Source organism: Papio anubis, chromosome 12 (genome assembly GCF_008728515.1).
Source record: "Papio anubis isolate 15944 chromosome 12, Panubis1.0, whole genome shotgun sequence".
NCBI classification, from domain to species: Eukaryota; Metazoa; Chordata; class Mammalia; order Primates; family Cercopithecidae; genus Papio; species Papio anubis.
Genome location: NC_044987.1, coordinates 122,294,022 through 122,361,607, shown reverse-complemented (window position 1 = coordinate 122,361,607; position 67,586 = coordinate 122,294,022). Strand labels below are relative to the sequence as shown.

Sequence of the window (67,586 nt, the reverse complement as noted above, 5' to 3'; positions counted from 1 at the left end):
GGGAGACCTTCCAGGGCCCTTGGCCTCTTTGGGTCTGTCTGGGCTTTCCTTAGAGGGGCCTGCCTAGCTCTGCTCAGATTCTGGGACTGTGTTGGGTGTCCCAGCTCCTTCCAACCCCTCTTCCTACCCCTCCAAGTCAGGTGGCAGCTGCAGGTCAAGGACTGACTCGCTTTGACAAGTCAGTGTGAGCTGACTTCGCATCTGTCTGGGTGAAATCCTCCAGAGCCAGCACCCTCTCCCCTGCCCACAGAAGCCGGTGTGGGTACACAGTGCCTCCAGCCTGGCCCTGAGAGGTTGGAGACTCAGCTCTGTGGCCATTGTGTGGATTGCCCCTGCCGTAGCCGCCTGCAGGTGCCGCGGGATCCAGGCGCGGGGAGCTGGCTCCCTGCCCAGGGCCTCACTCCTCTGTGTTCCCCTCCTGTCTCCGGGCCCTGTGTCCTTGATGCCGTCCCTCTTCCTGACCCTGCTGTCCTGTCACATCCCCTCTTCGGGTAGTGGCCACAGGAGGAGGCCATCGTCCCAGCCAGTCCTCCCTCTGCCTCAGCCTCCCAGGACGATGTCCCATTGGCCGAGTGTTGCACCTGCCTCTGCTCCTTGCCTTGCTCTGCCTTTCTCTCCATCCCTGTCCGAGCACCTGGAGGAGGTTGGGGTGGGGAAGGGTCCTCGGGGGAGACCATCTGCACGGCGCCTCCCTGGGGGTCAGCCGGAGCATCGGCCTCCGGACGGCAGAGGGGCTCCCTGGTTCCTGATATGGCCCCTGCCTCCAAGACCACAAGGCACTCAGGGACAGACGCTGACGTTTGGAGGGCAGCAGCAACGGGCGTGGGCCTGCGGCCCCTGCCTCTCCCCTCTCTGCCCTTCCTGCAAGCCACCTGCTACCCGCTGTCCGCTAAGCAGCTCTATTCTTACTGCGCCCTGGAGATTACCTCTGCAGCGGCTCCTCTGGGACAGGCAGGCTTGCTGCGTTGGGGGCAGGGCTCAGCACTTCCGCCCTGTGGGAGGGTGACCAAGGGGCCCTGCATGGAGTCCCTCCCCAGCTCTCGCTGCACCTGTGTCCTGGCACAAGGCCCCTGAAGGTGTGGCAGGCAGGCGGGCGTGCAGGCCCCCGCCTCTGGTGGTCTAGGGGGTGGGGGTGTTTCTCTGAGGGGTATGGGCCTTCGTCTCTGATGGTCTAGGGAGTCGTGGGGGGTCTCTCTGAGGGGCCTGAGCAGCCTCCAGCCCCTCCCCAGGGAGGTCAGTCGCCCTGGGAGGAGGCTTGGGAGCGGCCCGGGCGAGGCTGCCTCGTCAACAGCCCTGGGCCAGCTGGTGGGGCAGGGAATATGGACACTGCCCTCCCAGCCCTCTGCTCAGGACCCTCTGCCCCTCCCCACTTGGTATAGGAGCTGATGTTGCTCCTGAAGCCCTGAGTGCCAGCTGGGGTGGGAGGTGTGTGTGTGTGTGTGTGTGTGTGTGGCGTGTCTGCATGTGCAGGTGTGTGCGTGCATGCCCACCTGTGTGTGCAGGTGCCAGCTTTGCCCAGCTTTCCCTCGTGGCTCGTGAAGCTCAGGATGGCTGGCGGAGCCGGTGGCAGCCCCACCGTGTGAGAGCTGAGTAGTTGCGATCCTAGGGCTTGCCTGCAGCCAGCACCCCACAGTTACAGGCAGCCACCTGCCAGCCCCAGCCTCTTCCTCTAGGAAAACACGCCCTGTCCTGCTCAGGGGTCTGGGATGGGGGACTGACCAGCGGCGCCAGCTCCCGGCAAGGGCACAGGCTTGGCCGTTGACCTTTGCTCCCCAGCTTTGAGGACCCCGGGTTGAGCCAGGAAGATGGGGTGTGGAGCTTTTGGGCTCAGGGCAGCCTGAAGATTGTGCTCTGTGCCGAGGTGGGGAGGTCCGTCCTTTCCTGGTGTGGCCTCAGCCAGTGACCCGCATCTCCTGCGCCCAGTTCTTCCTGCCTGCCTTCCTGGCAGTGACCCCATCCAGCCGCTGCTCCCTGGCCCCGCAGGCCCCACACCCCTTGCAGAGTGACTGGCCCAGCCCCAGGCACCCCTCCTGTCCACATCAGACCCTGGTCCGCACCTGTGCCATTCCATCCCCAGCCTTCCCAGATCCCCACAAGGCCCCACAAGCTCCTAAACCCACCCAAGATATGCCCCAGCTCCTCACCCTCTTTGTTGCCTGCACCCCTGCCGAGGTCAGGGTGTCCCTTGGCCAGCGGCTCCTCCTGCCTGCCCTCCTCCTGCCCGGCCTTCCCCTCCCTGCCTGGCTGCCAGAGGCCACTTAGAAGATAAACTGGGCCCAGCATGGTGGCTCACACCTGGAATCCCAGCACTTTGGGAGGCCGGAGCGGGTGGATCACAAGGTCAGGAGTTCAAGACCAGCTTGGCAGCCAGGTGCGGTGACTCATGCCTGTAATCCCAGCACTTTGAGAGGCTGAGGCGGGCGGATCACGAGGTCAGGAGATCGAGACCATCCTGGCTAACACGGTGAAACCCCGTCTCTACTAAAAATACAAACAAACAAACAAAATTAGCCGGGCATGATGGTGGGTGCCTGTAGTCCCAGCTACTGGGGAGGCTGAGGCGGGAGAATGGCGTGAACCCAGGAGGCAGAGCTTGCAGTGAACTGAGATTGCACCACTGCACTCCAGCCTGGGTGATAGAGCGAGGCTCTGTCTCAAAAAAAAAAAAAAAGAAAAGATCCACTGAGCCATACCTGGGCTGTCCCTGCCACTTAGGACCCCAGAGGGCTCAGCCAATTGCATGGGGGGCGAGCAGAGCTGGTGTTTGGCAACACGGGAGGGCCAGGGCCCCGAACCCCTGCAGAGGATGCCAGCGAGCCCCAGGCTCAGCATGGGCCACACACAGCTGGCATGAGGAGGCCTGCAGAGGCCAGGACAGCTGTGCCCAGCACTCGGCCCCCTGCCGGCTGTGCTGCTGGAGGGTGCGGGGGTGGGCCTGTCACTGGGCCATCGCAGGGTCTGGGGAGGGATTGGAGGGTGTCAGCCTGCAGCTTGGAAGAGAGGAGCCCAGGTGTCTGCTCCCTCCATGAGGGTGCTGAGGTGCATGCATGTGTGTGCACATCCGTGTGCAGGTGTGTGTGTGTGCGCCTGTATACCTATTAGTGTGTGTCTGTGTGTGTGTGTGCACGCGTCTGTGTGTGGCGCATTGATATGTGCAGGTGTGTGCGTGTGTGCCTGTATACCTATTAGTGTGTGTGCGCACATCTCTGTGTGGCGTATTGACGTGCAGGTTTGTGTGTGTGCACTTGTATACCTATTAGTGTGTGTCTGTGTGTGTGTGTGCACGCGTCTGTGTGTGGCGCATTGATATGTGCAGGTGTGTGCGTGTGTGCCTGTATACCTATTAGTGTGTGTCTGTGTGCGTCTGTGTGTGTATGTGTGCGTGTCTGTGTGTGGCGCGTTGACATGTGCGCGTGTGTACGTGTGTGCCTGCCTGTGTGTGCAAATGTGTGTGCGTGTGCATCTGTGTGTGCAGGTCTGTGCATCCTTGTCTGCCTGCACCTGGGATGACAGGCAGAGGCTCCTGGGGTTTTGCAGGGAAGGGGGCCCCGACGTCACCACAGCACCTTGGTAGCCATCCCCTGGGCTGCCGAGGGTGGGGCCTGGCAGGTGCGGAGCGGAGGGAGCTGCAGGCCCTAGAGGAGGCCGCTGTGGTGGCTGCGGCATCTGCGTGGGCCCCCCACATCTGCTGTCTCTTTCCCATCCCAGCCCTCTCTGAGGCTGGCGTGGGTCACCGGCTCTGACTGGCTCCCGCCGGCCACCTCTGCGGTGTCCACTACAGCCCCACTGCCTGCAGAGGGCCCTGCTGGCCCCTATGCCCCTCTGGCTATGCCATGTTGTCCACACAGGAAGTGTGTTCCGGCCCCACAGAGTCCACTTGGGGGGCTTCTCACGTCGGACCCTTGGCCACAACGTCACCCTCATCTTGCCTTCACGGACCCCCTCTCCGAGGCCCTTGTTCCTGCTATCTGCCCTGCATGACCTTCAAGGAAATTGCTGACCCCCAGGACACTCCCTCCTTCATGGGGTGCCTCAGGCCCCAGCTCTGCGAGTGTTCTAGCAGCTCTGGGGGGTTCTAGACCCTCTAGGGGCCTCCACACAGCCCCTAAACTAGGACGCTAGCTTCAGAGACTGAAGCACCGAATAGTTACAGGATTCAGTCAAAATGTTTCTTCGGGCTAATCTCACAGTATTGGCTTGTGAAAACCGGTTAATGGAAGTCTAACGTGATCATCTGGCTCCGCTGGGACTGGGTCCCGCCGCCTCCAGGCAGGTGCCGCGTCCAGGAGGGTTTTCCCAGAGTGCGGGCAGGCCCGGCGGGGAGGGGCTGTTTGCTGCTGCATTTGCCCAGTGTGCCCTCAGATCCACAGCCTCAGGGCACCTGTGCCCTCCAGGGAAGGCCGCCTGGGTCTCCTGCCCACCCTGGAGTTGAGCCCACCTGCCCTGCAGCGAGAGGGGGCGGGGGCTGCCCAGGCGCCTCCTCCATCACCTCCTGGTGGAGGGTTCCTGGTCCCAGGTCCTTCCACTCCAGAATCCACCTTTGAGCCCCATGCCATCCGCAGCCCATCCTCTGGCCTCCCCGGGGCAAACGGTGAGGCTCATGGCGTGGGGAGCACAGGGCGGGCCTGGCCTTGGGCCCCAGCCTCCCTCCACCGCTTCCCAGAGCCCACAGTTCCACTGCTGGGGCTTTCTTTTGGCCACCTGGCCAGTTCCCCTCCCTGTGTCCAGCAGCCCCCTGCAGCCCCACACTCATGCCCCAGGGATCCATCCAGCTCCTGCTGGTCCCTTTCGTAACCCCTGGCTTTGGGGAGGGTGGAGTCCAGGGTCCCAGGTCACCATCCACCTTAGGAGTCCAGCCCCAGGGCAACAGTCATGGGAGAACTGGGGAGGAGGCTGTGCGGGGTGGGGGTCTTCACACAGTGGCCACCAGGCTGGGGGTATCCTGAGGCCAAAGCCTGTGCCAAGTCCCCCCTGTCTTCCCAGGAGACACCTGAGTGCTGCGGCCACTCCTTGTCAGGTCCAGGGCCTGGACCCTCAAGGACACCCCTGCGGCTGCCATCCTGACAAGTGGAATTCACCACAGACCCTCAGCCTGATGGCACAGGTCAGGGTTCACGTCAGAACCCTTCCCGCTGGTCCCTACTAGATCTGAGAGTGAGTCGGGTGGGGTGTGTGTGTGCACATCTGTGTGTGTGCAGTGGTATGTGTGCACATCTGCCTGTGCAGGTGTGTGTGTGTCTGCCTGTGCAGGTGTGTGTGTGCATATCTGCCTATGGAGGGGTGTGTGTGTGCACGTCTGCCTGTGCAGGGGTGTGTGTGCATGTCTGCCTGTGCAGGGGTGTGTGTGTGCATATCTGCCTGTGCAGGGGTGTGTGTCCACCTGTATGGAGATGTATGTGTGTCTGCCTGTGCAGGGGCATGTTTGTGTGTATGTGTCTGTACAGGTGTTTTATGCCTATGCAGGGCTGTGTATGCACATTTGCCTGTACAGGGGTGTGCGTATGTGTCTGCCTGTGTCTGCCTATGCAGGGATGTATGTGTGTCTGCCTGTGCAGGGATATGTGTGCACATTTGGCTGTGCAGGTGTGTGTGTGCCTGTGCAAGAGTGTGTGTACACACGTCTGTGTGTGCCGTCTGACCCCAGAGGCATGGCCTGGCTTTCCTAGGGGCCTGCAGTTCCCACTCTGGTTCTCTGCCCCGCCCCAGCCGTCCCCTTCACCCCTTGCTGCCTGGAGCTGGGGGAGTCGGGGAGAGGCTGGGGCTGCAGATGGGCAGCTGGCCTCCTCATGCTCCCAAGGCCGCCTCGTCTCCCTGTGCTCAGTTGTGCTGCTTGGGCCGTGGGATTGGCGCTCCTTTGCACAGGTGTTCGTCATCGGTGTTTCTTTTCTTTTGAGAATCGTGTTTCCTTGGAGAATTACCTGTCCTTGGCTCATTTAAAACAGTTGGGGTGTTGGTGGTTTTGTAATGTTGGGGGTGTTGGTGGTTTTTGTAATGAACTGGTCAGACCACTTTCCACGAGGAGGCCTGTCCCCCCGAGTTCACTGGGGCTGCCCTGCTCAGGGCGTGCTAGGGGTTTTGAGTCACTTCCGTGTCTCCTTGGAGGCTTCGTGGCGTCTGCAGAAGTTGGTGTCTGTGCCGTGTGGTTCTATTTGTGGGTGTTGTAGAGAATGCGCCGTCCAGAGACAGAGCTGCTGCTGTGGTGGGTGGGGGATGCCTGAAGGGCGCAAGGACGCTTTGGGGGTGTCAGGTGTGTCGGCCCCCAGGTCGTGGTTTCACACACGTGTGCTTTAAATGTGTGCTGGCTGTCGTGTGTCCATCACGCCTCCACAGAGCTTTGGGAACCGCCGAGATGGGGAGCCTGCCGGAGACGCAGGTTTTCTGAGCCCACCAGCGTCTCCAAAAGCAGAGGGAATAGCCCTGCGTGCAGATGGGGCGCTCATGACGTCGTCCTCACAGATCAGTGATGGACGCAGAGTCAAGGTTCCGGGGATCGTGACGTCGGCCTCCCAGAGCGGTGACAGACACAGTTGGGGTTCGGGCGCTCATGACGTCGTCCTCACAGAGCGGTGATGGACGCAGAGTCGGGGTTCCGGGGATCGTGACGTCGGCCTCCCAGAGCGGCGACAGGCACAGAGTCGGGGTTCTGGGGTTCGTGACGTTGGCCTCGCAGAGCGGTGACGGCCCAGAGTCTGCGCCCAGTGCAGTCATGGTGCTGTGTGAGATGGGTGCTGGGCCTGCAGACCTCAGTGCTTCGAAGGCCCCACTGCCAAGCCCAAGACGCCCCTTTTGCCCTTGTCAGGCTCTCCGGTCCCCGGGAGTGGATTTGGGGGCTGCGAGTGCCAGGCACACACTGTGTCCCCGAGGGCTGGTCACCCACCCAGGCACACCCGTGGCCCTGAGCCAGCACAGCCTGACGCCTGCCCTCAGAAGCCCCCACCTGCCTAGGGTGGGGCCATGGGGGAGGCTGGTCCTCCATTCTCTGGGGCTGGGGGACCCCCCTTCTGGTTGAGAAGGCCACAGGTGCCCCCCCCCCCCCCGGCACAGCAGGGCACCACCCAGACCACCGTGGCCTGAGGAGGAGGTTTGGCAGCCACTTGGTAGGAGGTCCTGTGACGGCCCTTTTGTGCAGAAGGTGGGTGTTCCCCGGTCTCAGAGGCCAGGGCCCTTGCTGGCTGGGGTGGGGGCTCCCGCCCAGGGCCCTGCTGAGGGGGGCAGGAGCAGGGGCGGGGAGAGCAGCCATGCGTCTGCCTTTTCTGCTCCGTCACCATGGCAACAGATGGAGATTTGGCAGGAAGGAGGAGGGGGCGGGCTTTGGAGGAGGCAGCCCAGGTTTGGAGACCAGCTGGGGATCCTCAGCGGCCTGAGGGGGCGGCTGCAGCCTCAGGCTGGCTGGGTTCCTCCTCCCCGGCCACTGAGCCAGCCTTGCTGAGGGGCGAGTGGGCTCTGGATGTGCTCTGAGCTTCCTTCCTCACAGCCTTGCTCCTGGGCCAGAGCAGCAGGAAAGGGGCCGGAGCAGGGGGCCCAGTTCTGCCCCATCTGGCCCTAGTTTGGGCACTAGCCTCACCCTGTGAGCCCTGAGGGCCACCCCAGCCGATGGGCACATCCCCGTTGGCCTGCACCCCACCCTTCCTCCCTCTGCTCCCCAAGAGAGCCCAGGTCTGGCCCAGCGGTGGGCAGGGGAGGGGCTGCCGATCACAGAGTGCCAGCTGGCCACACTCCCGGCCCACAGCTGCTCCAGCCGCGCCACCACAAGGCCAGACCTGGCTCTGCCCGCAGCCCAGCTCAGCAGGTGTGTGCCGTGCTCCCTGGCTGGCCAGGGCCCCTGTGCACTCACACGCGTGCTCAGGGGAGGAGTGTGCTCACACATGAGGGATGCAGCCCCCACAGCAGGGACGGGGCACCTCGCCAGCACCTGGTGGGCTGCACCTGTTGGGAGGGCCAGCTGTGCGGATTCCCGCGCTGGTGCTGCCTGCCCCCGTGTGTGGAGGCTTCTGTCCACCAGCCTGGCTTGGCATCCGGGCCCTCGTCTCGCCCTCCTGAAAAGAGCTCAGCCCCTGTGCTGTGCTGTCCTGTGGGGAACGTGTCCTCGCTCACGGCCTTAGCAGCAGTGTGGTGGGAGGAGTCTGAGCTCTTTGGTCGGCAGGGCCAAGGGAGCAGGTGCCCTCGGAAAATGGGAAAATGCGGGACAGGGTGGGGCTGGGGGGAGGGGTTCAGTGGTGGGAGGGGCCCAGCGGAGCTGGGGTGTTCATGGGAAAACCTTTCCTGAGCCAGGGACAGTGGCTGAGGGGTCAGATATGGCAGCTGCAGCCCAGATGGGATCCTCCTGCCTGCTGGGAGTGGGCAGCGGCGCCCCGGCCACCCAGAGCAACTCCGCGTCCCAGGCCCATCAGGTCTCTGCCCCGGCCACGCACGGCAACCCCGCGTCCCAGGCCTGTCGGGTCTCTGCCCCGGCCGCGCACAGCAACCCCGCGTCCCAGGCCCATCGGGTCTCTGCCCCGGCCGCGCACGGCAACCCCGCGTCCCAGGCCCATCGGGTCTCTGCCCTGGCCACACACAGCAACTGTGTGTCTCAGGCCCATCTGGTCTCTGCCCCGGCCGTGCACGGCAACCCCGCGTCTCAGGCTCATCGGGTCTCTGGCCCAGGGCACAGTCTTGGCAGTCACTGCCGGGGGGGCGGGACCGCCCATGGCCCCCCACCGTGCACACCCTCCCTGACTGCTGCAGGCCTGAGGGGTGGACGGGTGGGGCTCACTGCAGGTGCTGCCCCCAGCACCCCAGGCCACCTTCTTCACGTGTTAGGAGCCCACGTTCAGCACCGCCATTCCTGGCGCGGATGGGGCTGGGCGGGGGCTGGGGTGGGTCTCTCCCCATCTCATGGCGCCAGCTCAGACCTGAGCCAGGATCTCTGGTTGGAGCCAACCAGAAGTCTAGCGGCCGTGAGCTCCCCTGGGGGCTTCTGCCTCCCACGTGGCCCCTGGGGATGGCCCCTCAGAACAGCCCCTCGGGGTGGTGTGCCCTGACCTCACTGTCCACTGGGGTCAGCCCGGGGGACCCTGCCTCTGGCCCACTTCTCCCACCCTGCAGCCCCTTGCAGGGGCCACTAGGAGACTCGCAGAGGCAGGGCCCCAGGACCATGGAGGGAGACCCATCCCTCTGGGGCTTCTGCAGGACCTGAGCTGTCTCTGTCCAGCCCCGAGGGCCCTGGCAGTGGTATCTCTGTGGGAGGAGGGGGCCCTCTGCCCTGGCCTTCTGCCCTGGGAGCCCCACAGCCCACATGGGCCTTGGCACCCAGCTCCCCAGTAGGACTTCCCCACGCCAGGAAGGAAGTGGGCATGGGCGTCTGGGGTCTGTGTGCCTGGAGCTGAGCCACGTGGCCTGGGCGCCCTGCACTGCCCACCATCCACTGACCCTGACCACAGGTCCGCAGCAGGCCCTGGGCAGAATGGGGAAACCAAGAAGAGGGGCCTGAACTGAGCCTGGGGTGGTGGGGCCTAGCACCCCCACTCCATCAGCCCCTCCTGCCATCTCTGGGGGCATCAGTGGCCCCAGAGCCAAGGAGCAGCCTGAGGGGCTGAAGCTCAGGCGAGGACAGGTGGGCGGCTGCTGCTCCACAGTGGTGGGCAGCCACAGCGCCCGGCCCTGCCTTCCGCCCCGAGGAGAATGGGCTGCCTCCCACACTGGACACGCGGCGCGGGCCGCTTCCTCACACGCTTTACTGTAGCCAGACTTGGAAACAGTCATGTGATCCCCAGGGATAAATAACTGCGTTTTTTCTCCATCTGTTCTTAGTTTAAAAACAATTGTTTGTTGATTTAAAAGGAAGCGTTTACCTTCAAATATAAAGAGATTCAAATTTTCCTGTATGGACTAAGATTTGTGTTGGTCAAAAATGCCACACCCCAAAGTTGCCATTGTTCCATTGTTTAAAATTCTACATGCGAATGGAATCTCCAGAGGCCGGGCAGGAGGAGGACGGCCTGGGAGTGACCAGGCTGCTTCTCTGCCTGGACAGCTGTCTCCATGCCCCTGTGGCAGTTGGAGGCTGGGGATGCCACTGCCCCACAGTGTGCTCCGGGGATCTCAGGATGCTGGGAACTTCCCTCTGCAGAGAGTTCGCATCACTGGGATCCCAGGATGAGCTTGTGTGTGGAAAGCAGCGTTCATTAGACGCTAAGGAACCTCAGAGCGTGCCAAGGTGCAGCTTCAAAGGCAGCAATTCTTTGGAACTTAGGCCAAGGAAGATTTGTGTTTTGGAAATGGCAGATATTTTATCACTGACATTGTTTAGTGTAGGGTGATAAAAAGTAGACTGAATTTTTAAAATTAAAATGAAATTCATGTAATATAAAATTAACCATATGGAAGTGTACAATTCAGGGACCGCGCATTCACCGTGCTGCGTGGCCACCATTGTCTAGTTCCAGAACATTCCACCCTGCGGGACCCTGCACCATTGTGTCCTCTTGCCCCTCCTCCATCCGTGGGAGCGTGGCCTGCCTTCCGTTTCTGGACACGTCACAGACGTGGGTCCCAGGCTGTGCGTCCGTCTGCGTCTGGCTTCGTTCACGCAGCAGAATGTCCTCAGGGCCATATCTGCTGCCATCCCTGTTGGGGTTTTCTTCCTTTTGAGGCTGAATGCGCTTCCCTGTGTTGACCAGACCACATTGTTCGCCCGTCATCTGCCGTGGATGCGTGGCTGCCTCCACCTCGTGGCTCTCAGGAGTGGTGCGCTGTGGACCTGTGTGTGAGTACCCGCTCGGGTCCCTGAGCTCAGTTCCTGGGAGCCTAGACCTGGGAGTGGTAATTCTGTCTTTACCTTTTTTAAAAAATTAGTTCATTTATTTTTGAGGCAGCGTCTCACTCTGTTGCCCGGGCTGGAGTGCAGCGATTCGATTGTAGCTCATTGCAGCCTTGGTCTCCTGGGCTCAAGTGATCCTCCCACCAGCTTCCCAACGTGCTAAGATTACAGGCTTGAGCCACTGCACCTGGCTTGTGTTTAACTTTGAGGAGCTGCCAGACTTTCTCATTGGACCTAGTTTTAGTCGGCCTCCTTTTTTTGAGACAGAGTCTCACTCTGTCACCTAGGCTGGAGCGCAGTGGCACGATCTCAGCTCACCACAACCTCCGCCTCCTGGGTTCATGCCATTCTCCTGCCTCAGCCACCCGAGTAGCTGGGACTACAGGCGCCCACCACCATGCCCGGCTAATTTTTTGTATTTTTAGTAGAGACGAGGTTTCAATGTGTTAGCCAGGATGGTCTTGATCTCCTAACCTCGTGATTCGCCCACCTCAGCCTCCCAAAGTGCTGGGATTACAGGCGTGAGCCACTGCACCCGGCCCTCATTTGGGTTTTCTAAGGCCCCACAGAGAAGGCAGCCCTGGTGCCCACTGGACGGCTGGCACCCCTGCCTGCCTGGGGTATGCCTCGCCCCCTCGGGTCCCTCACTTTGTAGAATGCGTTGGCTTGGAGGAGCCTGTTACCTGCTCGCTGCCCACAAGGTGGTCCCGGTGGAGGACTTGGAGTGGCTGCCCCTTCTGTTGCACAGGCTCCACCATGGCCTCCTCGGCCACTGTCCCCTGGGAGGGCAGCTGTGGTAAAGGCCAGAGCTCCTAGCTTTGGGCAGGTGAGTGCCCCTGGCAGTTCTGTTCTGTGATGTAGGTTTTTCAGACTGGGAAAAGTTGAGAGTTTCAAGGTCCATTGCCAGTGGGAACTGGAACCAGGCAAGCTAAACCATTATTGCTCCCGGCAACCCCAGGGCTCACCTGGCTCACGGGGACCTCTGCAATGACCAGGGCCTGGGACCACCCGATCTAGGGCAAAGGGAGGGGGAGGGGGAGGGATGTGATTATAAAATTTCTGTTTTAATTTCAAGTACAATAATGTTGGCAGATAAAAACACACAAACCAAAGCACTTTGATTTTGTCAGTAACTATTAAGAGTCTGGAGGGTCCTGAGGCCGGGGGGTCTCACGAGCACAGAGTGTGATGCCCGTGAGGACGTGACCACAGCATTGAGCGTTCTGTTTCCTGAGTGGCACCTCTGCGATGCCATCCACTGTTTGGCAGAGTCAGTCTTCTAGAGATGCTCTTGTAAAAACAGGTTTTTAGGCTCATGTGCTCCCTTCCCGGTGCCCGTCACCCCTGCCTGAGGCTGTGGCCCGGGCTCAGCTGCCTCGGGCTGAAGGGCTTCCCACACATCATGTCCAACACGTTCCCCCAGCTTTCCTTCAACTGCCGATGGTGGTATTTAGCCTCGGTTTTGGAGGATACTTTTGCTGGATGTAGAATTCTGGGTTCCTTCAAGTGCTTAGCAGGTGCTACACCATGGTCCTCTGCTGGTAAGAGGCAGCCGCCACCAAGGCCCTGCGTGTGATGCTCGTCTCTGGCTGATTTTGAGGTTTTCTCTTTATCCTTTGGTTTTGTGAGTTTCGCAGTGACCCTCCAGGTGTCTGTCCTGCCTGAGGTTCAGTGAGCCCCGTGGATACACAGACTGATGTATTTAGCACATTGGAGGAAATTCTTCATTTTTTTTTGTTTGCCCTCTTCAGCCGGGTGCGGTGGCTCATGCCTGTAATCTCAACACTTCGGGAGGTCAGGGAGGGCGGATCATGAGTCAGGAGTTTGAGACCAGCCTGGCCAACGTGGTGAAACCCCATCTCTACTAAAAATACAAAAATTAGCCAGGCGTGGTGGTAGGCACCAGTAATCCCAGCCACTCGGGAGGCTGAGGTGGGAGAATTGCTTGAACCAGGAAGGCGGAAGTTGCGGGAGCCAAGATTGTGCCACTGCACTCCAGCCTGGGGGATAAAGCAAGACTCCATTTCAGAAAGAAATAAAAATAAAATGTGTCCTCTTCCCTATTTGCTCTTTCCTGTTTTGAGGGACTCCAGGAACAAATGTCTTAGACTATAAGGGGGCCCTGCAGGCGCCTGACATGCTGTGAGGTCTCCACCTCCCTCTTTTGCTCTGGTGCTTGTCAGGATAGTTTCTGCTGGCTGGTCATTGAGGTCACTGTTCATATGTGTGGTATTACCTTACCCTTTTGTGAAAATTCTAACATTTGGGTCACCTGTGTCCTGCTTCTGTTGGCTGTTTCTTCTGTTGAGGGTGGGTCACCTGTGTCCTGCTTCTGTTGGCTGTTTCTTCTCTTGAGACTGGGTCACCCTGTGTCCTGCTTCTGTTGGCTGCTGCTTCTCTTGAGGGTGGGTCACCTGTGTCCTGCTTCTGTTGGCTGTTTCTTCTCTTGAGGGTGGGTCACACTGTGTCCTGCTTCTGTTGGCTGTTTCTTCTCTTGAGACTGGGTCACACTGTGTCCTGCTTCTGTTGGCTGCTGCTTCTCTTGAGGGTGGGTCACCTGTGTCCTGCTTCTGTTGGCTGTTTCTTCTCTTGAGACTGGGTCACACTGTGTCCTGCTTCTGTTGGCTGCTGCTTCTCTTGAGGGTGGGTCACACTGTGTCCTGCTTCTGTTGGCTGTTTCTTCTCTTGAGAGGGTTCCATTTCCCCACTTCTTTGCATATGCCATAACATTTTGTTGGATGCTGTGTGTTGTTTATTTGGAGCAGCAGTTCAGACTGAAGTAGGAGCCATCATCCCGGAGGGGCTCCCTGCTTGTGTTGGGCTTGTTGGGGGCTGCTCAGCCAGATCCAAACAGGACTTCAGCTGGGCTGGGACTGGGGGCCTGCCAGCAAATTTCTGTTCAGCTGTAACACATATCCAAGGGCCTGAATCCCTGGGTGGGGAAGTTGTTTCTTTTTTTTTTCTGTAGTGCCGTAAGTGCCTCTCACTAATAGAAGCTCAGTGAATACCTGATTGATTGACTGATTGATCGATTGATTGATTGAAAGCAGCAAGTGTCTGGGAGCTCCTCATTACAGGTGTGTGTCAGGTGTGAGTCTGGCCACCGGGAGGCCTTTGCTCAGCTGTGTTTGTGGGCCCTGGGACATGATTCCCTGTTGGGTGGTGTTTCCAGCCGCTGGCTGCTCAGGCAGCTCCGAGCACTGAGCTATTGGGTTGGTGGCCTCTCTGTGTCTTTCTGTTATCTTGTTCTGCTCTGCTGGGTATTTTCTCATTTTTTCAGTCCTTATTTAAATAGTTTCTTATTCTAGCAGTTATTATTTTTTATGTCTTAGAGCATTTTTATGTTTCTTAATTGTTTTTGTAGACCTTGTTTATAGATGCAATCACTCATTAAATCCTAGCACATTGGTACAATCAACAGAATTTTTGAAATACTTGTTTTGGCCAGACACGGTGGCTCACGCTTGTTTTCCCAGCACTTTGGGAGGCCAAAGTGGGTGGATCACTTGGGGTCAGGAGTTCGAGATCGTCCTGGCCAACATGGTGAAACCCCGTCTCTACTAAAAATACAAAAATAAGCTGGGTGTGGTGGTGGCACACGCCTGTAATCCCAGCTGCTCAGGAGGCTGAGGCAGGAGAATCACTTGAACCTGGAAGGCGGAGGTTGCAGTGAGCTGAGATTGTGCCACAGCACTCCAACCTGGGCAACAGAAGCAGATTCTATCTTGATAAAAACAGAAACAAGAATGTTTGAAATATTCATTTAATGAGGGCCAGTGCTGCTGCTTCAGCTCCAGGCTCCGCACCTTCTCCCACACCCAGGCATGTGGTCATTAGTCTCGAAGGAAGCCTGGTTGAGTGTGGAGCCGCCTCTCTCTTGGTTAAGAGGGAACATTGTCTCGTCTGAGTCTCTGGAAGGCAGGGCCTCTGCCCGGGGGCTTGGTGTCTGTACACGCATGTGAGTGTGCATGTGTGTACCTGTGTGTGTGTGTGTGTGTGATGGCCTAATGGACAGGGAGTGGGGCAGCCTTGTCAGGATGAGACAGATTTTGCTGCAGGACCAGCCCCCACTCTGCTGGGCGTGACCCCGACTATCTCTCTTGTTGGCCTAGAGAGGGAAGAGGCCGGCCAGGGCTGCCCCCGACCTGTGCACACCCTTGGCAGGTGCTCCAGGGTGTCTGCAGCCCCGCCCACGGCCTGCCCTGCACTCCGGCTGACACAGACATTTTCAGTTTCCCAAGTCCCCTGGAGACAGGCAGGCCCAGGCCCACCCTCCGCCTCCTCTGCCTGCCTGCTTCTAGAAGGTTCTTGAATGTTTTGAGGTTCCCCCATCATGGCCAGGCTCCCTCTTGTTTAATTCAGGAAGGTTTGACAGGTGAGCGTGAGGTCCGCCAACCTGGGCCTGGGCCCCTCCATGCAGGCCCTCCCTGGACCTGTGGCTCCCCGAAGTCCTGTCTGCACCCCCTTGGTCCCCAGCTCCAGCCTCTTCCTCCACTGTCTGGGCTGTCCCCTGGGGACACACCTCCTCCCTGCAGCCTCCTCGCTGGCTGTCTCCCTCTTCGTGGCCTGCCTGGGGGATTCCTCCGGTCACTCCTGTCCTCAGCTCTAGGGGGGGCTGGCAGTCTCGGGGGCTCAGCCTCCGTGTGGCGTCCAGCAGGTGCAGCTCCCTGCTTTTCCAAAAGCCTGACCTTAAGAGCCCGGCTTGAGCCTTTCATGGGGAGGGCGTCTGCCCCCCAGGGACCCCCCAGGGCCCCCTCAGCCCTCTGGCTGGGTGCTGGCAAGTAGGTCTCAACCCTGGAGCCTGACTGGGGCCTCCCACCAGCATCTTTCATTTGGGTGCAGAGCAGAGAGGGGTTTTGGGTGCTCACGGCAATGTCCTCAGATCTTCAGGGTTCAGATCTTTGGGCTGCCTGTGGGCTCCTGGCTTGGCTGACCCTGGGCCTCTTCCTGGTGCAGCCCGAGGCTGTGCTTTGGAGGGGAGGGACAGTGTAGGGGCTCTCATTTAATCTTCACTTCCCAGGAGGGGGTGTCAGGAGACCCCTGAGGCTGGGCACGCCCGGGGTCACACCAGGGAGGGAGGCAGGTGTCTGCAGTCTGGCCCTGGCTCCAGCCCACCCTTGCCCATCTCGGGCTGCACAGATGCCCGCCTCTGCCTGGAAGGGACCTGGGTCCTGGAACAGCCTAGGGCTGGGAAGCTGCTTCCTTCTCCACTCTCTGGTTTCCAGTGGGAGCTGCATCCCACCTTTTGTTTGGGTGCTGGGTTAAGAGGTGGGAGCCAGGCAGAGGCAGCGGAGCGGCTGCAGTGCGTGTGAAATGCTTCAGGGCAGCATGAGTTTAACTGGAGAGGTTCCTTCCAACGTGAGCAGTTGTCTCCCAAGAGATGCGCCGCCCCTCCCTCTGCGCCTGGCGCTGGTGGGCGGCAGATTCTGTGGGATCTATTGATGTTCTGAGGATGTGCTGAGGGCCTGGCTCCTTCCTGTCCCTGCCCCGGCCCCTGTCTCAGGGCTGTTATCGTGGGCGTGCGGGGTGGAGGTGCATAGAGCCTGGATGCCTCCAGACTGAGGAGGCGAAGGGTCGGGGAGCAGAGACCTGGGCGCTAATGAAGGAACGAGGCTTCAATGTCTGCAGCAACTTCAGAGGCCCCTCTCGGGGCAGGTGGGGGGACCCCCAGCCTGGGGAGCAAACCTGCCGGCCCAGCACCGGGGTCTCTGCCTGAGATGTGAGCACGGTGGCCTGATCAGGGCCCGAGAGAGGAGGGGGCAGGTGGGGCCGGGGGCGGGCAGGCTGGGGGTGTCACTGGGCCTGCTGGGGGTCTAGCCTGAGGTTGGGGTGCCAGGTGGGGGGGGGGGTGCGCCTCTGCCGCATCATCGGGTGTATTCGAGGCGGGGTCAGAGCCAACTGTGTGTCGGGTGAGAGCCCAGCCCAGCCCCAGCTGTGGGCCCCCAATGGGAGCATGCAGATGGGTGATCAGGGGTGAGCCAAGCAGATTGGGGGGCAGGGGTTGGCCAGGCCTCATTGCAGCTCAGAGTCCCCAGCCCCCACCTGAGCCGTTTGGTGCCCTGTGTGTGCACAGAGTCCCAGGTGGGGCCTGCCCTCCTCCAGCCTCTCCTCCACCCTGTCTGCCGTGTGCCACCCATGGGGTGCTCTGGGGAAGGGTGGGGGTCCCTGTATCGCTGGGGGAGGTGTGCTGGCCACAAGGGGAGCAGCTTATGGGGCCGAGGCTGGCTCAGGGTGCAGGAGGCTCTGTGGTGGGCCCTGGCGAGTGAGGAGCTGTGGGGACGGTGCAGAGGGGCCTGTGCACCTCCTGAGTTTGCAGTTGCTGTGGTGCCCACACCCCCAGGATGCATGGCTGACCGCAGTCCCCCTGGGTGACCTCGACAAGCGTGTGGCCCGGACAGGGCCTCCGAGGGGCTGAAGACCTGCTTCCGAGGACACTCCACTCGGGCAGTTCTGTCCATGGTGCTGGACCAGCTCTGGAGACCCCACAGGCACACAGGTCTGACCGCCCAAGGCTCGGCTGCCTGTGGGGAACTGGACACGCTCCCTTCAGAGTCTCCCAGTGCCATGTCCACTCCCCAAGCCAGGACCGGGGGGTGACGGAGATGAAGCTTGTGCCGGCCCCAGGTGGGGGCCGCTGCCTGCCCAGGAAGCCCCACAGCCAGTCCCAACCTGGTGATGTGGTGTCAGGAGGATGGAAGGTCTTGCAGACCTGGGTTTCTGAGCTCCTCAGGTGTCTGTGTCCCCTCCTGGGAAAGGGAACAGAGCTTAAGGCTCGAGGGGAGGGCAGTGCAGCTTGGGAGCCTTAGCTTGGCCAGAGAGCACCCTGGAGGGTCGATGTCCAGGTACCTCCAGGGCCCTGCACCCAGGACCTCCCCGAGGGCTGTACCTCGTGGGGGGCGCGGTGCTTCGCGGGGGGGCGCGGTGCCTCACGGGGGGACCCGGTGCCTCGGGGGGGGCGCAGTGGAGACGTTGGGGTCATGGCCGTCCAGGCTTCAGAGACATCAGAACTGGGGACCCTCCCCTGAGTCCTGTCCTTAGTGTCTTGAGACTGGGGGTGGGTCCGAGACCTCGTAAATGCTTCCGTGCAGAGCCTTCAGTGAGGAGCCGAGGCCTCTGGCCAGGTTCAGGCCCATGGAGAGTGTGCGTGGGAAGTTCCGAGACCGTGAGAGGGGCAGGGGCGTGCTGCGGCCACAGCGGTCCTGGAATTCGAGATGCCTTAGGAGGTTCCTGATGAAGGACTGTGCCCACGGACAGTCGTGTGAGCGGCGGACGGCACTCGCGAGCTCCCCGGGGCTCCACGAACAGCAGAGACGTGTGCTTTCACGTTCTGGAGGCGGGAAGTCCAAGGTCCGGGGTGGGCCGGCTCTTCCGAGGCCTCAAGGAAGCCTTGCCCCAAGCCTTCCCTGCTGGGCGATCCCCGTGCCCCAAGCTTCCCCCGCTGGGCGTTCCCGGCGCCCCCTGGGCCTGCAGAAGTGCCCCCCACCGTCTTGCTTTCACCCTCACGTGGCCCCCCGCTGTGTCCCCAGCCGCTTTTTCCTCGGTCTTTGATAGGAAGGCTGGTTGTTGGGTCAGCGTCCACCCCAGATCCCCGGCGATGCTATGTTGAGATCCATAACTTAGAAACCTCTGCAGAAGCTGTTTTTCCAAGTCAGGTCACATTCATGCACCCCAGGCATTGGGACACACATGGGGCCGCCATTCTACCTCCACATTCTCCAGCTGTGATGTGGGACCTGGTGGACCCCTCGGTGTCCCCATGGCCTCCAGAGCTGCTCCGTGAGCCCCAGGGAGCCCCAACATCCCCCTGGAGTGACAGCAGGTCCTGCCGGCCAGGCGGAGGGAAGTCTGCTGGGTGTCCACCTGCCAGGCCCTCACCCGCCACTGCTTCATGCGGGGGCTGCCCCAGCACTGGGTGGGTCTGAGTGTGGGGGCAAGAGGAAGAAGGGCAGGGAGAGCCAGGTGGGGACAAGGTGTCCTGGTGAGGTGGCCCCCACCTGCCCTCATGATCCCTCCAGGCAGACAGTGGGGGCTGTGTAGCCAGTGTGGGAGTTGGGGGTAGGTGAGGGACCCCTTCACTGCGGTGGGCCCAAGTGGCAGGAACTCCCCCAACATTTAAAGGAGAAAGGTCCAGGACCCCTTCACCAGGACCTGGACTGCGTTGCGTCCTGGCAGGACGGGGCAGCTACGCACCTGCTGCCCCGCCCTCCATCTGCATCCAGCCAACAGGCCGTCCCTCCCACGCTTCACCCTCCATTCTGGCCTGGGAGGCCCAGGCTCAGGACTCGTTGGAACCGCTTGGACAGAGGGAGTCCTGGGGGCCAGGCAGGGCCCTGTGGAGCCTGCTGGGGTTCTGTTCAGACAGATGGGGGCTCTGGACCTGGGCCTTTGCCAGGTGGGCTCCCTGGGACCGGCTGGCAGGGTGGCAGGATGCTGGGGGAGAGCAGGACCCCCTCGGCTTCATGCTTCCCCTTCCTGGGGCTCCACACAGCACCTCATGGGCCCAGAGAGGTGTTCTCCCTGCCTCCATGGGCGAAGAATCTGGGGCCTTGTCAGAGACCGTGGGGTCGGTGGGATTGGCGCCAAGGCCCTGCTGCTGAGGCCATGTGTTTCCCACTCAGTGAGGCTGTTCCTGCCAGGCGTGGGGACTTGGACCCTGGTCCTGAGCGCCGCCCCGAGGCCTGGGATGGGAAGCCTGATGTCTTCATGGTCCTGCGCTGCATGGCTGTTTGGTCCCGGCGCTCTCAGCACTTGGAGTCTCAGCTCCCCGGGTCATCAGTCCCAGCCGCTCGGCAGGTGGCTCTGGTGAAGGCGTCACCCAGGGCTGCCCAGTCTGCAGTCTGGGCTGGAAGGGCTACTTCCTGGGGGGTCCCACAGGCTGTGTGGGGGCCTCGGGTCCTCAGCACCTGGACGCCCTGCAGGGCACTGCTGCAAGACATGGCCACTGGGCTCCCCTGAGCTCCCCAGAGTCCAGGAGGAAGCTGTGGTGTCCGTGTGGTCTGTGGATGAGGCCCACTCGGTCCCAGAGGCGCGGGTTGGTGACAGCGATGGGGCAGGTTGTCACCTGTGCTGGTCTCTGGGAGCCACCTGGGTGGGGTGGGGGCAGGGCAGGCCTGTCCAATGACCCCACTCCTCAGGACTTTTCCTCCCTGCAGCCTGGGCCAGGGGCCGCGTTCAGCACCAAGGACAGCAGCCCATCCCTAGCGCACGCCCTCCCCCACCCCAAAGCTCGTCTCCTGCCCTGCGTCCTCTCCACTGGTCTTTGGGTAGATGAGCTGCCCCCGTCCTTTCTCTTGGAACCCACCCCCTTCTGAGGGTGGGTAACAGACACCTAACGGTGTCCCCAGGTGGTCCTCCAGGCCGTGGCACTGGGTGTGCACTGTGGAGGTGGGAGGAGGTGTGGGGCGGGGGAGGGCGTTGGGAGGACACCCCGGGGCCGGTGCCTCAGGCCTCTGGAGAGTGGACTTGGGGCCCCATGGCTGGGGAGGGCTGAAGCAGGGCCAGGGCATGGGTGGGAGCGTACACTGGAGAGAAACTGAGTCAGGAAGCTGTCTGGTGAACCCAGGGAGTAGGGGCTTGAGCACCAGGTCTCCACCGCCCAGCGGGCTCCTGGCAGCCCCAAGCCTCTTCCCTCCATGCCTCGGGGAAGTGAGTGCAGCTGCTCTAGGTCGTTAGGGAAACAGCCGTTTCCTCTGTGCATGAGGCTTGTGCACGGCACGGCCGGGTCCCCAGTGCATCCCCTCACGTGACACTGAGAGGCAGGCCCCCGACTGCCCGGGTGCAGGGCTTGGATGCTGAGGCTCTGCCGCCCTATGCGGTGCCGTGGTGAGCACACCTCACCTGTCCAGCCTTCCCCCTAAACCCAGCGCTCCAGACGGTGGGCCAGCTCCTGGCTCCTAGCCTGTGTGCATCCATTCAGGAAAGCAAACACCACACACCAGTCCCTGTGAGGCCTCGGGTGCTCTGGGTGCCCAGCTGCGTGGGATGGGCAGGGCCACGTGGCCATCAGGGCCTAGATGGAGGCCTGGCAGGCAGCGGGCACTGGGGATGTGTCGTGGTGGGGTGCGCTCTGCTGGCAGCTGGGCTTGGGTCTGTGAGGTGTGAATACCCGAGACGGCCGTCCCAGGGGAAGGCAGAGGCTTGAACTGTCACTTTATTCCTTTCAGACTCTGCAGGAGAACAGGACACACTGGGGAGGACGCACGTAGCCCTCGGGGGGGTGCCCAGTCCTGGCAAGCTTGGTCTCAAGCCTGGGTCTGTCCCAGCAAATCTGGGTTGTGCAGGGAAGGCCCTGGGGTGCCAGGAACTCGCAGAGGCCCTGGGTGAAGGCGCCACGTGTCTTCTCTGCGTGACTCCCACCCGTGAGGTGTCCCCCCTCCAGGAGGTGGTTGCTGGCAACGGGAATGGGGGCAACGGATGGACCAGCAGCCACGTGGTGGGGAGCAGAGAGGGCCTGGGGGTGCAGACACGGTCAGGATGTGGCAGGGCTGCTGGGAGGGAGCTCAGGATCCCTCAGCCAAGTGCAGGTGGGGAGGGCCCTGGAGTGGCCAGCAGGAGGCAAGTCCATGAAATGGGACCCCTCTGCCTGGTGGGAAGCCCCCTGGGTCTGCATGCGGGGGATGGGGGGCAGCACCCCAGGCTGTCCCCGTACCTGCTGTACAACTTCAGTCTGGCGCATGCCGGGGCGGTGAGGGGGCTGCAGAGGGTCCTCCCCCAGTGCCAACACTGCCACCCGCCCCGGGGGCCCTACCCAAACTAAAGAGCAGCCGGTCCAGCCCGAGGCTCGCCTGGCTCCTGGGCCTGCAGCCCCCCATCCCCTCTCCCCACAGCCCCACAGGCTTCCTGGGGGCAGGGCGCTGCCGGCAGAGCTGCAGGACTGAGCCCTCACTGCCCCTCCAGAAAGTGCCAGCCCTCCTGGGTAGCGGAGTGCAGGGGCAGGGGCTGTGCTGCTGCCTCGCCTGGCCCAGGCAGGAAAAGGCCCCTCACTTCTTGGACAGCCTGGTCAGAGACCATGTACAGGGTGGTCCCGGGGCTCCCTTTGACTCTCCTGGCTGACTCAGGAGCACCCAAGGGCACCCGTGATAACGCACCAGTCTGCTCCCTGAGGCCCAGCAACCTCATGGCGTACCTGTGGCTTCCCTGGGATGCCCTGGGGCTCCACGTGCCAGGGCCCTTCCCTGTGGGGGGCACAGGGAGACTGGGCACCCGCCAGCGCACGCTCCCACAGAAATGGTTCTGGCGTGAGCTGCTGTCCCCGGCTGCTGCGTGCTGCCCGCCTCCTCAGGGCCCTGGGCAATGATCTGTGGCACTGCGCGCCTTCCCTCTCAATGGCCAAGCCTGTTTGTGTAAAGACAGTAATTAGAGCTGGAATCTCAATCGGAAAATAAGCCAGGAGTCCCAGGGGTGGATAATGAAGGGTGGCCCTGGGCTTCCCGTCCTCCATCCTCCAGGCTGCGGCCCAGTCAGGAGGGCCTCTCATGGCACACTCCCCACTCCCTGCCTCCAGAAAGTGGCAAAACTGCTCACAACCCAAACATTCCGCTCAGAGAACCCCGGAGCTGAGGGGGACCAGGACACAGAGGGCTGCCTGGGGACTCAGGGAAGCTTTACCTCGGGAGCCACCTCCGTGCTGGGTTCTGAGGAGTATGTAGGAGTCTTCAGAGTACAGTAAGGGGCAAAGGACTTTCTAGGCGTAGGGGCAGCAAGTGAAAGAGGATGCAGGCAGGAGGAGTAGTCAGAGCTCCAGGACGCAGCTGGGGACGGCTCTCCTGCACCCGGCCTGCTGCGTCCTGGCTGCCTTTACCTGAGCCACGGTGGGACTCCTGAGCACAGGCAGGAGGCTCTCGGTGGCTGTGGCTCCTCTGTGACTCCGTTGCTGTTCGAGAGGCCGCCTGCCACCTGCAGCCCCCAGACCCCAGCCTCACGGACGTGGGCAGGCTCTGTGGGTGCGGCAGGCCCACCCCCGTGGCTCCATCCCCTCCAGAACTTCCTCTGGGAAGGTGGGGGCTTGCCAGGAATGTCTTGTTCCACATGGTCCACTGTCCTCACAGCCCTTCTGAGCCACATGCGCTGGCAGGGAATGGAACCACTGTTTCCTCATCTGTGAAATGGGGGTGAAGGGGCCCCCCTCAAAGCAGCGCCTGGAGTAAGGCCAGTGCTCTGAGACTTGGCTGTCCTGATTTGTGACGGGCCCAGCAGTGTCTTTTCAATATCGGCTTCTGGGAAGTTGGGCCAGGTGGCTGTCACTCCCTCCCGTTGTCAGTCCCCATTTTCTTTCCTTTTCTGGAGGTCGGACTGTGCTCTCCACACCTTTTGGCTCCTGTCATTCAAGGATGTGTGTGCGCACACTGGGAGTGTGCCTGTTTGTACATGTGTGTGCACGATGGTGTGTGTGTGCGTGCACGACAGGGAGTGCGTGCACTGTGGGTGTGTGTGCATGTGCACTGGGGTGTGTAATTGTGTGTACATGCATGGGTATGTACGGGCGTGTGTACTGTATGTGCACACGGGTTACTGGGGGTGTGTGCACTGGGTGCTTGTGTGCGCTGGGCGTGTGTGTGCATGGGTGTACGTGTCCTGGGTGTGTGCGTGTGTGCATGGGTGTGTGTGCACAGGGTATGTGCACTCGGTGTGGGCATGTGCACTGGATGTGGGTGTGTGCACGTGTGTGTGTGCACACAGGTGTGCACTGGGTGTGTGTGTGCACGCATAGAGGTGTGCACACACCGAGGGGTGTACACAGGTGCGTGTCTGTGCATGTGGCCACACGTGCTGTCCCTGCCCGGGGCCCTGCTGCTCTGTAAACAGCATCCTGCCGTGCTCAGCGGTGAGCATCTTCTGCGGTCTGATCAGGTCTCGCCACTGTTTAATGGCTGCCCCGTGCCCTTGGTGGCTGTGACCTCATGACTTACCTCCTGTGTGGGGCCATCTTTTGTGAAAATGCAGAACCACGAGGGCCACCCTCCCTGCGAATGCTGTCCTGGCGGCCTTGGAGACTTTGACCACAGCCTCCCTCCTACTTCACCCCGGCCCTCATGACGCCCTGGGGCAGGGTGTGGGCCCTACATCCTTTGGGGTCTCCTGATCACTCCTGAGGGGTCTCCTGAGGGCACGGGGGCTCCTGAGGGTGCCTTGTGCAGGCACTTCTGGGTCATTTCTTCCCTTCTTTGGGAGCCTCTGTTCTGGCCTCTGCATCCTCACAGGAGTTTGTCCTGGGGGGTTTTAGGAGCTCAATGGCCTTTAGACCAGAGGCTGTTGTCAGGGACCACGCCTTAGCCTTGCAGCCATGTTTGGGGGACATTGAGCTCTTGCTTCTTTCCATATGTGGGGCTGAGTCCTTCCTGCAGGTGCTCCCTGCCCTGGGGTGCAGGCCAGCCTCATGCCTGGGGAGGGTTGCGCTGTGGGCACCTCCAGCTGCCCTGGATTATGGGTGAAGGGCGCCAGGCCCTCCTGAGTGCTTCCCTGGCCAAGCGAATCACAGGCCTCGTGCTGGATCAAAGGCCGCCAAGGAGAGGCAGCTCCCCCTCCCTGAGCACACCCTGCGGAGGCCGCCCCCCTCTGTGCCCAGCCTGAGTCCCCGCCCGGCCTACAGCTCCCCCTGCCTCTGGGGAAGCCCGTGTCTCCGGCAAGGTCCTGGGTCCCCCACCCGGCCTGGGCTCATCCAGATCCGAGCGTGATGCCACACAAATGAAACTGACAGAAAGAGCAAAGCTAAAAGCCGATGGGGCAGGTGGAGTGGATGCTTAACACGTGAGATGAATGAAGGATTAATTTCCCATAAAAATCAAAGGGCTCTTGCAAATTGGTAAGAAAATGCACACATGTGCGTGCACCAGTATGAAAACAGGCACAGGAAAGGAGCCCAGAGCAAACCCACATGGTCAGTAAACACCAGTGACGTCCCGCGGGTCACCGGGGTGAGGCTGAGTCTGGGTGAAATTTGAGTACAGCATGTGCACGGAAGGATGGCGTCCACTAAAGCCCAGTGGGAATGCCAGCCAGGCTCTGGGTGTCTGGGTGCTCCTAGGAGGTGGCGTCCCCTCTGATAACCTGAGCTGGCTCTGGGTGTCTGGGCGCTCCTAGGAGGTGGCGTCCCCTGTGATAACCTGAGCTGGCTCTGGGTGTCTGGGCGCACCTGGGAGGTGGGGTCCCCTGTGATAACCTGGGCCCCACATGATTCCAACATGCCCCAACACGGAATGGGCCCGTGAGTGCACCTGGGGACCTTTGATGGTGGGAGAGGGCCCAGGTTGTGGGCGCCCGGGGCGTCTCCAGTGTCAAGACCACAGCTCGGGGCCAGGTGGGGCTCAGGGGTGTGGCCGGGCTGTCCTGGGCAGGGGCAAGTATCTGGCTGTGAAAAGAGTGGGGAGAGGAGAAAGGGAGGGTGGGCCGAGGCGGGGAGGGGGACCAGGACCATGTGCCCAGCCGAGGCACATTCCCAGAGCACCCTGCCTGCCTTTTAGGTAGGTCTGGGAAGGAAGGGGCTGCGGGGCCGTGGAGGTCCAGGGCAGTGCTGCCTAGGGAGCCACCTGGGGCCCATCCTGGTGTCCTGGGGTGCACACAGGGCCAGCGCTCAGGTGCAGGGCAGTACCTCAGCAGAGAAGGGATGCGGGTGGGGGTCTCAGCAGAGGGCTGCGGGTGGGGAATATCTGCAGAAGGCTGCAGGTGGGGGTCTCAGGGCAGGGTGTGTGGGGGATGGCCTTCTTGGGCCATGCAGGGGCCTCGAGGGTACCCTGGCTCCCAGCTGAGGGTGGTTGAAGGCCAGAGGGAGGGGATTTGGGTGCTCTGGGACAGGGGAGAGGGCGAGGGGGGCCGCGGAGACCCGTGAAGCCCAAAGGGCTGGCGTGGAGGGAAGACGCAGCTTTGTAGGGGCAGCACGAGGCCAGCACTGAGCTGTTCCGGACAGCGACCCAGGGGGCGGGGCCGAGTCCGCCCTGGAGTGGGTGGGGCCGCTGCTGTCCAGGATGTGGGAGGAGGCTCCCCACTTGCAGAGTCCAGCCAGGTGCTCGCTGCAGGCTCCCCGGGCGGGTCTGAGCGAGGCTTCTTCTCTCCCGCAGGCCTGGTGAAGCTTGGGGTTCACTGTGTCACCTGCCAGAAGGTGGCCATCAAGATCGTCAACCGTGAGAAGCTGAGCGAGTCTGTGCTGATGAAGGTGGGCGGGGCCAGGGAGGGAGGCGGGGCCGGGGGAAGGAGGCGGGGCCGGGGAAGAGGCGGGGCTGGCGGTGGGGTGGGGCCGGGAAGGGAGGCGGGGCCGGGGGAAGGAGGCGGGGCCGGGGAGGAGGCAGGGCTGGTGGTGGGGTGATGCTGGGGAGGGAGGCGGGGCCGGGGAGGGAGGTGGGGCTGGTGGTGGGGTGGGGCGGGGAATAGCACAGGGGGTGGGAGCCAGCGTTGTGGGGACCTGCGGAGCTGAGTGCGGGGGTCCTGCAGGCTCCTGGGCTGCCGCACCCCTGCTGGCCCCCTGACAGGGCGCCTCTGCCCTTCTTTCTCCCCTCCGGGCCTGCCCACCTTTCTCCTGCCCCCAAGCAGAGTGGGCACCCCTGAGGGGACTGGCCGAAGCTGGGCAGTTGAGTTGCTACACTGACCTGCTGTACTAGCGGGCAGAGCCTCAGTGTCCCCAGCTAGAATCTAGAGGAGGCCCCTGCCTCAGAGCAACCCCTCGCCTGCCAGGGCCCAGCTTAGCAGAGGGGAGCCCTGCCTTCCTCCTCATCGGCTTCATGCGGTGGTGTCTGGTCACCGTGGGGTCCGGGCAGGCCCCCTGGGTGGAGGACTCCTGGGCTCTGACCCACCTCTCAGTGGGGATGGGGCTGTCCTAGCTGCTGGGAAGCCTGACCCTGGGTGTAGAGGCAGAGGCTGTGGCTCCCAGCTGCTCCCAGTCCCGCCCACAGTGGGACCTGGGCTGGCAGTGCGGGACCCTCCCAGCACCGGGGCCAGCCGAGCCCCCTGCCCTCCCTTCCCCTGCATTCACTCCTTCACATGCAGGGCTGTGGGTGGGGCAGGACACGGGGACGGGGGCCAGTGGGAGTAGCCGAGAGAGGAGAGGCTTGTGGAAGCTGCTGACAGTTGGGGACCCTGACACGTTGAGCACCCCCCAGCTGCTGGGGGTGTGGAGGAATTAACCAGACTAAACTGGGAAGGCCCAGGGACCCCATGGGGAGGTGGGAGCAGCGTTAAGGGCTGCTGAGGGCTGCTTGGATGGGGCTGGCAGGGTCCGAACCTGCCTTGGAGGAGAAACAGGGGCCCTGGGAGTGACGGGGCCAGGACAGCACCTGGCAGAGAGATCCAGTTCAGGGTGTAGCTGAGGAGAGTCCCATGCTGAATTTGGGAGGTGCCTGTGAGCCCCGAGTGAAGGAGGGCCTGGAGATGTGGGGCGGGGGAGGTGTCCCTGTCACCTGCAAGTGCTGGGCACAGTTGCCCACCTGGGAGGGAAGGGCTTGGGGACAGGCTGGCCAACCTGCCAGAGCTGGGACCCCATCACAAGACTGGCCCCAGCCCCAAAGCCTCGTCCACCCTGGCTCCTGAGTGCTGGGTCCCCTAGGCCGTGGCCTCAGCTGGCCCCACCACTGACAAGGCAATTCCTCTGTGCTGGGCAGGGCACCAGGTGCCCATGGCCAGGCTTGCATGTCTGAGGGAGGAGACCCTGCCCTCACCTCAGAGCAGGACTGGGTATCCTGAGTCAGGTGCCCTCAGGGGTCACTTCTGTCCCTCCCTGGGGCCCTCCCCACTTGGGGACAGTACCAGCTGGGAGCCTGTGGATCAGGGACACGTGCCCTGAGCACGGCCTGCACAACTACTCTATGCCCCGCACGCACAGGTCGCCTGCCCCCACCTCGTGCTAGTCCTGAGCCCACAGAAGCCTGTCCCGGCCCCTCCTCCTGTGAGGCCTCCACCGTAAGGAAGGACGGAGCCCAGGCACAGCCTGCCTGGAAGGGCCCTCCATCCGACTGGCTGGGAGCCTGGGAGGCCCCATTCCTGAGGCTGGGTTCACGGAGAGGAGCAGCACCGAGGCCCAGGCTGCCTGCCTTCCTGGGCAGGGTGGGGAGGGACCCTCCTGCTCCAGGGGACCCCAGTCCTCAGCCCTACAGGCTGCTGTCAGCCCTGGGGCCTGGGCTCCCTCCACTGCGGCTCTCCCTGCCCTCTCCACTAGCCAGGGCCCCAGCTGAGCAGCCCACGTCCCCGCGTCCCCCACAGCTGGCACCAAAGGTGGCGTCTGTGGGGAGAGAAGAGTGCCCCAGCCCTGCGAGCGTGACATGCTCTGGTCTCTCCCACGCAGGTGGAGCGGGAGATCGCGATCCTGAAGCTCATCGAGCACCCCCACGTCCTAAAGCTGCACGACGTTTATGAAAACAAAAAATATTTGTAGGTATTGCTGGGTCTGAAGAGCTGGGGTGGCCGAGGTGGGGGCTGTCGCTGCAGGGGCAGGTGGCCGGGGCTTGGGGAGCGCTGGGGCTGGAGGCCAGGGGTGCCTACTGCACCCCAGCAGCCCTGGCCCTGCCAGCATGAACACTGTCTGGGTAGGGTCTCAGCCCAGGCCGCTGTGGTCTCTGCTTCTTGACCAGACCAGAGACCTGCTCTGTGGGGCTTGCAGAGCCACCAGCCTGAGGCCGGCAAGAGGGAACAGGGCCTTCTGGAGGGGGCTTAGGCATTTCAGGGCAAGGGGCCGGAGCACCTGGGCCTCCCCACATGGCCACGCTGAGCCTCCTGGCCTCTGCCCGGGACTTCCCCAGCCCCACTGAGCCATGTCTCCATCCCTGAGGCTCCCCAACACGAGGCACAGCCAGCAGGCTCCCGCCCTGCCTGGACCCTGTCACCCCCACAGCCGCCGAGGCCAGCAGAAATCCCCACCCTGTCCCAGGCATGCCTGGCTGTGAACCCCATCGCCCCACACCCAGCCTCAGGGAGCTCCTGGGAGTGGGCACAGAGGTCACACACGGGGCGGTCTCCTCGTGCGCTCTGATGGGCTTTCCCATGGATGAGGGCTGCTGCCCGAGGGCTGTCTGGCCTTGAGCCCCACCTGACCCTCACTGGTCCCCGGGCGGCATCCTGACCTGCCAGGTGATGCCAGCCGGGCGTCTCTGAGGAATCAGGCATGGAGGGGGCAGGGAACATAAAGGGCTGGGCTGGGGGCTGCCCTCAGGGTGAGCTGGCTGAGGGTCTGGCAGAACCCAGCCACTCCCCTTCCCCCGGCAGCGACTTCCGCTCAGGCCTGGGTTTCTGCATTCCCGTGGGGAGCATGTGCCGGTGGCCAGCTCATGTGTAGCTGGGGAGAGGAAACCCGGGGTGGGGTGTGGGGAGCCCGCCTGCCCCGCCATGAGCAGGGACACAGAAACTGTCACCAGAGGCCTGGGGGGCGGGGGCGGTCCTGGCCCTGATGCTGGCGAGGTGGACTGTGACGAGGGCCACGGCTTCCTCGCTGTGACATGGTGCCGGTGTAGTGGGGTCCCGGGGAGGCCTTCTTGGAGGGGAGGGTGGGGGAGTGCGGGGGGGATGGGCACCGCAGGCCAAGGCCCAAGGACAGGAAAGAGCCCAGGAGGTGCGCACGGCTGTGCTTGGGGCTTCTCCTGAGGTCTGGCCCTGGGTGTTGTCCCATGGCCCCCGGACACCGTGTGGCCTATGCTGAGCCTTGGTCCTGGCCACCCCCTGCCCAGAGTCCCCCCCTGTGGCCCCCACCACCTTTCTCTGCCGTGGGAGCTTCACCACCACGACCTCTGCTCCCATCCCCACACTGGGCCCCCGACTCCTGCCAAGACCAGCTCCTGGGACAGCCGGTCCCCCCGGTCCCCACTCCGCTCTGAGCGTGTGCCAAGGCCCCACCCCTTTGTCCTGTGCAGTCCCCCGACATCACCACGGCCACACCTGGGGCCACCACCCTCACAGGCCTCCCCCTGGAGCTGGTTCAGCCTGGGCGGAGCAGCCCCCAGGCAGCTGCATCCAGCATCCCACGGGCCTCTCACCAGGAACCAGCTCCTCAGGACCCTCTATGTGGCTGAGACCCCATGTTGGGGGGTGCTGGGAGCCTGCCAGGGTAGGAAGGGGAGGGCCACACCAACCTTTTCCTCACCCCCTCCCCATGGCCTTCACACCTCCTGTCTCCCCCTCACAGCGGCCCAGACGGTCCCTGGGCCCCTGGATGCGGCTGTGTGGTCTCCCTGCTCGGTGCCCGTGCCACTGAGGTGCAAGGGGACCCCAGGGTGTGAGGGCCAGAGCAGGCAGGGCAGAGCCCCGAGGCCACCCCATGCACTGCTCCTTGGCCCCAGTACCCGCCCCACTCAGCCTGCGGGTTCCAAACCCTCCCTCGCTGCTCTGCCCCCAGACCCATCCCTTCACCCGCCCCTCTTCCCCCACCCCACCCCAGGCTCCTTGCAGACTCATTTGAGGCCCACCCCCAGGAACCCAGATGGTTTGAGATCTGCCGTAGTCAGGGCTCCTCTCAGCTGCCTCCCCAGCCAGTGGGAGAATGGGGGCGGCCTGCAGGAGGCTGGCCAGGAGGTGGCTGTGGGAGGCCCTGGGATGAGGAGGGGCGGCTGGCAGCCACAGCTGGGCGCACTGGTGGCCCCGTCTCCTGCAGGTACCTGGTGCTAGAACACGTGTCAGGTGGTGAGCTTTTCGACTACCTGGTGAAGAAGGGGAGGCTGACGCCTAAGGAGGCTCGGAAGTTCTTCCGGCAGATCATCTCCGCGCTGGACTTCTGCCACAGCCACTCCATATGGTGAGCCCCACCCCTGGTGCCCCCCACTCCCCAGGGACCCCAACCCCCAGGGTGCTACCGCAGATGCCCCTGTGCCCCAAGGACTACACCCCCTAGTGTGCTATTCCGAGGTGCACCATCCCCCCATTAGCTGCCCGTACTCAAACGCACTGTCCCCCCCATTGTCTACCCAAGGGCACCGTCACCCCCCTTAGCTGCCCCTCAAATGCACCGTGCCACACCAGGTGCTGCCCTTCCCCCCTCCCGAGGAACATCAACCCCTGGCACCCCCCCTGGCACCCCCGCTTTCCCCTGAGTGGGCAGTGTGTTGGGAAGGTTTCTGCCTGGCGCCCACCCAAGGGCTCTGGGAGCCCCTCGGCCTTTCCAGGGTCCACTGCTTGCATCCATGCGTGCCTGGGGGCCCTAGGTTGGCCTAGGCTAGAGCAGGTGTGCTAGGGAGCAGGAGGGGGCAGCAAGGAGCCTGCCAGGGGGCAGGAGCGCATGGCAGGAGAAACAGGGATGCCTGACCAAAGGCCAGAGCCAAACGGACCAGGCAGGCGACTTCTGATTGGCTGCCTATGACATCACCAGGCTGGGCTGCCATTGGCCCCTCTGTGTGATTGGCGTTTGGAGAGGCAGTGGGCTCCGGGCAGGGGGTCTCCAGGGTGGGGAGGTGCTCAAGGCAGAGACTGGCCCTGTTCAGCCTCACCGCCCTCCTCCCCAGCCACAGGGATCTAAAACCTGAAAACCTCCTGCTGGACGAGAAGAACAACATCCGGATCGCAGACTTTGGCATGGCGTCCCTGCAGGTTGGCGACAGCCTGTTGGAGACCAGCTGCGGGTACGTGGCCCTCTGCCCCTGCTGGCTCTGCACGGGCTGGGCTGGGGGAAGGGGAACCGGTGGGCACCCCACAGGCAGGCCCCCCACAAATGCCTGAGCCTCCCGGCACCCCACAACCTGATGGTTTTGGGGAGACAGGCCTCTCGGCACAGTAAGGGTAGGGGTACGGTCCTGGCTCTGGCCCGCCTGGGTGTGAGGCTGGGACCCCCTGGCCCCTGCCTGGCTGAGCGGGCAGACAGCCTTGGGCACAGCAGAGACCCAGCACCCCACCTTGGTCTCCTCCTAAAAGCCCGCCTGCAGATTCAGGGACGTGGGGGCGTCTCGCGCCACAGCCCTGGGAGCCTCCTCGAGGGCCCTGCGGTGCACCATCACCCCGGGGGGAGGGCCTGGCAGCGCCCGGAGCCCTGTCGCTGACCTCCGCCCTTGCCCGCAGGTCCCCCCACTACGCCTGCCCCGAGGTGATCCGGGTGAGTTGGCGCCGCCCGTGCAGCTCTGCGGGTCCCAGGGTGGCGGGGACCTGACCCTGGTGGGACCCCAGCCTGCCGCACCCCAAGGTGCTGCTAGGCCGCCTGTCCTGGGGCCGACTCCCTCTGAGCCCGGCCCCGCCAAGGCCCCCGCCCTGCCCTGCGCCCAATAGCCCGGGCACTGTTGTCTGCAGGGGGAGAAGTACGACGGCCGGAAGGCAGACGTGTGGAGCTGCGGCGTCATCCTGTTCGCCTTGCTAGTGGTGAGACCCCGGCCCCCTCCACCCCACCCCGGCCTCTCCCCAACCCGCCTGCCCATGCTGACCCCCGCCCGGCTGCCCGCAGGGGGCTCTGCCCTTCGACGATGACAACCTGCGGCAGCTGCTGGAGAAGGTGAAGCGGGGCGTGTTCCACATGCCGCACTTTATTCCGCCCGACTGCCAGAGCCTGCTGCGGGGCATGATCGAAGTGGACGCCGCACGCCGCCTCACGGTGCGTGCCCTCGGAGCAGGGCGGCCCCAGAGCGTGGCGGGGGGGCGCGGGGGTGGGCGTGTGCCCAGATGTGTGGGCACCCAGGTGTGTGAGTAGGTGCCCAGGTTTGTGGATATGTGCACAGGTGTGTGTGGGTGCCCAGGTGTCGGCTTGTGTTCAGGTGTGGGTGCACAAATGTGGGCATATGCCCGTGTGTGTGGGTGCCCAGGTGAGTGTTCAGGTGTGCGGGGGTGCCCAGGTGTTGGCTTGTGTTCAGGTGTGTGGGTACACAGATGTAGGCACATGCCCAGGTGTGTGTTCAAGGGTGTGGGGGTGCTCAGGTGTGGACACATGCCAGAGTTCATGTGATTGGGTGAGGGCATAGGTGTGGGCATGTGCACCTGTGGGGAGGTGTGTCCAGGTGCATACGAGCACTTGTACCAGTGTGGGGTGTGCACAGGGGTGGAGGGCTGTGTGCACAGGTAGGTGAGACCTGGCTGTAAGTTACACAGAAGCACTGCTGCTTCCCCATCACAGCCATCCTGCTTGCAGACGCTGCTGGGGCAAGCCCCAGGCAGGGTGAATAGTTCCGCTGAGTGCCCCCCGGCAGCTGTGGGGGCTGGCAAGAGCCGAAGGTAGCCCCCAGCTGCTGGTCCCGACCTCCTCCGGGGCTGCCTGGCGTGGGGACCGCACACGCCCACTTGACAGAAGCAGGTCACCCTCTGGGCTGGCCCTTCCAGGGTAGCGTTGCCCTGTTCCCAAGAGGCCACCGCCTCATACCCCACAAGCTGTCCCTGAGTCAGGGTGGAGAGAAGGGGACGTGTGGCTGGCCGGCCCTCCCAGCCTCCTGCCCGCACCTGCACCCAGCCCCGCCCCGCCGCACAGGTGGGCCAGGTTCTCCTGGCTTCAGCTCCCTCTTGGCTGCTCCCTGCTCTCCTGCCTTGGTTCCTTCCCAGATCCATGGAGGGGCCCGGCCCAGGCAGCACAGGCACCTGGGGCGGCCCTGGCTCCAGCTTCCCTCCCTCCCGCTCTTCCTCCACTCCCTGGGCCCCTGCCCCTACCTGGAGCATCCCCTCCAACCCCGGCTCCCCCCCCGACTTCTCTCCTTGAGGTTTGCGTTTTCTTCTCCACTTGGGAGAGGCAGGGGCAGGGGTGCTGGCCTTGAGCCTCTGGGAACGCAGCCCCCTCCCCATCCTCCTCCCCACATTCCCCCCACTCACTCGCCCTCGCCCTCTCCTGCTCTCTCCGCGCCCCCAGCACCCCCGCCTTCCCCCTCACCTCCTAATGTGGGCTCTTTCCGTCCCTCGTCCGTACTAACTCCCTGTTTCTCTTTCCTTGTAGCTAGAGCACATTCAGAAACACATATGGTATATGTAAGTAGCTTTTCCACCCACTAATCGCCTGCTTTGCCTGTTGCTGTGGCCTGGAGGCCCTGCTAGGAAAGGCGGGGGGAGGGCGCCGGCCCAGCGCAGGCCCTGCCCCGCCTTGGCCCTTGGCCCTCTGTGGCCTGCGCTGGGTGCGGGGTGCGGGCAGGACGCAGGAGGCCTCCCCGGGCTGGGCACAGGGAGAGTGGCAGGACGCAGGGCCCCAGGTGAGGGCGGGCCTCCCACCCTCCCAGCCGCCCAGGCCCGGCCGCAGCTGATAACCGGGCGTCCCTGCCCTGTGTCCACAGAGGAGGCAAGAACGAGCCGGAACCAGAGCAGCCCATTCCTCGCAAGGTGCAGATCCGCTCGCTGCCCAGCCTGGAGGACATCGACCCTGACGTGCTGGACAGCATGCACTCCCTGGGCTGCTTCCGAGACCGCAACAAGCTGCTGCAGGACCTGCTATCGGAGGAGTGCGTCCAGGGCGGCTCCTGGGTGGGGCCCTTGCAGTAGGCGGCTGGGAGGGGCACGGGGCCTGGGGTGGGAATGCTGTGGTGGAGGAGCCGACGGCCCCGCGTGCCAGCGCGTCTCGCCCCTTCTCGCCCACTGCAGGGAGAATCAGGAGAAGATGATTTACTTCCTCCTCCTGGACCGGAAAGAAAGGTACCCGAGCCAGGAGGACGAGGACCTGCCCCCCCGGAACGAGATAGGTACGGTCCGGGGTGGCCTCCAGCCCGGCCCGCACTGCCCCACTGGGGTCCAGGGGCTGTCTGGCCTGACCCTCATCTGTACTCAGACCCTCCCCGGAAGCGTGTGGACTCCCCGATGCTGAACCGGCACGGCAAGCGGCGGCCGGAGCGCAAGTCCATGGAGGTGCTCAGCGTGACGGACGGCGGCTCCCCGGTGCCTGCGCGGCGGGCCATTGAGATGGCCCAGCACGGCCAGAGGTGTGTGTGCCCCGAGGCTGCTGGGCCTCCCTCCCTGGGCTGCGCGGCACTGCCGCCTGGCTCATCGCTGCCCATTGGCCTGGGGTCTTGGCTGAGGCCATTGAGTGGGGCTGCATGGGCTGAGCTGGGCTGGGCTGGGCTGGAATGGGCTAAGCTAAGCTGAGCTGGGCTGGGCTGGGCTGGGCTGAGCTGGGCTGGGCTGGGCTGTGCTGTGCTGGGCTGGACTGGGCTAGACTGGCCTGGGCTAGGATAAGCTGGGCTGGGCTGGACTGGACTAAACTGGACTAGACAGGACTGAGCTGGGCTGGTTTGGGCTGGGCTAGACTGGACTCAGTTGAGCTGAGCTGGGCTGTACTGAACTAGATGGCTGGGCAGGTCTGGGCTGAGCTGGACTTGGTTGGGCTAAGCTGGGCTAGGCCGGACTAGGCTGGGCTAGAATGGGCTGAGATGGACTTGACTGGCCTGGGCTGAGCTGGGCTGAACTGGATTTGGCTGAGCTGAGCCAGGCTGGGCAGGGCTGAGCTGGGCTGGGCTGGGCAGGGCAGGGCTGGCTTGACCCAAGCTTGGCTGGGCTGAGCTGTGATATGGTCACACCACGCTCAGAGCCATCAGCCCAGCAAGCCTGTCCCCCTGGCCTGGGCAGTGCTGGGCCCGGCTCTGGGTGGCAAGTATGGTGTGTGTGGCCAGGGACATCACAGAACTCAGCAGTGGTGAGCAGACCCGTGGCCGGAGGAAGGGCGCCAGCCCCCCGTGGAGCCTCTGCTGGGTGGGGGCAGGGCTGGGCTGCCTGCATGAGGTCCTCAGCAAATCCGTGGAGCCGGTGTGGCCTCTTGGGGATGAGTTCAAACGTCCCTCACCAGGTGGGGGCTTCCAACATTTGGGGACAGCCCTTGGGCCCAGGAGCACACCAGGAGGTCCAAGAGCCTGGGCAGTCTCTGGTCTGCCCTGTGGTCTGGGCCTCAGCACCCCAGGGCCCCCTCCTTGTACTGGGGATTTAGGGGTGGGACAGGCAAGGCCTGTTCTTTGGGAACTTGGGGGAAACTGTGGGGAACTGCAAGGTAGCTTGGCAGCCATCAGGCTAAACCTGTTCCAGCCCCAGCCCTGGCCAGAGTACTGGTGGTCCTAGTTCTGCCAGCTCCCAGGCCATGGTCCCCTGGGAGTCCCAGGCCCTCCCCAGGGTTTCAGGCTGGCCCAGCCTCCCAACTGGGGCCCAGCCCCAGAACCTCCTTCCCAGGGCCCACTCAGCCACAGCCTTGACCCCAGGACTAGGGGGTAGCAAGGGGCCCTCCTATCTACGTTCTACTGCCCTGGCCTTCAGTGGCCTGCATGTCATGGGTGCACCCAAACCTGCAGCCCAGGTGCCTGCCTCCTGCCTTTGTGGGCACCTCTCCGGGCTCCCCTGACCCTGCAGGGCAGGCCCCACCACCCCACTGCCTGGCCTTCGGTCAGTGGCGTGGGAGGCCACCCTCTTGGCCTCTGCTGCAGCTCCCAGGCCTGGCTGCCTGGGCCAGGGCGTGGAGCATTTCAGGGCCTCTGGAAGGCCACTAGTCCTGGCATGTCCCAGTCAGACTCTGCTCTTGGCAGGGTCACCTGTGCAGCCAGCAGAGACCCAGCTGCTTGGTGCTGGGCCACACGGGGCTGCTGACTGGGGACGCAGGGGTCCTGGGGGCTGGGGGCCGGGGGCTGGGGTGGGGCCGGCCAGGCCACCCTGCCCAGCAGTCACACAGTGCGGGGCGCGCCGTCTGGCCCAGCCTCCTCTCTCGCCATCTTTGTGCGCCGGCCTCAGAGCCGCGTGTTCTTACCTGGCATGGCCCGGGCCCTGGGGGCCGACCTGTGCCCGCATGTGGCCGTCAGTAACTGTGTTTTCTCGCTCTGTTCTGCTGTAGTAAAGCAATGTTCAGTAAAAGCCTGGATATCGCTGAGGCCCATCCCCAATTCAGCAAAGAAGACAGGTATACACCCCGACCACCCGTCCCCGCACCTCCCAGCCCCAGACACGCTGTCCTGCCTCAGGCCGGGCAGGCACATGGGCGGGTCTGGTGGCGGGCTGGGCTGCAGGGCCCCTGTGGCAGTGGAGCCGGCCAGCAAGCCAGGGAAGGGCCCGCGGGCTAGGCAGAGGCCAAGGAGGAGGGGTGGGGCTGCCGAGGCGTGGCATGCCTACCCGCGAGGGACCGGGCACTGTGGCTCACAGGGCCTGGGGCTAGAGCCCCGCGTGGCTGCAGGCTGAGCCGCTCCTCCTGCCAGCCCCTGTGTTGTGTCCAGTGGGCCTCGGTGGCCCTGCTGTCCCTGGGGCCGGCCAGAGTTGAAGCCCAGCAGTCGTCCTGTGCCCACCTGCAGGAGCTGAGGAGGGCAGGAGGTGCCACCGTCAGAGGGGCCTCTGCCCGGGGCCAGTCTTCCGAGCCTGGGCAGGTGGCGTCGTCTCCCAAGGCTGCACCACGCTGGCTGCCGGTCGGGCCTCTTTGAGCCCTGGCCCCGCGCCTACCTGTGAACCCCACCCTGGCTGCCCTCAGGGCTGGCGCCATCTCTCCTGCCCCTGCCCCAGCAATTGTAGCTCAGTGTCCCAGCGGCTGCCTGGCCAGACAGGACCGGGGCTCAGCCCCTCCACCTCAGGGCTTCCGCCGCCTCTTCTGTCTTCCTCGTGCCCAGTCACGAGCTCTGGGCGGGCTGGACAGGAACCACAGGTCCAGGCCCTCACTGGTGGCTGCTGCCACTATGAGGGCTGTCCGCAGCTCGCAGCTCAGCCCTGAAAACTCTGGGTCCAGTCGCAGCCCTGGGTGCCATCCTGACCCACACAGGCTGGGTTGGGCATGGGGTCCCCGCCACCTCCCTGCCCCTTGGCTGTGTGTGGTGAGGGAGTTGGAGGGTCGTCGCTGTGGGGCCCAGCCCCCGGGTGTCCAGGAGCCAGGTGTGTGGCCAGCGTGGCGCTCTCCATGGTCCAGGGCCTGGGCCGTAGTGTGGACCAGCGAGGCCCCTCGTGGCCGGCTGGCGGTGGGCAGGCCTGGTGGGCAGCACAGGGCGGGCTTTTACTCTTCTCTGTCCTCTTCTCTTCGGCGGCTGCCTCGGCCCCTCCCTGCACTTCCTTCTTCCAAGGATGGCAACTGCCACTGTCCGGGCGTGTGGGCGCCGGCTCGTCTGTGCAGTGTGGTGGAGCGACACACGGCCATCCTGGTCCCTGCATGGGGGTGGTGGCCGCACACCGAAGTCTCAGCCGGGCACACCGGGCCAGGGCCTCCCTCCTGCTGTCAGGTGTCAGGCCGAGTAGGGCAGTGGTGGGACAAGGCCCCACCGTCCCTGCCAGCAGCCGCCCCAGCCTGGCCCTGCCCAGGCCCTCCTGGTTGTGAACAGGGAGGGCTGGCCGCTGACCCAGGCATCCCTCACGGGCATCTAGGGACGTGGAGGACCAGGCTGCAGGCCCTGGGAGAGCTCAGCCGTCTGGGGAGGGGAGGAACTTGGCAGCAGGGGCATGGGAGGCTGGAGCCAGCATGAGGCCTGGAGCAGAAGGGGCTGGATACAGGAAGCTCACAGGAAGCCCCGTCTGTCCCCTCGTCCCTCTGTCCACCCCCACGCTGGATGGTCCCTTGCTGCGGCCGTCTGATGCCGCATTCTGTGCTGTGCCTGCGCTGCTGGCATGGGGTGGCCCCCACACGTGGGCTCTGATGGGGGCCCCAGTGGGGCTGGGCACAGCCAGGCGCCCTGGGCCCTCCTGGAATTGGCAGGAAGTGCAGCAGGACCCAGGGCCTCGAGGCTCTTGGCCCGGGCTCCAGGCCTCCTGGAGGGTTTACCTGGGGGGAGCAGAGCCCAGTGCCTGCTGCTCCGCTGCCCCCTGGCTGAGCCGTGGCCCTGTACCTTGTGACCTCCAGGTCTCGTTCCATCAGCGGTGCCTCCTCAGGCCTTTCCACCAGCCCACTCAGCAGCCCCCGGGTGAGTGATCCCCCGCCCCCACCCAGCCCGGATCCTCACAGGCCCCAACCCTGCCAGTCAGCGTGTGCCGGGGGGGGCAGGCCTCCGCGGACCCTGGGAAGCAGCCCCAGGCACCCCCCATGCTCGAGCTCCTGTGGCGGCTGCTGCTCTGCGGCGCGGGCTGCTCTGCTAACTGCACGCTCTTTTGTTTTTTGTTTTGTTTGTTTTCTTGTGTGTCACTTGTTTTCTTTTGTGGCGAACCCCCCTGCCCCTGCCCGCCTGCCTCCCTGCCTGCCTCCCCACCCTCCCGCTCCCGCCCGCTTCTTTCTGGTCCTCCTGTGCTATGTGCCTGTGGGGGACTGGGGTGCACGTGCCGCGCGGCTGCCCCCGCCCCGCTCGCTCCCTGCGCCTCCCTGTAGCCTATTAGGAAGCTTGTCCTGCCCCCACCGCCCCATGAGCTGCCCTTCATGGCCCGCCCCCTGACCACCTCCACGGAGCCTGAAGCTTGTGGGAGCGCCTCGAGGCCCGGATACGTCCTCCCTCCGCAGGCCGCCCCGCGGCCCGACCCCAAGACCCAGACCTTGCCGTGCAAGGCCAAGCTGACCGACAAGCCTCTGCAGGGCACCAAGTCCAACCCCTTCCCGGCCAGCACCCCGGCCCAGTCTCCCGCTGCCGGCCTTTGTCCCCAGCTGGCACCACCCCTGGGCCCGCCTGTCCTGCGGGTGCCCCCCCGGCCCCCACCCACTGGGATTGAACCAAACACCAAATCTATCCCCATCATACAGGTGACCCCTCACCCCTCACCAAGGGGCAGTCCCCTCCCCACCCCCAAGGGGACGCCTGTCCACACGCCAAAGGAGAGCCCGGCCGGCACGCCCAACCCCACGCCACCGTCCAGCCCCAGCGTCGGAGGGGTGCCCTGGAGGGCGCGGCTCAACTCCATCAAGAACAGCTTTCTGGGCTCACCCCGCTTCCACCGCCGGAAACTGCAAGGTGAGTGTCTGCCCGGAGATGCCAGAGCAGGGCTGGGAGAGAGGAGAGGCCGCCCCGAGGAGGCCCCCCAGCAGTGCCAGACCAGTCCGCAGGGCCTGCCCATGGCTCACTGTCCTGAAAGCGTCCAGCCGCAGCCTGTGTCCTACCTGCTGCACAGGCTGGCACCCCCTCCAGACATTCTGTGCTCCCGAGTCTTCCCACTCCGTGTCCTGGGGCCAGGCACACAGCAGGGAGAGCTGGCCACCAAGGGGGCACTGCCAGTCAGGAGGCCCCATGTGTGGACACCGAGGGCCAGCCAGTGCTGCTGGAGCAGGCACAGCTGACTTCAGCACCAGAGGCGGGGACAGCTCCCCCTTAGCCCCGGGGCACCACGGCCAGTGGAGCCTCTAAGGTGGCCGGGAGCTGGGCTGGGACCGTGCCCCTGGGGGACTGTCCCAGTGTGCGGGGGTGGACTCCTGATGACCCTGACCTCGGCGCAAGGTGGCCGGGGCAGGGGAAGGATGGAGTGGTCACCAGGCCTTCCCTCCTGTTCATCCCATGTGCACAGTTCCGACGCCAGAGGAGATGTCCAACCTGACCCCAGAGTCGTCTCCAGAGTAAGTGGCCCCTGCTGGAGGCCTCCTGGTACCTGACACTGGGCTGACCGGGTGAGGGGCACGGAACCCTTCCCCTGTGGCCGACGGGGGCTCCTCCACCTGGCTCCACCTCCCACTGCGGGCAGGCCCGTCTCGGCCACTGAGTCTCTGAACTTCAAATACCCAGCAGTGAGAAGGCCAGCCAGGGGAGGACCCCCAGCTCTGTTGAGAAGCTTCAGGCCTCAGGAGAGCCTGGGGTTGGCTGGAGGCGAGCGGGGGGTGCGCTGGGCAGAGTCTCCCGAGGGCCTGAGCTCGCCAAGGGCAGAGACTCAGGGTCGGTCCGGTCTCACGGAGAAAGCAGCCTGTGTTAGGAAGAAAGAGGCAGCCCTGGGGCAGCAGGCCTGGTGGGAACACGTGTGCAGGGGCAGAGCAGAGCAGCCAAGCTGAGGCCTGGCCCCGCCGCCTTTCTGAGCTGTGAGAGGTGCCACTGCAGAGACTCTACAGCACCCAGGTGCTGCAATGCCCTGGGGGCCGCTGTGACCAGCGTCCAGGCAAGGATGTCCCCAGAGAGACCCCTTCCCAGTGCCCAGGCCCTCTCCCTCTCCTCCACGACGGCCTCAGTCACTGGGCAGTGTCTCCGTGACCAGGCAACTGCTGGCGTGCACATACGAGCCTGCAGCGTGACCCCAGGCCAGGCAGCTGCAGAGAGCGGCGGCCAGGCCCGAGTCACTTCACAGGACACCCTGGGAAATGAGGTGTGGGCAACTGTGGACTGAGTAAGAGAAGAACCTTCATCCTGCTGCTGGCTTTAAACCAGGGGCCCCCGTGGAAACTGCTCAGTGCCAAGCCCCAGGAGCGGCATCTGCAGTCTGTGCCAGGATCCCGCCCCAGTGGCCTTTCTGCGCCGGTCAGGTGGCCCCTCCAGCCGGGTGCCTGGGTCGGAGGTGTGTAGGCATCATCGCAAGCCCAGAGGCACAGGGCTCAGCAGACTTGGGAACCCTCTGCCTAGGCCCTGACGTTGCCATTTCTGCTGCCACCAAAAGCTTTCATGAACAGACTCATAATTATCTCCCTCAGAGAAGGTGGCTTTGACGCCACTGCAGCTGCCTGCGCTTCTCCCCTCCCCTATCCTGAGACGGCCTGGAGGCCCTGACCCCTCCCGAGGGCCTGGCACGGACGCCTCCCACAGACCCTCTTTGGTGACGACTCGCTTGCTGGGGACCTGAGACAACCCCCAGCCCCAGCTGCCGCCAGCCCCATGTCAACCGGGCACCTCAGAGGAACAGAACCAAGGGGCTGTGTGTGCAAGGGAGGCAGTGGCTTCAGGAAGGGGCACGTGCGGTTGTTTGGGACACGCAGGGCTGCAGGCTGGACACTCAGGGCTGATGTCCTTGAGTCTGAAGCCCTGGCTGGAAGCCCAGGCAGTTTCCAGGTTGCAGCCTCGAGGGGCGTTCTTTCTCTAGGAAGACCGAACCTGGTGGATGCACCACCCTGTGAGGAAGGGTCCCCCGCCAGACTCAACAGGCGACTGATTTAAGTTCGTCTCATCTAAAAATCGCTTGGCAGCTACACCCAGACTAGCATCCGGCCAGGCTGTGCACTGTCCACCACGTGGGTGCTGGAGTCACAGCACAGGCCCCTCACCCCTCATCGGCCTGGCCTCCCTCGGCCCTCCGGCGTCTTTCACACATGGGACTAGTTTTGCCAAATGCTGCACCCCCGGGCCTCAGAGAGTCACGTTTGTGCCATCTTTCCTGTCTCTTCGTCGGGCAGAACGTTGACCATGCCGAAACCCATCTGTACTTCCGAACTGCCTGGCTGCCCCGGGCACTTCCTGGCTCCAGGTCCTGGCATAGGGGGAGGGGGTAAGGTCAGGGCCAGAGCTGGCCCTCGGAGCTTGGAACCCACAACAGCCAGCCAGCAAGACCAGCAGGACACTGAGGCGGCATCGAGGGGCTGAGCGATGGCTGGGCCCGGTCCCTGTGCTTGTCTAGGAAGACTCCTGGGCCTCACAGGGACGGCCACAGTGGCCAACGAGGCACCTCCAGGAATGGGCAAGGGAAAGGGGAGTTGAGAGGCCGCTGGGAGGGGCCTCAGAATCAGTCGGGAGAGGGCACCACTGAGCCCCAGCCCTGCATCAGTCGGGAGAGGGCACCACTGAGCCCCAGCCCTGCTGGCGCCTCCTCCCGGTCCCTGCCTCTGCCTCTCGGTGCACCTGGTTCCACCTCCAGGCAGCAGCCGCATGGGACGCTGGCAGTGCGAGCCACCACCGCGAACAGCCACCCCGTGCGCTCTGAGAGTCTCGGGCTGTGCTAGAGGCGCCCCTGGCCGTGGTCCTCACGACTGGGCTTCCTGGCTCCCTCACTGGTGGGTGGGGTTCGGGTGCCCTCGAGCTGGAGAGCAGAGGGCCTCTGCACGTTGGGGTGAGCCTGCCAGCAAGACAGCAGCAGCCTTCTGTGGCCTCAGAAGCGCCTCCCCGCTCTCCTGTTGGAAGCGAGTTGCAGGCCCCGCCTGCTCCTGGGGGTGGGTGGCACAGGTGACTTCAGGAGCCCAACTTGAGCCACCTCTCACAGGGGCCTTGGTGAGGAGGGCTCACCTGTGGAGGGACATTCCCAGACTTGGGAGCGAGTGGCAGGTCGGCAGCCGGGCCAGGGGTAGGGAGGGGTGTGGGGCAGCTAGGCGGGCTGGGCAGGTGGGTGGTGCCAGCCGTTGTCACTGGGCCCTGCGTCCAGCAGAGGAAGTGATGTCAGTCAGGCCTGCCAGTCATGAGGTTAGCAGCACTGGCCTAGCCCGGGGTGGGGACCACCCACCGTGGTGGCATCTGGGAGCCAGGGTCTGCGTGGCTCTGGCAAGCCCTGAACCACCCTTCCCCAGCCAGCCTCAGAGGTCTGGAAGCGATGTCTGCTCTGCAGCGTAGGGACCAGCCCTGCCAGGCTGGAGCCACAGGGAAGCCACATGGCCACACGTGCTAAACACAGGAGGGCAGCCCCAGGGGTGCTGAGGCCGCCCTGTCTGGTGGGAGGGCACGCAGCTCCCGGTGTCTGTGCCGTACCTGTCCTGCCGCTGCCTACGTACAGCTCCCTGGTTTTCCCAGCTCCAGGCTGGGCACCTCAGCCAGGAGGCCACTGGGCACCTGACTAGGGCTCAGCCAGAAACGGAGAAGCAAGGCCAGGGGCAGGGGCCACCCACTCCCTCCCCTTTCCTTCCCAGTGGGGGCTTCAGCGAGTGCTGCCCGGACACAACTCTTAGGGAACCAAGAGGGGCCAGTTAGGGCCATGGAACCTGGCTGGGCCATGGGCCAGGGTTAGGGCATTAGGGCTTGGATAAAGGTTATGGTCAGGGCTGGCGATGCTAACGGTGATGGTCAGGGCATACGGGCCAGGGTTAGGGCGCTGGGGTCAGGGCCGTGGGCACTGCGGAGACGGCCATGTCCATCACGCAGGAATTGAGGATTCCACTGTTCCAGCCCCAGGTTCGAGGGAGGCAGGGGTGTGGACAGTACCACGCCTCAGTCCTCACAGCCTCTGTCTCCCGCTGCCCAGGCTGGCCAAGAAGTCCTGGTTTGGGAACTTCATCAGCCTGGAGAAGGAGGAGCAGATCTTCGTGGTCATCAAAGACAAACCTCTGAGCTCCATCAAGGCTGACATCGTGCATGCCTTCCTGTCGGTGAGGCCACAGGGCGCCAGGGGAGGCGGGCAGCCCTCCCAACCCCACGCCGCCCAGCCCTGAGAATCAGGCTCCTCACTTAGACGGGACACGTCCACACACACAGCACGGACGTCCACTCAGCTGTGGGCCGGCCTGGCTGCCTTCACTGGACAGGCGCTGTCTCCCGCCCAGCATTCCGAGGGAGGGTCCCTGCCCGTCTGGGGCACTTGGCCTGTAGAGGGAGTCAGGGCCTTGCTCACTGGTCCCCAGCAGCCCTAGATGTGTGCTGGGCGGGCCTGGGCAGCTGGCACGTGGGGCAGAAGGAAGGCTCCAGCTGGGTGGGCCTCAGAGGGGAACATTTCCATGAGACTTAGGGAGAAGCCTTTGTGAGGCCGTGACCCCAGGGACCCGTGGGGCTCTCACCCCCAGGCCTCAGGTATCTTGGTTTCCTTGGTCTCACCCTGCCCTCGGAGGCCGGGTGGCTCTCACAGTGACCGCGCTCAGGGTCTTGGGTGGGCTTCGTTTGTCTCTGCTGGGCATCTTTGGGTTAGGAGGAGCAGAAAAGCCCCTCAAGCCTCAAATAGAGAAGTTTCATTGCCAGGACTCCAGCACCCAGTCCCATCAGGAGGCCCCTTCCTTGTCGGCCCTGCCCCACCCTGTACTGCAGCCAGTGCCGAGGCATCACAGGGGCTGCCCCCACCTCCCCCGCCTGCCTCCCCAGGGCTGCTGTCCTGCTCTGTGCTCACTACGCCCAGGCCCCAGGATCTTGGCAAGATCAGGCTGTGGCTCCCTGCGGCAGCTCTAGCTGGGGGCTGGCCTCCACCCCACCTGACGCTCTGCCCCCAGGCACTCAGGCCGCTGCTGCCCTGGCTGCAGCTGAGGTTCCCTTAGCGCCGTGGGGACAGCTTGGAGCCCCTGCAGAAGGCTCCAGGGCCAGGAGAGCCCAGCGCTGGGCAGGCCTCAGGCTGCACTTGGACCCCGGCCTCGGGGACCCTCAGCGTCCCCGTCCCCACAGGCTGCTCACTTCTTTGGGCCTCCTCCCTCACCACATCCCTTCATGCTGCCCCCGGTTGCCACAGCCAACCTCAGACTCAGTGGTGGCCTCAGCCCCTCCCCATGCCAGCCCCAGTAAGGCGGCCGTGTGCCAGCCTGGGCCCCATGCGCTGGGTGGCCCTGAGTTCTGCTTCCTGCAGCTGCCCGTCGGTACTGTGGAGCCCACACAGCCAGTGCCCAGCACCGTAAGTCCTGCAAGCAGTGGGAGTCCCAGGAAGCCCCAGCAGGAGGGCACGGCCCCAGCCCTGCCCTGGCACCTCCCTCTCAGTGACAGCTCCCAGACTCCCCACCTCCCACTCAGCTCCACCCCGGACCCCACCTCAGGCTGCAGGGTCACCTCTCACCTCCATCTTGCCCGTAAGGCTCCTCTGTGAGGTCCTGGCCGTCCTGTGCTGTGGCCGCGTGAGAAAAGTCCACGGCAGGGGTTCAGCCACCCCCGCTAAGGGGACCAAAGCTTTGGAGGGTGGGGGCTGGAAACGGCCCTCTCCCTGCTCCGACCGTCTCCACCCGCGCTGTGCCCCTCAGATGTGGAAGCAGAGGTGCCTGGGTGCTCACAACGTGTGCGCGGTGGGGCTGGCTCGCCCCAGGGCTGCCTCCCCAGAGGGCCAGGGTGGGACCTGCCAGGCTAGCCGCGCTCACACTGCTCCCTCTGCACAGATCCCCAGCCTCAGCCACAGCGTCATCTCCCAGACGAGCTTCCGGGCCGAGTACAAGGCCACGGGGGGGCCAGCCGTGTTCCAGAAGCCTGTCAAGTTCCAGGTGGATATCACCTACACGGAGGGAGGGGAGGCGCAGAAGGAGAACGGCATCTACTCCGTCACCTTCACCCTGCTCTCAGGTGAGCCGGCGCCCCCGGGGCGGCTCCGGGCCCAGGCCTGTCCAGGGCGTAACCCCCTGTCTCCCCTAGGCCCCAGCCGCCGCTTCAAGAGGGTGGTGGAGACCATCCAGGCCCAGCTGCTGAGCACACACGACCCCCCCGCGGCCCAGCACTTGTCAGGTGAGGCGGGCTCAGCTCCGGCCAACCTGCAGCCTGCGAGTGGGGCGTGGCCAGCTGGTGCTGCGCGGACGGGAGGCCTGAGAGCCCTGGCGCAGCCTCCTGGCCCCTCTTGACGGATGCCCCCACCTTCCTGCCCCAAGCTGTGGCTGCGCCCCTCAGGGAGCAGGGCCCCCCCCCGGCCCGGCGGGACCCCCCGCCTCGCCTCTGCACGCCAGGGACATAGGGCGCGGCCGCACCACACTGAAAGGCGCCTCTTGTCCACTGTAGAACCCCCCCCACCAGCGCCAGGACTAAGCTGGGGTGCTGGGCTTAAGGGCCAGAAGGTGGCCACCAGCTACGAGAGTAGCCTCTGACGCTGGCAGGTAAGGCGCCCGGCCTGTGCTGGGGCGGGGAGGGGCTGCGGGCAGGTCCTCGGCGGAGCCAGGCTGGTCCTGAGCAGGGCCCTCCATGCCCACCCACAGGTCTCGGCCCTGGACAGGCCAAGCATGCCCCGGGCGGCCCATCTGCTAGGGAGCCAGACACAGGGCAGCCCGCACAGGCCCTGGGAGAGCAGTGACAAGGCCCTGCCCTCGAGGCTCCCCGCCATGGCACCCTAGGCGGGCCGCGGGCTGCCTCATGGGCTGTGACTTATCTCTCCATACTTCCTGACAGCCCAGGGTCATGCCTCCAGCAGGGCAGAGGGGCTTGAGCCCAGCCAGAGCTGGGGCTTCACCACAGCCTCAGGGGCTTGTGCAGGGGAGGGTCGCCCCAGCCTGGAACCACCAGGGGCCAGGAGCCCAAGGGTCCATGCCACTTGGCTCCCCCCGCTCCCTTGGGCCCACGTGTGGTGGGGGCAGGGCAGAGCACTGGGCACATGCATGGGCCTGGTCTGCCAGCAAGGGTGTGTGGGCGCGCCTCTCAACAGCGGTGTGGCGTGGGAGTGCTGGGCGTCATGTGGGGGGAGCGCCCGGCTGGACCCTGGGGGGCCCCTCTCCTGGCCTGCATCTCTGCAGCTCTGTGGCGTGCTAGGTCACCTCCTGTGTTTCCGTGTGGGGTCCTGGAGGCCATAGAGGGCCCCCACCCCACCCCCCGTCATCCTCATTCCATCCTCATTCCATCACCTGTGGGAGCCCCCCCCCGAGTGTGCTTCACCCCACTGCGGGCTGGGGGCTGAGGTCCCTAACAGCCCTGGCCCTAACCGAAGCCCCAGTGGGTGGAGGAGTTGCCCCCTTCTCCTAATTTTGGGAGCCAGGCTGGCACAGCGGGCAAGGAGGAACAGGGTTCCAGGTGCTCAGCCCCGCAGATACATGTGGCTCTGCCCTACAGTGGAGGCTGTGCCATCGGCCGGCAGCAGCTTCTGGCTCTCTGAGCCTTGAAAGCCTTCATCTTAGGAAGGGAAACCAAGGCCAGGGAATGACAGGGCAGCCACCAAGGCCAGGGACGGACCGGCTTGTCCAGGAGGGCAAGCAGAAATGGGCCCCGGGTGCTGCCCAGGGTGTCCCTGCACCTGAGCAGCCACATGGATGCCTCAGGCTGCTCCTGTGTGGGCTGTGGGCAGAGCTCCCCCAGCCTGGCCCTGCAAAGTGTGGCCCTGCAAAGTGTGGTCCTGCCTGTCAGCACATACCACTCCTCACCGAGCCAACTCCCAGCCCCTCTCCATTCCTGCCCTGGACCCTGACCTCAGTGGAGCCCATTGCAGAGGCTCTTGGGGGCCTATTCTGGGCCCCATCTGTCTGCCTTTGGACTTGAGGGGCCCAGCCTGTCCCCATGATCTCGCTACACCCAGCCCTGCCCCCCCCCCCCACATTGGACGCTTTTGTCCAGTGAGCCCAGCTCCAAGGACATGTGGAAGGTGTCTAGCCAGCAGGGGGCCTCCTCAGGCACTGCCCACCCTCCTGGAGACCCCAGCCCGGCCGAGGAGGGGGGCTCAGAGCCCCCAGTGAGCAGGCACACGCAGACCAGGGCATGTGTCTGCAGGCGCCAGAGAGGGCCTCGAGGGAGCAGCTCCTCCCAGGGCCTTGCTCCCACCCCAGTCCTGGCCTGGCAGCACCAACATTCCCAGGCCCAGCAGCAGGGGAGAGGGTTGAGAAAGAGGGTGCCTGCCTTGAGTTGAGGGGCAGCTGGAAGCCACAGGGTCCTGGAGCTGCCGAGTGGCACAGTGAGGATGCATAGTGACCGACGCAGGTCACGGCCAGGGCAGGGTTGTCAGCCCATGGGAGGTTGCCAGGCCCACCCAGGGCACCAGCCATATCCAGGCTCAGGCTCAGGCTGCTGGAGGACCCGCGGCTGCCCAGGTGGCTCCGCCTTATTTCCCGCCCCCGCAGCCCCGCCTCACTCCAGGCCCTGCCCCCTGCACTGCCCCTTCTAGGCCCCGCCCCCTCTGGCTCTGGCCCCACCCAATCCCTCCCCCTTACCTCCAGGGCCCCACCCACTCCTGGCTCTGCCCCCTGCCCATCGAGGCTGTGGGCGTCCAGCCAGTCGGAAGGCGCGGGGCGGCCTTTCACTCACTCCCTCCCTCCTCTCTCCATTCTGTGCTCCAGACACCACTAACTGTATGGAAATGATGACGGGGCGGCTTTCCAAATGTGGTAAGAATCCCCCACGCTCACCTGGCGCCTCCGCCTGCCACTCCACCGCTCACCCTCAGCCCGCTCTGGCCAACCCGCCGCCCCGGCTGTCTCGGCTTCCCTGTGTAAGATAGACGTAGGCAACCAGCAGCGCAGATGTCCCGGCCCATCCGCTACCGGGAGCAGCCCAGGTCGCTCCCCTACCACAGTGGGCCCAGGCGGGGCTCCTGGCCAGACCCACCTCTGCCAGGCCCTAGGATCGGGGCAGGCCCAGGAAGGGGCTCCCAAGGCCTGAAGCCAGTGAGGGTCCCACTGGTCCCAATGGTGCAGGCTGTGGCCTAGGTGCCCAACCCTCTGTCCACTGGAGGCTGTGCCTGGCAGGGAGCTCAGGATTCAGGTGGTGGTTAGGCTTAGGAAGTGGGGTTGACGTGCCTCCATCGGCACACCTGGGCAGTGAGCGCAGGGCCCCAAGAAGGGTGGGCTCCCCATTTCCGCCCCTGTCCTCAGGACTGCCCCCCTCCCAGGGACCCGGGACACGACTCTAGCTGCCTGTCCCCAGACCCCCAGCCTGCCTCCCACACCCACCCCCTCCATGCCTGTCCACTCATCTGTCCATCTGTCTGTCTGCTGCTGAACTGTGTCCAAGCTGGTCAGGAGTCGGGCTTCAGGCCTCTCTGGGGAGGTGTGGTGGGCACGCCCTCTCCCTGTCTTCCACTGGGCCTCACACAGTGGGGCCAGCAGCTGCCCCCAGGGTCCTGCGAGGCTGCAGAGCTCCCAGCAGGCCCTTGTCTTGACGCTGTCATCTCCGGAGTGGGGTGGGCTGTCCCTCACGGCTGTGAGGTGGGGAGGCAAGGGGGCGGTGCAAGGCCTTCCGGGCCAGGCCTTGGTGGGGAGGGAGGGAGGGGTCTCACCACCTGCCCCGAGCCTCACTTCGCCAAAGGAGCCCTGGGTCCTGCGCAACAGCTCGGAGGCACTGGGGTCCTAAGCTCCTGGCCCCACGGCGCACAGCTCCCCCACCGCACAGCCCCGCAGCGTGCAGGGCCCCTGCCGGCTGCCACCTGCCCACCCCGCTTGCCGCCCGCCGGCTCCGCTCCGCCCCATCTCAGCCTCATCTCTGGGTTCTCTCCCTCGTCGAGGCCCCTTTGTTCATTTGTTTGTTTGTTCTCTTTCTCTCTCCTTCCCTCCCTTCCTCTTTCTCTCCCCCTTTTTTGTTCTTTTTTCTTTTCTTTTGTTTTGTTTTTTGTCTCTGTTCTGTGTACCCAGGCAGCCCATTGAGTAACTTCTTTGACGTAATTAAACAACTTTTTTCAGACGAGAAGAACGGGCAGGCGGCCCAGGCCCCCAGCACGCCCGCCAAGCGGAGTGCCCACGGCCCACTCGGTGACTCCGCGGCCGCTGGCCCTGGCCCCGGAGGGGACGCCGAGTACCCAACGGGCAAGGACACGGCCAACATGGGCCCGCCCGCCGCCCGCCGCGAGCAGCCTTAGACACACTAGCCTCCCCCCCCCAGCACAGCACTGACAGCGGCTGCCTCGCCGCCCGCCGCCCGTCCTGCCCCAAGTGGACCCGCGGCCGCGCCGCCCGTCCATCCAGACTGTTCTCAGAGCCTGGGAGGAAAGGAAAGGGGCGCCGGGGCCGGCCTGCGGGCTGTGCCAACCGCGCCCGCTCTGTTTCCTCTCTCCTGTCTCTTTCTTTCTTTTCTCTCTCCTGTCTCTGTCTCTGCCTGTCTCTGACAGCGTCGCTTGTTTCCACTCTGATACCAGGAATTATCCCGAAAAGTTAACATGTCACCTCCACGAGGCCATCCTCTGTGACCGAAGGCAGCTGCTGCGGACCCGCCCTCCCTCCGCTCCTGCTGTTGCTGCCAGGCAGCGAGGCCCAGCCCAGCGCCCCGTCCACCCCGCGGCAGCTCCTCGCCTCAGCTCCGCACGGCCCGTGGGAGGAGGGCCAGGCTCGGGGGAGCCTCCTCCAGCCCGGCCGACCCGGACTCCCGGTCACCTGACCCCTCAGCAAGAACAGCCTGCCTGGCGGCCTTCTGGGGCCAGGACCCCCGGTGGGCAAAGTAGCCACAGGAACAGACCCCGTCCACCCCGTCCACCGCCTCCACGCCGCACCTGGAGGCCTCCTCGCGCCTCGCGGCCCATGCCCCGCCTCCCTGGCCGTGCCGCCTCCGCCTCCGTGTAGTCTTGGCCTCCTCAGGCTGCCTCCCGCCCTCTCGTCTCACCTGCACCTCCCTTGCCTCATCTGGGGCGGCTGTGGGCTCTGGCACTCCTCCCTGGCTGAGGTGGAAACAGAGACCCTAGGGCGCCAGAGCCTTCCCAGCAGGCCAGGTCGCTGGGCTGGGATCAGTGTTATTTATTTGCTGTTTTAATTTATGGATTCTCTACACCTCTGTTCAGGGAAGGGCGGCGGCCGCATCCCCTGCCGTCTGCCCGTCTCGGGCGGGGTGGGGTCTGGGGCCAGGGCGCCCTCTGAGGACAGAGCTGGTGGGGCGCGGGGCAGCTGGTGAGCTACTGTAAACTTTAAAGAATTCCTGCAAGATATTTTTATAAACTTTTTTTTCTTGGTGGTTTTTGGAAAAGGGTGTGGGGGTGGGGGCGCCGCTGGGACAGGGCCAGGTTTTGTGTTTCAGTCCCTTGCTCCCGGTTCTTTCTACACACACATCTAAGATGGTGCGGTTCGCTCTGTCATGGGTTCCGTTTCTCTGCGGAGAAGCAGCTCCACCTGTGGGGGCTCGGGGCAGAGGGGCAGCGTCTCGTAGCGGACGGCAGCGCCAGCGCCCCTCTGTCGAGGCCCAGGCTGGGGCGATCTTGGTTTTGTGTCCAAGGGTGAAGGGGTAGGAGGAAGGCCCCCAGCTGGCCCTCCCCACACACAGGACGGCAGGGGCACGTGGGGCTTTTCTTATTAAAATTTTAAAAAGTTGAAAAAAAAAAAAGGACAGAAAGAGTCGGTGGCGCTCCTCCGCTGGGCGTTCTGTGCAGAGCGAGGCCCAGGGTGTGGCCTGGAGGGGGCTGCAGGCCCCCCTGCCCAGTGCCCACCGCCGTGCTTCACCCCAGCTCCAGCTTCTGCGTTCCCTTCTGCCCACGTGCCCGGCCCTCCCAGGCGGGCACAGCCCAGATGCAGCGGCCATGGGGGGCGGCGGGTCTGATGCATGCCTCTGCCGTGGAGTCTGTCTGCTTCAGTGCCTGCCCTGCCTCCCACCCACCTCGTGTATACATTTTAACGCTTCTGTTGACGTGAGACCTCTGCCACAGGCTGGGATTTCTAGACGTAAGAACAAAAGCAAACGCCTAGGACAGCAAACGCCAGGCGGCCCAGGCGGGAAGGGGCTCTCCACGGAGATCGAGGACACGAAGCACAACGCCTCTTGCTCGCCTTCCCCTCTTGTGCTTCAGACACGCGCGGACTCCAGCAGGCGCCACGGAAATGGGCGAGCCCCCGCAGTGTACCCCTGTCGTAACTGTGAGCGACTGCAGCTCGGAACAATAAATCCCTTCCGCAAAGACAGCGACGCAGGTCTTCCTCCGGGCAGGGCGCGCGCGCAGGGCTCTGGGACAGCCCGGGACAGCTTCCTGTTCCCCACTTGCAGCCCCTGGGCTGCGCCAGTGTGAACGCAGCTACCCTCTGCCCAGCTGAAGAGGGCGAGGGTCCGGGCAGCCAGGGTCAGAGGTCACTTCCGATCCCCTGAGGCGGGCTCCCGTTGAAGGCCAGGGCCGGGGCGGAGTGCTCTTTACATGGCACCTCTGCCACTACAAGGCCTGCATGGGCCACCCCAGGCCTGGGCCTTTTCCTGGAGAATGAGCCGCCTTCCCGCTCCTCACTTGGGAAGAGGCCGGATAGGGTGCCATGACCCAGCCTTGGGAGTGAGGGGCCCAGGCTGAGCACAGCCCCGGGAGCTAGAGTGGGGATGGTCCCAGGCATGCCTGCCACAGAGGGCAGCCAGGGCCGTGGGCTCCACTGGCACGACGCCCTGGCCCAGCTGCCCCTCTGCCGCCGCCGAAGCCGAAGGGCGAGTCCAGGCCCATGCTGTATGAGGCCAGTGGCTGGGAGTCCACCGCAGCCTGGAGGAGGCCAGGAGCAGGTCTCAGGAGGGTCCAGGCAGACTGCGGCATCCACAGAGCTGCCCTGGGAGGCGCACGCCCACGCACACTCCCCTCCCGTGTGAAGGACTCGGGCATGGCCGGACTGCACCCAGCTGTTTATCATTGGAGCAGGTGCTAAGCACACGGCGGCTGCGGTGGGATGACGATGGGGTGGGGGCCACATCCCTGGTCTCAGTCCAACAGAAGCTAGTAGCTGTCCCACCTCCACTGTGACAAAACATTCCCAGACATTGCCATGAGTCTCCTGGTAGGGGACAGAATCACCCCCAAGTGAGAGCCACTGCCCTGAACTTCAAGCTGTGCCTGTACCCATCTCTCTGGAGGGAGCCAGGGGGTCACCATGTCTGTCAGGCTTAGCTAGCTTGGGGCTCCACTCAGAGCCCGGGACACGGAGGGAAGCTGAGCCGTCCCGTTTGATCCTGGACTGCCAAGTGACGAGCTCACAGGAAGTGGGTACCCCGAAGAGAAGGCACTTGGGAGGGGCCCAGGGAATCAGACTCCATTCCAATCCCTGGATTATCCAGTTTCCCGGCTCATTTTACCTTAAGAAACAGGCTGAGGAAAGGAATTTGGCTGCTACAGTTCAGCGAAGCAAGGACAGTCTGTGGGGTCACAGGCTGCCGGCCCCAGACCGGAAGCCTTCCTGACCTGTGGTCCTGCACCTGCTTCTCTGAGTGGCTGACACACACACTCCTGGTCCTCCTCTCAACATTCACGGTGAGAAGCCAGCCTTCTCAGGCACACGACCGGAGGCCCAAAAGGAAACAGTCTGTCAAGAACCCTGCCAGCTCCCCAGTCTGCTCAGGAAGGGGCTGTGTCCTGCAGTCCCACTTCTGACACCAAGCTCTCTTGGTTGTTAAGTAACAGAACCCAAAGCGAGCTAAGCCAGAATCTGCTGGTATTTCTATAAAAAATGAAAACAAATATGGCAGGACTTCTGATGTGGCAGACACTAGTCTCGCTTTACACCAGTCGGTCCTCACATCATTTCTATGAAGAAATTAAGATGGAGATTGAAAAAGGATGTGGTGGTCGGTCTGCCCACCTAGAGGACGGCTTCGCAGTCCTGGTCCTCAGTTCTCAGGTGGCACATCTGGGGTCAGAGCCTGCCACGGCCTGGCCTGCGAGCTGGGGCCCTGCTGAATGAGCCTACTGGTGAGCCCACCCATGGCATGGCAGGTGGGTGGTGGGGATGAGTCTGACTCGCCTCCTGCACAGGACGTGGCCCCAGCAGGCAGGAGGTGGCTGCTCCAGGGAGGGGCCCTGCACACAGCAGTCCTGGCCTGGCTCTGCTCTGTGGAGAGCCTGCGCTGGGCTGTTCCCAGTCAGCTGAGGGCAGAGGCACAGAGCCCCGGCCTCCTAAGCTGTAAGATGAAACGACTCCTCGTGTTACAAAGCCTCAGAGCTTGCAGGAGGCCGACACCCGTGTGCCGGCTCCAGGGTGGGACGTTCCAGCTGCCCTGCTCCCATCCCCTGCCAGGGAGCTCACAAGTGGCCTGGCCCTGCCAACCCGTCCTGCCTTCCTCCCTCCCTCCAGTGGTGTGGTGCCCAGGCCCTCTGCCCTAAGTCCAGTGCCTCCCCACTCGCTCCAGTGACTTCTCCCCCTCCCACCCCAACTCCCCGCCACCAACCCAGGTCTCTCGGTGTGATACGGCAAGGGGTCGGGGTCTGCAGAGAGCCAGAGAGGAGGCAGCCGGCAACAGAAGGGAGAGAGCGCGACCTTCCAGGCAGCGGGGCCTGCTGGAGAGTGGGCAGGGCTGACAGACGTGCAGGGAACACGACCCGGGGAGCCATGTTCGTGGCCAGACGGGCCCGGGAGACTACGCTGTGGGTCTCATGCCGGGGGGTTGGGCCCTCTTGTGCACCTGCCCCTAGGACCCTGTAAGAACACCTTGGCCTGTTAGGTAGATGCATCGTCTCCTGTGGTTTCCTATCACCGCCATAGTTAAGTTATTGCAAACTAAGACGCTTAAAACACCAGTACCTCACAGTCCCAGAGTCAAGGACTGGGCAGGTCTCACTCAAGGGGGTCTGCCTGGTCTAGAATCAAGGTGTGCTCCTCCCGGAGGCTCCAGGGGAGGACCTGTGGCCACCTGCATCCCGGGGCCCGGGGTCTCCACCTTCGCAGCCAGGAGCGTGGGTGGAGCCTCCTCACAGCTGTGTCCTGCGCGCCCCAGCCTGCGTCCAGCTTCCACGATGAAGGCCGCGTGCTCTCACTGGGCCTAGACCACCTCTGCCTCTCAAGGTCAGCTGACTGCCTTAATCCCATTGCTGCTTTCATTCCCCTTTGCTGCCGGGGGGCACGTTCACTTCCACAGGACTAGATGTGGACACAGCCAGTGGTGAGGGATGTCTTAGGCCGACCACAGTACCCTCCTGCTCCCCCTGCTTCACACCCATGCCACGTGCGAATGCATCCCTCCCCTCGCGGCCCCAACAGTCTCCACCGAACACGGCACCCAGTCCCGTCCCAAACCTCACGTTCAGCTCATCAGTTTACAAGTCCCAAGTCGCACCCTCTAAGCCACCCCGATCAGGTATGGGTGACACTCTGGGCCTTCCACCCAGGGGCAGTTTCCGCTCCATCTGTGGACCCCAAAAGCTAGAAAACCAGTTACCTGCTCCCAAAATACAACCGGAGAACAGACGCGGAATGCCAGTCGCAGACATTCCTGTTCTCAAGGAAAGTCTGGCTGGGTGTGCTGGTCCAGCACTTTGGGAGGCTGAGGCAGAAGGGATCACCGGGGCCCAGGGGTTCAAGACCAGCCTTGCTAGTGAAACTTCACCTCCACAAAATATTTCAAAACCAGCCAGGCATGGTGGCTCGCACCTGTGGTCCTGGCTGCTCATGAGGCTGAAGCGGGGGAAGTCTGAGGCTGCAGTGAGCGCTCCAGTTTGGGTGACGGTGAAACCCAGTCGTTTATACGTGCACACACACACACACACACACACACGTGACACACAGAGAAAGCTGCAAGGTGCCTGTGTCGCTGCTCCCAAGAAATCCAAAATCGAGCTGGGCATACTCCCTCGGGTCCCGGCAAGGCCTGGGAACTCCTTCTGTGGGTCCAGACTCTGCCTCTGTGCTGACACCTCCACCCTCAGGGCCACGCTCTCTTTGTATGAAATGTGGCAAGTGTTTGCAGCTGAACAGTTTAGTCTGCTTCCTGCCTGCTGATTTTTGGGGGCCCAAGAGCCTTTCATCACATCCCCTCTGCCTCAGTCCAAGCCAGCCAAGCCTCTGATGGTGTAAGAGCCACTCGTCGTTTCCACGGGGCTTTCCTCTGTAAGCCCCGAGGCTCGTCCGCAGACCTCCCACAGCTGTCCCTGCTTTCAGCATCTGCTTGGGTGACCCGAAGCATCCACCAGCCACAGGCTCGCCCTCCTCCAGGAGCTCCTGGTGTGGCCGTGACTCCAAGCACACATTCCTGACAGTGAATCCCCTGACATCAGCATCTTTAGCTGAGAATTCCCGACGGCAGGGTGCTCACCCCTCTGCTAATGTCCTTCCCTCACTTGGCTGACCTCAGCAGCGAAAGGGGGCCAGGCTGACCGCCCGCGAGTGCGGCCCACACATGGCAACGGGACAGAGTACAGCTGTGCGTCTACCCCCATCAACAGGGCTCTCCCTGGCTCCCGTTCCTTCCTTTCCCTCTAGCTCCCACCTGCACCTTTAACCCCACATGTCTGAGGACGGGTGGGTCACAGCAGCTGTGACTATTCTCACAGCCCAGGCCGGTTCCTCTGAGCCCCTGGATCCCCACTTGCCTCCATCCTTCTACCACCTGTTTAACAACATCACAGGCTTTTTCTATCACCCTCGAAATTCTTTCAGCCTCTGCCCGATTCCAAAGCCACTTCCACCTTCCTAGGTGTTTGCTACAGCAGCGCCTCATGCCTCGAACCAAAATCTGCCTTCATCTCCTGTTGCTGCAGTTGCCATGAACTTCGTGGCTGGAGGCAAAACGAACTTATCTCAAACGGGCCTCACTGGGCGAGTCAGCAGGGGCGCTTCTTTCTGGGCTCCTTCCTTTCCCAGCTTCTAGGAGCTGCCTGCGCTGCTGACTCAGGCCCTTCCCACGCTGCCTTCCCGCTCAGTGCCCTGGGCCCTCCCGACAACACTGGGCCCATCCAGATAACCTCCCCATCCCCAGGTCAGTGATCGGGAACCCGATTCCATCTGCGGCTTCCATCCTCCTGTGCTATCTAAGGAGACAGTCTCCCAGGATTAGGACACGGATCTCTTTTGGGGACCATCATTCTACCTTTCAGAACAGAGACCTCAGAGACTGGGTGAGCTGGGGGGTGAGGGCTGAGCCCTCACCACTGAGACCCCCCTCAGTGTACAGGCCTCCCGTTCACAGAAGGAAATGGAGGCAGAGGCAGGGAGGCTTGGCCAGGACTCCAGGTCTTGCAGCAAGAACCCTTCCCAGCGGAGGACGGCGCACAGCAGTCCCCTCAGCCAGGAGCGGGACGGTCCGCCAGCCTGTGGCCTATCAGCAGGCGCCCCCAACACCCAGCGCCAGCCCTCATCCCAGGAACCCTTCCCAAAGGGACTTGTGCCCGCAACTCCCATGTGCCCTGGGGACCCTGCAGCTGCATCCTGAGTGTGAAACCGGCATGAATGCGCACCCTGGACACCTCCTAAGGCCGTCCCACAGGCTCCACACACATTTCATCTGAGGCTCCAGCTGGAATCCCAGTGTCCTCCTAGCCCCTCCAGGCCCTGTGGAGCCGGTCCCCAGCCCCCTGTGCCCCGCAGCACTCTCAGTCCAATCTTCCTCCTGGCCTCCGCTCGGCAGCCAGGCCCCAGGTTTGCCAGCATACAGCGACCCAGGCTGTGTGCCCGGTTGGCTCCCTGTGGCCTCAGCCAGGAGCTCCGTGCACACCCCAGCCAGGAGCCTTAGACAGAGAGGGCAGCCCCACCAGGCCACCCGCCTCCGTTCTTGCCCTCCCTTGCCGGGAGACCTCCTTGCTGCCTAGGCCAGCGCTGGTCCCTGCCTCAGGCTCCTACACTCAGCCCCTTCAGTCAAGTTCTGTGGGTGTCCTGGGGCCTCCACTCTGGGGGTCCACGCAGAGCATCGGGAGACAAGGGTAGGTGGCGCCCAGCAGGCCTCCCTCTGGGGGGTCCACACAGAGCATCAGGGGACAAGGGCAGGTGGCGCCCAGCAGGCCTCCCTCTGGGAACTGGGTTTGGCTCCAGGCACTGACTCACTGTGTGGCCCAGAGTCACAGTCAAGTGTGGGCCCTCGCGGGGAGGTGGTGGGCGTGGATGTCGGAGGAGATGCCGCCAGCTGACTCCAGCCATGTTGAGAAACCCAGAGGCTGTCAGTTCTTTAAGTGGGAGGCAGAGACAGGGCAGGGGAAGGGACTCTGACCTGCAGCTCGGTCCCTGGGAAAGCCAAGAACGGGCCTGTTGGCCACAGGTGCACCATGCAGGCTGAGCCCGAGGCCAGGGGAGCACCATGACCTGGACAGGCCCCACTAGCTAAGCAGGGGGCGGGGGGCTGCATGAGGTCACTGTGCAGCAGGTGCCACTGGCAGGGACCCACAGTCCTGAGGTCTGTACCAACTAGGCCCTGACCCGGGAAGCCCCCTCTTCCCACTTCTCAGCCCACTCAGGTCCCGATAAGCCCCAGGCTTCAGTTTAGGGCCCCTCTCCCTGCAGCACGTGCCTACCCACTCCCAGGCTGAGGACACAAACCTGCTTGCCCCTGGGCCACACTGTCCCGGCCAGGAAGGGCCCCTGCGGCAGAGCCACTGTTTCGGGCTGGCTGGCCCAGACCCCTTCGGAGAAGATGTTCCCAGCTGACTGCAGCCACATTTGAGGGTCCCCGCCACCAGCATGGGGAGAGGCAGGTGGCTGAGGTGGCTGGGGAGGGCGAGTGACACGGGGTTTGTGCTTCCCCCACGGCACCTGCAGGCTGGCTGTGGACCCTCACAGGCAGTGAGGGGCGAGTCTGCTCTGACCCCCACTCTCGGGGCAGCCTCCAAGGTGCCTGTTCCTGAGGCTGCCCACCAAGGAAGTGGCCGGGCTGCCCACAGTGTGTGTGTGGGGGGGCTGGGGGGGGCGGGGAACCGAGACGCTGAGACGCACACAGGCTCTGACCTGAGAGAATTCTTTTTATTACGAGTGAACAGATGAACTAAGGTAAGCGGGTCTCAGCCTTCTGCTGGTGCAGCATCTCCACGCAGGGCCTCAGCCCCGTCCTGGCCTTGCCTGAGGACTGCACCATGGGCGTTCCCTGGGCATGGAGGAGGCAGCAGGAAGGGGCGACAGGAGCAGGTGCAGGGCACCCCACACCACAGGCCTCCCCCACCTCTGAGCTGCCAACAGCCAAGACTCCTGGCAAGGCCAGGAGAGGAAGGGGTGAGAGGGAAGGAGGGGTCTCTGTGAAAGCAAGCCCCACCCCCAAAGCAGAGCAGAGACCCAAGTCTGCAAATCACACCCTCCTGGGGGAGACGCCCCCACCAAGTTCCTCCTTTGAGGCCAGCAGCACCCGAGGGAGGGCAGGGGCTGCATGGAGACCAGAGAAAGGAAAACCCCACAGAAGAAAACTCAAAGCTTCAGTCTCATGCGTGTCTGCTGAACGAGCGAACGGGCCCAAAGGCTCTTCTCTACAAACGGCACGCATCCATCCGACAGGGGGCCGCAGGACATGGCCGGGGCTGTCTGCGTCTGTGCAGCCCACACCAGCGCAGCCCGGGGCCCTCTCAGACCTCACCACACGCGTGCCAAGCACATGTGTGCACACGCAGATGCAGGAGAGGACACACACCACCGTCTTTTTGCACACGTGCGCCCCTGTCCAGCCCGGGTGGCTCATCTCTCCTTCACGTGGTTCTGTGCTCCCGGGCCCCCGCTGCCGGCCCCATCCCCGCTGCCCCCACTGTGGACCCCGCCGGCCCCGCTGCATAGCACCTCGGTGAGGTCGTCCATGATGGCGGTCTCTTTGGGGTCCAGCAGGTTGAACTCCCGAGCAAAGAGGATGAAGTGGACGTAGAGCGTGTTCAAGTGTCCGTGCAGCTCCAGGGCCAGCGTCTCCTTGAAGTGGGCCCAGTAGATGTGCGCCAGCACGTGGAACAGGTGTCTGCAGATCTTCCTCACCAGGGACTCAAAGGAGCTGGGGAATTCTCTGCCTGGGGGAGGCCACTGTGTCACAAGCTGCAGATGTCCCTTGGCCCCAACAGAGGCCAGGCCCCTGGCACCCATCCTGGTGGGTCTGGTGCCTGCCACCCACATCCTGACCCTGCCACCCTCGGGGCTACGAAGTCCCAACAGCAATAGCTTCTGCCCACCAGCAGGCACAACAGGGACTTGCCAACCCCAGGTCCGGGCTGCTGAGACCTCCCTGTGAGCTCAGGCTCCGGAGGCTGCACCTGCCCTGAGGGCTGGGCGCTCGCTGGGCCATCCTGGCCACCTCCTCAGGGAGGGGCCTGTGACTGGGCACTTGGGCCCCCGTGTCTCCCTGATGGACATCTGGGGCCCTCTCTCGGGCCAGGATGGAGGTGGCAATGGTGGCACAGGCCTCTCCTGTTGTCCCCCGCTGTCCCTCTGGCAGCATGGGAGTGGTGTGGAGCCCCACCACATCCCACCAAAATCTGGACACAGGCTCCGCAGCTGATCCCCAGCCCAAGCCCCCACAAGGTGGACGGTGGTCTCTGCGTGAGCGGCACAGACCAAGAGGGGCCCAGAGCAGCGGCATGGCCCAGAGGGCCAGGGAGACGGCCCTCGGCCCTGGCTGGGCTGACTCCTGCCCAAGGGCTCCGGCCTCACCTCACAGCCCAGGGGACTCCATGCTAAGCAGGGGCTGGGGTGGTGCAGCTGCCGCCCTCCATGCCTCTGCCCCTCGCAGCACAGCGGTTTGGTCCTGAATGCTCCCTGCACCCCCGCGAGGATGACCGCCCAGTGCTGGGGGAGACGAACCGTATTTTGTGGGGAACACGTCCTCATCCGTCACCAGCTTCTGCACGGAGCTCATGACGAAGTCAACGTACTGCGGGGCTGTGCACTTGACCTTCTTCCCCCGCTCATCATACCAGTAGTACTGTCTGTGGGGACAGAGACACGGTCAGGGCATGTGCCTGCTGCACACCCACCCAGCCAGCGAGTCCCTCCTGCTCAGGTCATCTGCAGGCAGAGGCAGCGCCAGCAGCAGAGGTGTGGCGGACTCAGGCGTCTCCCTCCTTGGGCAGACACACTGTCCCCGCCATCTGCGGGGACCACAATGCACTCCATGGAGGGGTCTGCCTGAGCTGACTTAGAACGACGCCAGGATCATGCTGGGTACCCTGCCAGTCACACGGCTGTACACGCGTGTGATTAAATGAAAGGGATCATCTTCATTTTCTCCACTTCTAAATGGCTTCAGTTGTATTCATTCACACAAATGTGTACTGCTGTTTTTCTGTTGCATTAAGCACAGAGGCTCCTTCTCTGCCCAGGAAGCTGTGCTGTGGCTCGTCAGCCAGGCCCCACCCTTTGGGAGCGCCCCGCTCTGACTGCTAGAAGCCAAGTCCCTCTCCGGGGAAGCCAGGCAGTGCAGTGGCCTCTGTGGCACCTGCAGTCCACAGACTGGCCAGGACAGAGACCGGCCCCGGAAGGCCCACCCCGAGGCCTCCTCTTGCCCCTGTACGCAGGGCCGCCAGTCATGTCAGACTCATGGCCCCTGAGCAGGCTGGAGCATCCTAGGGACATGGACACCCTGGGTTTGCCTCTTACTGTCGGGTACAACCATGACAACAAGGGTGTGCTCTAGTTCATGTAAACATAAGGTGATACCCAGCCCCTAACACCCTTCCAGCCCCAGCACACAACCAAGACCCAGGGCACCCACCTGGTGGCCACCACCCCTCTCCCCCTGCCATGGTGCTGGGCCTCAGTCCTCCAAGGCCATGCCCACAGCGGCTGCCCCCGCAGGCCTGAACCAGAGCATCTGGGGCCAATACCCACCCACAGGCAGTGGAGAGTGCTGTGTTGGGAGTGCTTACACCTGAGACACAGCGGCTGCCCCCGCAGGCCTGAACCAGGGCATACTGGGCCGATGCCCACCCACAGGCAGTGGAGAGTGTGTTGGGAGTGCTTACACCTGAGACATGGCCAACACTATGGGTCGGGGTTTCCTCCCCGAGAGCCAGCTCCCAGCTCACCCCAGGTGGGAATGGGCCACACAGCACAGGGCAGCACTGGCCACTGGGCAAACGCCCCTCCACACCGAGACCACAACCACCATCGCCTCCACCGCCCCAGCTAGACCGATGGGCAGCCTCCCAGTACTGGGCTCCACACGAACCGCTCCCACCCTCCTCATCCAGCCACGGTTCCTCTTGGAATGGCCCCGGGTGGGGCAGTGTCGAGAAGGATGGATCCAGGCTCCACTCCGGAGGCCGTTCGTCTCTTAGCCGGCTCCGAGCATTGTGCCCTGGGTTCCAGAGCCCACCAGGCACCTGGGGAGATGCCCCAAGGGCTGAGACGGGGCCACTGGGGGCTCGCCCACTTCCCGCACAGCCAGAGAAGCCATCCTTCCAGCTGGACACAGGACCTCCGGTGTCTCTGGGCACCCCTCTGCTGTGTCCAAGAAGCCCCTCAGCCTGTGCACTGCAGGTACCAGGGGGGTCACCAGAGTTACCAAGAGGCTAGAGGATGACACTGCAAGCCCTGCATGCTGGCACTCCGCCCTCTGCAAGAGAAACAGCCACCAGGCCACCTCCCAGCACCACCAGGGCCCTGGGACAACCCCTCCCAGCACCCACCTCCAGAACGCAAACCAGCTCTCACGTGTGCCCTGTGTGGGGCTGAGTCGGGCCACCCGAAGGGGAAGTGTGGCCCCAAAATGGACAGGCCATGAGGAGGGGGACGCAGTGCCCACCCCTGCTTCTCAGGTGCCATCCTCGCCCTGGGGCAGCTCTGCATGACCTTCGTGCCCACCTGCCCAGGCTGTAGGCCTCACCGTGGGCATCGCCACTGGGCTGTCAGACCCTCTGAGAATGCAGAGACGACAGTCCTTTCAGTATCTGCTCCTCGAGAACCATGTGGAGAACGCACATATCCCCACTGTCCCGGGGTTCCCAGATGGTGTAGCGGAGGCCCAGGCCCCTAAGGGCCAGGCTGAGGCCCATGTTTCCAGGACGAGCACCCAGTCAGCACGGCCCAGCAGTCTGCAGGAGTCAGACACTGGCTCCAGGGACCCTGACACTGCCCGCTGACATCTGACGCACCTGGCCACAGGAATACAACAGGTCTCAAAACAGTGGAGGTCAGAGATGGAAACCCTTTTCCACGATGCAAACCAACAGAAAGTAGCAACTGAGGGACACTGCAGATTGTCCCATCTGTTCTGAAAAATGGAACACCACTGTTTCCTGTACTTTTTGAATTATCAGTAAACCGTTTCTGGTATACAGTTCTATGAATTTTATCCACACATGGACTCACGCATTCAAGACCACAATCAGGACACGCAGCGGCTTACGTGGCCACTCACAGTCGTGCTGCTCTGTCCCCAGCACCCCGGGGGTGGCTCCTCAGGAATGGGCCGCAGGAAGGAATCGCACCGTGAGGGTCCTCCCGATCTGGGCCCCTCTTGCACGCAGGAGGTCCCTGGGACGCAGTCACATGGCGGGAGTGTTGGGCATCCACGGCTCCTCACTGCCCAGATGCTGCCCTTGCAGACGGACATGGCATGCTCATCTATTCACCTGTGTCCCTGCCAGCAGAACACAGTGCCAGGTAGCCACACCCTCGCCAGCACCAGTGTCCCGACCGGCATGTGAGCAGCCGGACATGGGTCTGCTCCTGGCTTCAGTTTGCCTTTCTCTGATTGCCAATGACACACGATTGCCCCGGCTGCCATCCTCACATCCTCTTTGCTGAACTGTCTGCTCATTTCTTTTGCTGACAGTTAACTGGACTGTTTTGTTTTCTTATTGCTGAGTTGTATACGTTCTTTATGTATTCTGGATATCAGTCCTTTGTGGGATGTGTGATTTGCAAATGTTTTCTCTCCCAGCCTGGAGTCTGTCGTCTTTCTCTTAAAAGTGTCTTGAAGCAAAAGTTCTAAATTTTTATGAAGTCCAGTTCATTGGTTCTTTTCCATCAATGGATCGCATCTTTGGTGTCAATCCACGAACTCTTTGCCTAATGTCAGGTCATGAGGATTTCCTACGGTTCCTTCCAAAAGCTTTGTAGTTTTAGATGTTTGCATGAGGCATGAGGGTTAGGTCAGCGTTTGGTTTTTGACACAAATGACTGCTTTTCCCAACAGCATTTATTGAACAGGCTATTCTTTCTCCCTTGAATTTATTTTGCTCTTTGTCGAAACTCTGAGGGCCCCGTTTGCGTGGGTCTATCTCCGGACTCTCCATCTCTATCGACAGTCCTCTATCTCCGGACTCTCCATCTCCTCGGTCCCTATCTCCGCTCTCCATCTCTATCGGCGATTCCTATCTCCGGACTCTCCATCTCTATCGGCGATTCCCTATCTCGGATCTCTCCATCTCTATCGGCAGTCCCTATCTCCGGACTCTCCATCTCCTATCGGCGGTCCCTATCTCGGGCTCTCCATCTCTATGATCCCTATCTCGGTTCTCCATCTCTATCGGCGGTCCCTATCTCCGGACTCTCCATCTCTATCGGCGGTCCCTATCTCCGGACTCTGCATCTCTGTCGGCGGTCCCTATCTCGGACTCTCCATCTCTGTGAGGCGGTCCTCTATCTCAGACTCTCCATCTCTATATCGGCAGTCCTCTATCACTGGACTCCTGTGTTCCCTTGGCTGTGTACCCGTTCAGCACACTGTCTTAGTACTGGGGATTTCACAGTAAAGTCTCCAAAGTGTGAGATTCCTCTTATTTTTTTTCAAATCACTGTAGCTATTTCAGCTAATTTGTCCCTCCATGTAAATTTTAGAACTGGTGTACATGAACTCTGCTGGGATTTGGATTGGAGCTGCACTAAAATCCAAACAGATCGGTTTGGGTGAAAATTTGTGTCTGCAGTCATCTTCCAGGTGATAGCGCAGTGTGTCTCTCCATTTACGTTCTTTGATTTTCTGCATGTCAGCATTTTGTAGTTTCCAGGGTGCGATCCTGGGAATGTCTTATTAAGTTTATAACTAAGGATCTCATTGTTTTTGGGCTATTACAAATGGTATTTTTTAAATATTAATTTCAGTTTTTCTAATTTCACCTGCTTGATATCAGACCTACTTATTTGTTGTATGTTTGACCTTGCCAGATTTATTATTATTATTATTATTGGCTACTGCAATCAGGGTTTTCCCAATCACGCTATGTGTGCACAGGGAAACAGCAATCCCCCCTGTCCACAGGGGGATGCACCACAAGGCATGGGGCAATGCCTGAAGCCAAGGAGAGCATGAAACCAGTATATGCTGCGCTTTCTTCCTGTATACATACATTACTAAGATAAAGACAGGCAATTTGATTGGCTGACTGAGATAGGGTCTAAATATGTTGCTAAGTTGGTCTTGAACTCCTGGAAGTGATCTGCTGCCTCAGCCTCTGAGTAGCCAGGATTACACAGGTGAGCCACCACACCCAGAATTTAACTGATAAAACAGGACAATCAGTTCTGCAGTGAGTTGCTGGTGTAGCATCTCAGGGGTCCCTTGCTGGCCTTCTGCAGGCTCAATGGCCCACGCAGCTGCTGCTCCCCATCCTCTCACCTCCTCCACCACAGATCAAGTACTGGAAGCCTGCGCTGTGGCTGCCACTTCGCCAGTTTCAGGTGTCTGGCAAAATTTAACCTGACTTTTTTTCCCTCCTTCACAATTTCATGAAGAGATTTGTTCTTACCTTAGACCTTAGCAACTTCACACACAATCTTTTCTTTCTACTCCAGAACTTTCACCTTTTTCATCTTTAGGTCAAAGGCTTACTTTCTGTCTTCTCTTTGGCATATCTAGTGCCAGCACCAGCTCCTGTGCTTTGGGCACGCCTCCCAGGTCACAGAGGCTGACCGAGCACAAGCACCCTGGCACTGTAGCGGTGGATGCGGCTCCCACGGGGGCTGAGGCACAGCTGGGCGAGGGAGGAGGGCCTTTACACCTGGAGCAGGACGGTGGAACCCGCATCACGATGCTCAGAACAGCGTGCAGTTTAAACCTTATTGTATTTTGGGAATTTTCCATTTACTATTTTCAGACCACAGTTGACCATGGGTAACTGAAACTGCAGAAGGGGGCCTACTGTTTTATTTCTTTTTCAATTTGGATGCCTTTTATTCTTTCTTCTTACCTTCTGGCACTGCCTATCTGAGGCCCGAGTTTTGGTGTGCCCTGTGCTTTCCAAAGAGTTTGTCCGTTTAACCCAAGCCATAGAATTAATGTGCACAGAGATTATTTTTGCAATGCCGCTTCTTATCTTTTAACATGCTGGGTCCTACAGTGATACTCCTCTTCACATCCACAGGGTTTAGTGACATTCACTCCTTTTTTTTTGAGGCCAGTCTGGCGCTGTCACCCAGGCTGGAGTGCAGTGGGGCGATCTCAGCTCACTGCAAGCTCCGCCTCCCAGGTTCAGGCCATTCTCCTGCCTCGGCTCCGAGGAGTAGCTGGGACTACAGAGGCAGCCGCCACCACGCCCGGCTAGTTTTTTTGTATTTTTAGTAGAGGCGGGGTTTCACCATGTTAGCCAGGATGGTCTCAGTCTCCTGACCTCGTGATCCGCCCGCCTCGGCCCTCCCAAAGATGCTGGGATTACAGGCTTGAGCCGCAGCCCGAGCCCATTCACTCCTTTTTACCGATCATTGTATCTTCTCTCTTATCTTTGTACTTACTACAGGTTTCCCAATTTTATTATCTTTCCAAGTCATCACATTTTGATTTCACTCATTTCCCCTATTGTTTAAAAATCAATTTCACTGCTTTCTGTTCTTATTTACTTTCTTCTGCTTGATTTTGATTTATTTTGCTCTTTTTCTAGTTTAAGTTGGAAACTTCAGATTATTGAAAGTCATCTTCTTTTTCTAAGAAAGCATTTAATCCTATAAATCCCCTCTAAGCACTGCTTATGTCTCACCAATTCTGACGTGCTGTATCTTCCTGTGCAGTCTGTTCAAGTTTTTTCTTGAAGCATCCTCTCGGACCCATGGATTACTCAGAATGTGTCGGTCTGCAAGTGTCTGGAGACCTTCCTGTTCTGTTCCTCATTTCCAGTTAACTCTGCCACGGTCAGAAAGCTTACTTCGTACCGTTTCGATTTTTTAAAATTGTTAAGGGCTCTTTTGTGATATGCTCCATTTTGGTGGCTAATCTTTGTGAAGTTGAAAAGAGGGGTGTTCTGCTTTTGAGGCTGCAGTGTCTGTGTGTGTCATTTCAACACAGCCGACTGGTGGGTCATCGGGCTCCACGCTCTCGCTGACTGTCTGTGGGGCTCTATACTGAGAGGAGGGCTGCAATGCCCGGCTATCAGGTCTCCGCGCAGTTCAGTCCGTCCGTCTGCTTTGGTGGAGAGCCCTGCTGTCTGGTGCACACGTTTCGGGCAGGATTTCTTCAGGAGCTGCTCCTTTTCTAAATAGCCTTTTTGTTCCTGGTCATTTCCTTGCTCGGAGTCTCCTTTGCACTGACACGGCCACTTCCGCTTCCCTCTGAGCGTGTTTTCTCAGCACATTTTCTGTCCTCTTACTTCTAACCTGCCTGCACCACAGCGTCCAGAGTGATGCAACACACAGGATGCTTGTGCCCCACATTCCTATGTTGAAAGCTTAACCCCAGATGCGAGGGTATCTGGAGATGGGGCCTTTGGGAGCTGATGAGGTCGCAAACGCTCATGAACGGAATTGGTGGCTCCCTCACCCCGCCTTCCTTCCAGCAAGAAGGCGCTGTCTGTGGACCAGGAAAGGGGCCCTCAGCAGACACTGAATCTGGCTATCAGACCCAGTGACATGGTCAGTGCCCCCTTCCTGGTCCATAGTGGATCTTCACCTTGGACTTTCAGCCTCCAGAACTGCAAGAAATAAAATTCTGTCGCCCACAAGCCACCTAGCCTATGTGTTTCGTGACAGCATCCCAAATGAAATACGACAAATGAGCTTCCTGTAGACACCAGAGAGTTGGTTTATTTTAAAAATCCATTCTTATAAGCTGCCCTGTGACTGGTGTGTTTACACCAGTCCCGTCTGTTGTTCTGTTAGCATTTAGGTTTTCCATTATTTGCTGTTTGTTGCCTCTGTTTCTCATTCCTT

General features: G+C 62.6%; 2 protein-coding genes across 18 annotated transcripts in view; one reads left to right on the top strand and one right to left on the bottom strand.

Moving 5' to 3' along the window:
• Positions 1 to 25,828: 25,828 nt before the first annotated feature.
• Positions 25,829 to 51,785, top strand: BRSK2 (BR serine/threonine kinase 2). 15 transcript variants are annotated; one of them, XR_004177613.1, is made up of 21 exons: positions 25,830 to 25,946; positions 28,065 to 28,150; positions 30,360 to 30,500; positions 31,204 to 31,320; positions 31,754 to 31,787; positions 31,979 to 32,047; positions 32,130 to 32,276; positions 33,597 to 33,628; positions 33,928 to 34,092; positions 34,232 to 34,329; positions 34,416 to 34,566; positions 36,453 to 36,518; positions 38,427 to 38,487; positions 39,252 to 39,459; positions 40,007 to 40,055; positions 43,577 to 43,700; positions 45,393 to 45,573; positions 45,643 to 45,732; positions 46,000 to 46,094; positions 48,252 to 48,299; positions 50,042 to 51,785. XR_004177613.1 is itself a non-coding variant. In XM_031653837.1 (20 exons), the coding sequence occupies exons 1-20, from the start codon at positions 25,941 to 25,943 to the stop codon at positions 49,763 to 49,765; spliced, it is 2,097 nt and encodes a 698-aa protein (XP_031509697.1). In that variant the 5' UTR covers positions 25,829 to 25,940; the 3' UTR covers positions 49,766 to 49,910. The 15 variants fall into 15 exon arrangements, 11 of the variants coding, with proteins under 11 accessions (XP_031509697.1, XP_031509701.1, XP_031509700.1 ...); XR_004177612.1 differs by lacking the exon at positions 50,042 to 51,785 and adding an exon at positions 49,590 to 49,607 and having other exon boundaries at positions 25,855 to 25,946; XR_004177611.1 differs by lacking the exon at positions 50,042 to 51,785 and adding an exon at positions 49,542 to 49,560 and having other exon boundaries at positions 25,855 to 25,946.
• Positions 51,786 to 58,484: 6,699 nt separating this feature from the next.
• MOB2 (MOB kinase activator 2) overlaps positions 58,485 to 67,586 on the bottom strand; it is a 72,154-nt gene continuing 63,052 nt past the window's right edge. For all 3 annotated transcript variants that reach the window (XM_003909373.4, XM_009185287.4, XM_009185285.4), the window contains exons 4-5: positions 60,309 to 60,433; positions 58,485 to 59,521 (exon numbers count right to left, since the gene is read on the bottom strand). In XM_003909373.4, coding sequence (XP_003909422.1) covers positions 59,205 to 59,521; positions 60,309 to 60,433 — 442 coding nt within the window. In that variant the 3' untranslated portion in view covers positions 58,485 to 59,204. The remainder of the gene's footprint in view (positions 59,522 to 60,308; positions 60,434 to 67,586) is intronic.

Bases quoted from the DNA above. Each gene is read 5' to 3' on its own strand.
- BRSK2 (XM_031653837.1), top strand. The intron at 28,151-30,359 runs GTAGGTATTGCT...CGTCTCCTGCAG, and splicing joins TATGAAAACAAAAAATATTT to GTACCTGGTGCTAGAACACG. The intron at 45,574-45,642 runs GTGAGCCGGCGC...TGTCTCCCCTAG, and splicing joins CACCTTCACCCTGCTCTCAG to GCCCCAGCCGCCGCTTCAAG.